Source organism: Malus sylvestris, chromosome 9 (assembly GCF_916048215.2).
Source record: "Malus sylvestris chromosome 9, drMalSylv7.2, whole genome shotgun sequence".
Taxonomy (NCBI): domain Eukaryota; kingdom Viridiplantae; phylum Streptophyta; class Magnoliopsida; order Rosales; family Rosaceae; genus Malus; species Malus sylvestris.
In genome coordinates, this window is record NC_062268.1 from 10,061,564 (window position 1) to 10,133,058 (window position 71,495).

General features: G+C 36.7%; 6 protein-coding genes across 7 annotated transcripts; 3 read left to right on the top strand and 3 right to left on the bottom strand.

The window, feature by feature from the left end:
* The first annotated feature begins 6,306 nt into the window (after positions 1–6,306).
* Positions 6,307–7,344, top strand: LOC126582088 (uncharacterized). Its single transcript, XM_050246085.1, has 6 exons — positions 6,307–6,449; positions 6,520–6,606; positions 6,716–6,755; positions 6,848–6,901; positions 6,981–7,037; positions 7,146–7,344. The coding sequence occupies exons 1-6, from the start codon at positions 6,307–6,309 to the stop codon at positions 7,224–7,226; spliced, it is 462 nt and encodes a 153-aa protein (XP_050102042.1). The 3' UTR covers positions 7,227–7,344.
* A 1,246-nt stretch (positions 7,345–8,590) lies between these two features.
* LOC126582087 (uncharacterized protein At4g26485-like) lies at positions 8,591–18,829 on the bottom strand. Of its 2 annotated transcripts, none has more exons than XM_050246083.1 (3): positions 18,259–18,829; positions 9,930–10,134; positions 8,591–9,217 (listed from the first exon to the last, which is right to left on the bottom strand). In XM_050246083.1, exons 1-3 carry the CDS (start codon positions 18,284–18,286, stop codon positions 8,872–8,874), a joined length of 579 nt encoding a protein of 192 aa, XP_050102040.1. In that variant the 5' UTR covers positions 18,287–18,829; the 3' UTR covers positions 8,591–8,871. The 2 variants fall into 2 exon arrangements, with proteins under 2 accessions (XP_050102040.1, XP_050102039.1); XM_050246082.1 differs by lacking the exon at positions 18,259–18,829 and adding an exon at positions 10,403–10,778.
* Positions 18,830–21,174: 2,345 nt separating this feature from the next.
* LOC126582086 (uncharacterized) lies at positions 21,175–22,591 on the top strand. Its single transcript, XM_050246081.1, has one exon. It carries the CDS (start codon positions 21,472–21,474, stop codon positions 22,402–22,404), a length of 933 nt encoding a protein of 310 aa, XP_050102038.1. The 5' UTR covers positions 21,175–21,471; the 3' UTR covers positions 22,405–22,591.
* A 10,736-nt stretch (positions 22,592–33,327) lies between these two features.
* LOC126582082 (uncharacterized) lies at positions 33,328–41,152 on the bottom strand. Its single transcript, XM_050246075.1, has 8 exons — positions 41,062–41,152; positions 40,838–40,971; positions 38,409–38,894; positions 38,134–38,283; positions 35,572–35,676; positions 34,929–35,009; positions 34,397–34,827; positions 33,328–34,111 (listed from the first exon to the last, which is right to left on the bottom strand). The coding sequence occupies exons 2-8, from the start codon at positions 40,962–40,964 to the stop codon at positions 33,506–33,508; spliced, it is 1,986 nt and encodes a 661-aa protein (XP_050102032.1). The 5' UTR covers positions 40,965–40,971; positions 41,062–41,152; the 3' UTR covers positions 33,328–33,505.
* A 21,905-nt stretch (positions 41,153–63,057) lies between these two features.
* LOC126582258 (glucose-1-phosphate adenylyltransferase small subunit, chloroplastic/amyloplastic-like) lies at positions 63,058–66,545 on the top strand. Its single transcript, XM_050246322.1, has 9 exons — positions 63,058–63,526; positions 63,647–63,943; positions 64,071–64,340; positions 64,474–64,653; positions 65,041–65,144; positions 65,261–65,372; positions 65,563–65,661; positions 65,815–65,934; positions 66,189–66,545. Exons 1-9 carry the CDS (start codon positions 63,275–63,277, stop codon positions 66,303–66,305), a joined length of 1,551 nt encoding a protein of 516 aa, XP_050102279.1. The 5' UTR covers positions 63,058–63,274; the 3' UTR covers positions 66,306–66,545.
* Positions 66,546–66,588: 43 nt separating this feature from the next.
* LOC126582257 (uncharacterized) lies at positions 66,589–71,342 on the bottom strand. Its single transcript, XM_050246321.1, has 7 exons — positions 71,186–71,342; positions 70,048–71,091; positions 69,836–69,905; positions 68,710–69,128; positions 68,498–68,567; positions 67,592–67,771; positions 66,589–66,986 (listed from the first exon to the last, which is right to left on the bottom strand). The coding sequence occupies exons 2-6, from the start codon at positions 71,073–71,075 to the stop codon at positions 67,619–67,621; spliced, it is 1,740 nt and encodes a 579-aa protein (XP_050102278.1). The 5' UTR covers positions 71,076–71,091; positions 71,186–71,342; the 3' UTR covers positions 66,589–66,986; positions 67,592–67,618.
* Positions 71,343–71,495: the final 153 nt, after the last annotated feature.

A 71,495-nucleotide genomic window follows, 5' to 3' on the forward strand; every position in this document is an offset into this window, starting at 1 on the left:
AGTTGCTACAAGAGGAGTTGTCATAGACTTTCCTTCACTTAATCCAAACTTGCTCAGCAAGGAACTTGCATATTTCTCCTGGTGAATGAAGATACTTGAGTTAGTTTGAATTACTCCCATCCCAAGAAAGTGATGGAGAAGTCCCAAATCTATCATCTCATACTTCTTCTTCATGTCTTCCTTGAACTCTTATAGCATTGATTTACAGCTACCAATGTAGATTATATCATCCATATATATAGAGACAATCAAAATGTCTACTCCCCTTGCCTTTATGTACAGTGTTGGTTCACTCAAACTCTTCTCAAAATCACACTGTGAGAAATAGGTGTATATTTCTTCATACCAGGCCTTGGTGCCTATTTTATACCATAAAGAGCTTTATGTAGCTTGTAGACAATACCATTCTATCACGCCCCGGACCCGGGGTCAATAGGACAAATCTCGAACCTGAATCCGGCGCGCGAGCTAAAAAATAAAATTAAATAAAAGGAAAGTGAAACTGGGTGGAAAAATATGAAATAATTCTTTACAAGACTAAAATAGATAAATACAAAATTTTATCCTCACACTTAATCTGATCTTATCCCGTCTACCCTTTTTGACTGTTTAGTTCTTAAACCTGCATAATAATAGAGGGGTGAGCTTTAACAGCTCAGTAGTGACATAACCTTACCACAGTAAATTGACAATATTAAATTAAGTGTCAAGAAAACATAAAGCCAAATATCAAATCATTATTGATAATAATGCATGAGTGCAATATAACCTCTTCGGCTACCTTCGTTAATTCATATAATAAAACACACGGACCTGCACGTCCCATACCATGCATTTCACCCCTGTAGAGGTGATTCGAATGTTCTATTATAGAAACTAACCCCCACATCCAAAATTTGTTTCATATTTTTTTTAAATTCCATTTTTTCCTATAACTTCTATTTCACAAAATTTGTTTCATTTTATTTTAAGTTGTAGTTTTTAAATAATAAATTATGTTTGGCCTTATGGCCCTCTGACCCTTGGTTGGAGATGAAGGCAAATATGACCATATGCTATTCATTGAAATATTAATATCTTGGAGGATCTTGGAGGGCCAGAAGACTAAAACGAGCCCTCTAGCCAGCCATCGATTGGAGATGGCCAAGGGTTCAGAGGGCTAGAGGGTCGAAAATATTCCGAAAATCATCTCCAACCGAGGGCTAGGCTAGAGGGCTGTGGAATCTAAGAGGGCCCCACGGAATCGAAGAGGGCTAGAGGGCTAGAGGTCTGGCTGCAAGCAGCCAACTAGCCAGCCCGGGGCTGGCCAAAAAACCGCTTAATCCTGTCGGTTATAACCGACACAATACATTTACATTAAATACAATATATGTATTCCTGTCGGTTATAACCGACAAGAACTCTTAAAAATAATTTTGAATCAAACGGCTAGATGGCGCCAGTTACCGTTCGATTAAAAAAAAATTATTTTTTATTTTTTAGGTTTTTTGGGCCTTTTTTTTTAATTCTCAAAAATTCTATTTTTTCCCTACCAATACCTAAACCATTCATTCACCATTCCTCACAAAAATTTTAAAGTTAAGTTAATGTTGTTTTCAAATTTAATTGTAGTTTTTAAATTTAATTTGTCATTTTTAAACTTTAGTTGTAGTTTTTAAATTTAAGTTGTTGTTTTTAAATAATAAATTATGTTTGGCCCTATGGCCTTTTGACCCTGGGTTGGAGACGGTTTTTTGTGACAGGGCTAAAATGAGCCTTCTGGCCCTCGGTTGGAGACGGAGGCAAATATGATCATGTACTGTTCATTAAGATATTAATATCTTGGAGGATCTTGGAGGGCCAGATGGCTAAAATAAGCTCTCTGGCCAGCCATCGGTTGGAGATGGCCTTATCCGGATGTTTCTACCTAATCTTTCTCATCAAACAATTCGGACTGTTGAAATTTAATCTAACAGTTAAAAACAAGAGTCTATTTTAAAAGTTATAATAACTTTAGCCGTTAGATCAAATTTTAAGAGTCCAAATTATTTGATGAGATGGATTAGATAGAAGGGACCTGGAGAGGATTCCTTTCCCTATCCTTTCCGAAAGAGTGAAGGCTTTGTTTCGTAGACAACAATCCCACAAACAACAAAACTCGTAAATCAGATATTTCTTTTTTGAGTAATGCTAGAAATATTAAATTTGAAGATTAAATTTACAAATTAAATAATGTGTCACTAATAGGAATAAGCACGTTTATCAATGTTTAAGTAATAAACATCAATTTCTATGTCCTTTAGTTTTCAAAATTTTGTTTCTAAATTGAGTAATGTTATTCATACCATATTATTATACCACATTTCTATACCACCTTAGGTGATATCTAATGTGGACAGCCACAATCATCATTTAATTAACTAATTGTTCTTAATTATTAGTTTATTAAATAATTAACTAAATATAAAAATCTGATGAATTCAAATGATGTAGCTGTCCACATCAAATGTCACCTAAAGTAGTATGAAAATATGGTACAAAAATATAGTATGAATAGCATCACTCTTCTAAATTTAGTCTTTTCTAACATTACCTTTTTTTTTTTTTTTTTGAAAACTAGTAATTCACATTCCAGGGCTAAGAAGCCAAACAGGGACACGAAAGCCTACCCAAAGGCAAACACCAAGAAAGACTAAGACCTGTAAATGGGTAAGGTTTACCGGGTTTGGATTGGGTCCAACCCGACTCGTTAATTTAACGAGTAACCCAAAGCAACCCATTAAGCTAACGAGTCATCCATTTCACCTGTTAACAATTTTTTTTAAATTTTTTACCAGATTAACAAACAAACAAATAAAAAAATGCAATTAAGCTCAAACAAAAACAAAACTTTGATTCAGGAACAAAATCAACATACAACAATTAATTTGGATAAGCTTGGACGAATGCAAAAAATGCAATTAAGCTGGCGCTGGACAAAACAACCTTTGGCAATTCCTCTTCTCCCTCTACAAATTTTACCCCTACTGGTGGAGTAGGTGTTCGGGATTTTGAAGAATTGCAAACGCTGTGGGATGTCAAAAGCTGAGTTGAGAATTGCAGGCGCAGCAAAGGTGAGCGCGAGGGATCGAATATGAGAGATGTCTCTTTTTGCGTCCAATTGATTGTAGGCTTGCAGCCGTTCGATCTGCACAGGGCCACCTATTTGGGCTTAGAACTATTGAATTTACACAAAAGTCCTCACTAATGAGTTTCGCAGGTTCATCCAAAATGACCCATTATTTAACAAGTTGACTTGTTTATCACTCACCCGAATACTAATTTTAACGGATCAGGTTGAAAATTCCAGGTTTAAGAATGACCAACCAAGACCAAGGCAACGAGCAAGGATACAAGCAACAGACACTTCAACCAAGTAAAAATGTCACCTCAATCACCATCACAGCTAAGCTAACGAGGACACAGAAGCCATCATTATTACCTTTTTAAAATAATACTATCAATCCGACAGTCAGCCTGAAAACTATCACGCCTATTTAGGCAATGACATCACTCCCAGACGTGATCATGAGATTGCAAACATTTCCCACTTTGAATTATGAAAGACCCTTCCTTACGGAGAGAAGGAAAACTAGAGTTGTTAATCATGACATCTCTAACTTTTTTATTAAAATCTAAAATTTTTAATCTAAAATTTTGCTCTAAGAGTTCAACAATATCATAATTTATTTTTATAAACATTTTAACATAAAAATATTTAGATTCCAAAAAAAAGTTGAAAATTCATTAAACAAACCCAATGAAACATATATTTATAGAGTTTTTAGATGAATTTTTATTTAAATATTTTTTAATTGTTTTAGTTGTTAGATTTAATTTTGAGTCAATAGATTATTTTTTTCATTAAATTTAATCATATTCGATTTCAGTCGTTGGATTTAATATATTTAAAATTTTAAAATTGCCCAAATTTTCTGTTTTAACTCAGAACTTATTTCTAAACCCAACTATTAGAGAAATATTGAGTTAGTTTAAAATCTAATTTTTTGATGGGCCAACCTTTTAATCCAGACCTAAATTTTGGATTAAATTTGTCTAAATTTCAAGTTTTAATTCAAATTTAATTTGTGTCCAACCATTAGTTTTTCTTAGTTTAGGGAGTTTTAACAAAAAATCCACGGTACTGTTCACTTTAACGAAAAATCATATTTTTACACTAAAAAGTCAAACATAGTATTATTTACTTTATCATTTATTTTATCCTTATCGTTAAAACTCAAGGTTTTCAAGTCATTTTCATTATTTTTTCTTAGTTTAAAACTTAAAGTTTTAGATTTTAATTTAAGGGTTGAAGTTAATCTCAAGGAAATCAGAGAACACCAAAAGCAAAAGGAAAAAGAAAAGGGAAAGCAATAGGAAAAGATAAAGATGAAAAGGAGACATCATTGTGTTCAACGTCTTCATGCCTACCAGCGGATGTATCTGCAGATGGCTTCAAGGGTTGTAGTAGACTTGGCCTATGCAAGAGGAGTAAACCTAGGTTGAATAAATTGGCAGATTATATTTTGGAATCTTTTGATATGGATCCAAAGTAACTAAAAATTGGATCTATTTTAAAAGTTAAAAGTCACTAAAAATTAGACCTATTTCAAAAGTAGGCCTATAAAATTGGAGCTATTTCAAAATTTCCCTTATATTTTACATCCTAAATGATATGTCACAATTAAAAAATAAGCACGTTAATCAATATTTAAATAATAATCTAACAATTATATTCTTGTTAAAGCTGTTTACTAAACTAAACTGAAATCGAAATACAAATAATATTGGTTCCATGTATATTGTTTATTAGTTCACTGTAATCGAAATTAAAACTAACTTGAATACTAAATTGTTCTTGTTGAAAATAAATTATTTTTATGCTATAATTATTGAAAATTATAAAGTGAGAAGGCCAAATAGGTGAAACATTCAGAAATGCCAAAAAAACCCCTTTGTTTTCTTCACAATCCAAATTCAGAAAAATTGGAAAATAAGGACAAACTGGTAAAATCACCATAACTGAACAGAAAACAAATAAATAAAAAAAATCTAAAACAGATGTGCTTAACCGTTAACCCTCACAAACTGCTGGGCAGTTTAAAAACACAAATTACGAAGAAAAAAAAAGATATCTTTACCATATATGTAAAAAAGAACTATAAAAAAGGTTACAGTAGATAGAAAATATAAAAATAAAAATAAAAAAAATCCAAAAAATATTGGAAAGGAAAACAGAAAATTAAAAAAAAGAAGAAAAACAACCCGCATACCTCTCAAACTGCTAAGCAGTAGTGGGCAGTTTTCTCCCCCAAAGATTTCCACGCTCTGAGTTTGGTGGGAGGTTGAATACCAACCACCTGCATACCACCAGTATTTAGAGATGAGTAATCGGAAGGAGGCTAATTTTGATTTTCAGAAGTTTGCTGTGCGGTTTCAGTTCACTCCAAACAAAAAAGGATTGACAAACTCAGTGACAGAAATTAGTAAAACATTTGAGCTTTCAGAACAAAGGCATGTCCGGAAATCGAAAATTTTCATCGGGTTAGTAATTCATCTTTTCAGTTTTCGTTCTCTTCAACTTTTGTAAATTCAATAAAAGTTATTTGTTCATCCAATTAGGTTTCTGGAAATGTTCAATTTCTTTGTTTATAAAGGATATGATTTCGGCTGCAGTTTAGGTTCTCGGATCGATTCCACATTTTAAATCAACTTCTGACCTACTAACCTTGATGGAGGGGATGGGCAGAGGATGAACATTCATTGACATATCCCATTTTTTGTGCGTGCAAGGGGGGGCTTTTTCCATTATTTGTGTTCAGTGCAAGCGGTGCATGCGGACCAATTTCGACCCTCTTTTACAATTCATGAATTTAAGCCAAAATTTAGAGAGAGAGAAAGGGTACTTACGAGAGCCTCAGCCTCTGCGGACAATCTGGTATGATGATGGTGGCGGGCAGAGCAGAGGGCAAATAATGGTATGATGATGGTGGCGGGCAGAGCAGAGGGGATTTTTGCCGAGAGGGTTATTTGGGGGAGGGGGGGAAGAGAGAGAGAGAGAGAATATAAGGGTACTAATATGGTGTGATGATGGTGATGGGCAAAGCAGAGGGCAAATAATAAGAATTTTTGCCGAGAGGGTTATCACATTGTGCTAATTGTTTCTCTGAGTTCTGACCTCAATGACCTTTTTTCTTTTCTTCAGTAATCACTTACTGTACTATACATGCTAATTAAAAAAATTATTTGTTTTTATTCTCAGGATATTTACAAGAATATCCACAAGAAATGAAGAAGGAACTACCTATTGATAAGATTCCAAACAGACGTGTTTCTATTTTTACACCTGGTTGGGAGATATCCGTCGGAGTAAAAAGTACTGATCTAAGCCAACTGATTCTCAAAGAGTGGAAAAAAAAAAAGCATGAGCAGTATGTATTCTAAATTCTTTATTAACTTTGTTATAAGAAATCTAACATTATATATACTTTTAATTTATAGGTGGCGTATGAAAAAGGCGGTAGAAGAATTAAAACCTTTAACAACTCCTCACATCATACACATATGGAATAAAGTCCAAAAAATTAGGTACAACACCATTTCTTACCTATTTATGTTTAATTGCATTCTCCATATCATTCTACAAATTAATTATCTCAAATTAAAAAAATTAAAAAAAAACAATTTATGGGTGCAGGAAAAAGATTAATAGTGATCAAACAACTTTTCTAAATACGGTAACTCTTCTCTTATTTTCATATGAATGTATACTATCAATTCAAATTGCATTCAATTTTCAAATAGAAATAAAATTGCATTTTTCTATCAGTTTTACAAGCATCACACCCGTCTCAAAGTACAAAGGTTGAAGTACAAGATTAAGGTAACATTTCTTACTATTTAATTTTGTAAACATGATTACAATTAGTTACTTCAAACTTGACAATTTATTTATCTTTCAGTATTCTAAAAGTAACTGGAGTAAAAGTATTGTTATGGGAAAATTATCGAAGTTAAAGGTATTTAGGTTAAATTGCTTACAATCTTTATATTTGGGATTGTGCATTATAATGCATTATTGACATCTTAATCAATTAGACTTCTTAATTTATCATCATTACTTGCAGATTAACCATGAAAATCTAAAGCATCAAGTGCAAGCAAATGGATGGCAAGCATGGCGGAAGGACGAAAAACTTGACAACTAGATATTCATTATTCGTGAAATCAAGAATGTCTTTATTCGTGAAGTCAAGCATTAACTAGATATTCATTATGTAAAACTAAATTATTGCTCCTATCAGTTGTGTCCATTCTTGATTTGATGAAATCCACTTTTTTTTTTATTCGTATTCCTACATAAACCCAAAAAAGAAAGAGAACGAAATTTTTTTTTTGACAAAAGAAAAGATAACATGGGGAAAAAATATATGCAATAACAGTAACTTGCATATTAATATCAATGCAGAGAAGACCTACTTAAGGTTTTTATCTACTCTTTTTTTTATTTACATCTACTTACTATTGTTCATGAACTTTAGATAGGAACTTGCATCCAAATATCTCATGTTGTTTGACAATTGCATGAATAACATTTAAATCATTACTTTACACAAAGTGAAAACGAAAAACTTGACAACTTTTTAGGACATGCCTGATAAAGAAAAAGTTCATCTTTACACAATACAATTAAAATATATTTTGACAATTACAATGAAATAGAATAACACAAAACACTTTTAGGGGCACGTAGTGCCCGTGATGCAAAAATGCCTCTCGCACGCACGTGCGGAGAGGCTAGTTGAAAATTAAGTTTACCTATATAAAATTAAATTTACCTTTACAAACTTTATCTTTTCTCCCTCCCATGTCCCATCCTCTCATCCCCATCTTTTCTTCACCGACTTCCAGAGCACTCCCATATAAAAGCAGATGCTTTAAACAGAGAAGGGCCTAGACCTAGTTCGACGAGGGAAGAAGAGAAGTGAGAGTGAGGGGAACAATTGAATTGAGAAGCATCGTGGTTCGATTTGCGAAGAGGGTGTTGGTGCAGTAATGGCGTTGGCATTCGACGAGTACCGGCGGCCCTTCATAATACTGAGGGAGCAGGAGCAGAAGTTTCGATTCACATATTCACAGATCCTGCCACTGCCTCCCATATTCACATGTCCTCCCACCACCCCTGCCACCTCCCAATTTGGGTGGATTTGCAGAAGACGAATTGAGGGGGCAATTTAGGAACTAAAGTCTGATTCCTGGAGGACACCAATTCAAGGAATTTAATTACCACCTGTTACTAGAGAATCCGACTCCGGGAAATTCCGGAGTGTGATTCCGGAATTCATCTGGGTCCCACACGATTTTTGATTCCTCTCACGTTAGTAAACGGGTGTAATCCGTAATCGGAATTCCGTTTTTTCACCATTAGTTTTGTGGATGTTGTCATTCCTACTAGTAATAACCTTCAATGTTTTCATTTCCTTTGTGTTTGGAGATTATGGAGTTATGATCCAATTAAGTATGAATTTACTTCAAGGAGTTATGTTAATCAAGGTGTTATTAATACAAAATCTTGTGGAACATCCTGCACAGGGAATTTCTACAAGCTTAACTACTACATTAAAAAGTAAAGTCGTAGCGACGGACTTGTTGGCAAGGCGCACTAATGATCAAAAAAAAGGTTTTTTTACAGGCACAGAGCTTGCATACTTCTAAAGGTTAAGGATCAAATCTTTTACAAAGCCATTTGCACACAGCTGAAACTATTCAGAATTCCAAAAGTACAGTTCCCAAAAAGATATAAGATGATCCTCTCCATAGGCCTAATGGCACCACATTCTGCTTACCAACACTTCACATGTTCATATAATAACTGCCACTGCTGGTTATTTCACTGCAAAGAGACATTTGATCATAAGTGCTCCCATCTGGCACAGAAAATATGAAGGTGTAACAATTTCGGAGACGAAATGTTTGGTTGCCCTTCATGTCGCCGCCTCTCTTATTCTGGTAGCCAGGGTAGGCCGATTTATTGAAGATCACTTTATCACTCAAGATCAGGCCTGCTTCCTCCGCAAGTCCTTCCACATTCCATCTGTTATAGGGGTAGTCATCCCGGGTTGTAACATGAATTTCCCCACCATAGCTAAGCATGCAACGGGCACTTTCGAAAAATCCTTTCAGCAACTCCCTGTGCATTCTTCATCCATTGAACCCCAAAATCCATAAACATCAAGGGTAGAGCAATTAGGTAACTAATTAGTGCATTAATGATGGTATATGAAATTTAATGATATGAATAGGTGAAGGCTTAAAGAATCTGCGGTTTATAGAGCTACAATACTCATCGCCCTGCAGCCCGTTGCACAAAATTGATTAACCATGCCTGAAATACTTCATAAAAATTTGGAACTATAGCATGCCTTGGATGATAGCACTCAACAGTTCTCTTTTTTCTTTTCCAATAAAATGCCAAATTCAACTAGCTGAAAACAATGTGCAATATTCTACCATATATATAGTTAGTTCATACATGCGAGAGGCTTGTAACTCGGTTAGTTAAGAGCCCCAACATCTATAGTCCCAAACTCGATTCCCCTTCCCCAATATCGTTTGTCTTAAAAGAGCAAAAAGTTGATTCCTACATAACACAATCAGTTCATCATTATTTCGCAAGAAAGGGGAACTTGTGTATCATGCAATTTGAGGATAGGGTTCGAACTTGGGACATCTTCCTGAATTGTAACCAAAGAATGTTTTCGTATTTGTCAGCAAATCCAAGGCCTTACTCCCCATGAATTGAATACTATGATGAATTAGACTACATAAATCATGAATGCAAATAAAATTACCTGGTGTGAATCAAAAGCATGGACAAAAAAAATGAAATGTTAATTGAATTAGTGACTTACTGAATAAGCTCATAGTCCTTTTCACGTAACCAAGAGTAATGACCTGCATGAGGAAAGTTGAAGATGATGACATCAAATTCCCTCCATTTGAGGACAGGATGGAGGTCCATCTTATGCACATCAACTCCATGCAGCACCAAGCACCCCATCCTCCTCAGCTCTTCCAAATGTGACCAACTACTCCAATGTTTTGCCAACAAAGAACCTAAAACATCGATCAATCTTGCACCAAATCATCGACGGAAATCATCTCAAGAAAATCAAACAAACCCAAAATTTAATTTATTGCCGAAAAAAGCAGAGGAACAATTTTAGACACATCCCCATTTGAAAAAAGTACCTAAAGATAGAAACTTTCATCAAATAAATCACAGAAAATCAGAAAACTCAAGAAACCCAAAATTATAAATTGCATAAAGTTACATCTAATGAGTACCCATATGCATAAAAGATTAGGGTTTGAGAAATCTTACCTTGGGATTCAAGAGAAGTGGCCACCATGTTAGTAGCAGACCCAAAAGCTCGAGCCAAGCAAGCAGAAAACGAGAAGTCACCTTCCCCAACAAGCAATATCTCTTGGGAGCTGTTGTAGTGCTCAATCCACCTCTCCATTTTTGCTTAATTGCAGATTTCAAGTAAAACAAGGTCAATGTTGGTGGAAAGAAGAAGGACTCCCCAGTGATCAAAACCCCATGAGAGAGCAGACACCTTTTCAAAAGTGCAACAGTTATTTATCTGTTTTATAGAAGAGAGATTTGGGCTCTGTTGAACCTTTTGGTATGTTCGTTCTTTCAGTTTATTCCGAAAGCAACTCCACAAGTGTGTGTCGATTTTTGTTGAGGACTTGTGGGCAGGGGCGTCTTTTGGGGAGGAAAGTGTTCGACCGCAAAAGGGGACCCAACAAAAAAAGTTCAAGTGGGACTTACAAATACAATTGCCTCTTTTCTAACTTCCTCACTTTTTTTCTCAAAAAAAACTTACCCACTTTTTTTCTTTTAAGGAATGTAATAAGAGCCCTAATAAATTCATTTCATTGTCCTATTTTTATACTCGCATTATAATTTCACTTACCATAAAAAATTAAAATGTTATTTCTCCATCTATCATTATTCCTAAAATAACCTGTAATGTTTTTTTTTCAAAGAAAAATTAATATGTTTTTAAAGAAAACCAGTATGCTTCCTTAATTGCCTACCCTAGCTTGCACCGGAATGGCAAAATCTCCTCCCACCCCCCATCAAAAACCAAAACCTTTGACATCTGCTTGGTGGCATCTCCTTAGGAAAGAGTGAGAAACGGAAGGGGGAGAAAGAGAGAAGCGCGGGAAAAGAAGTGAGAGAAACATGAGGGAGATTGCTCTATAATACAAAGGCAGATTGCTCCAAGTGGATTTCTATTCAGTTGGAATTGGGTATTTTTTGATTTGGAAATCTGGGTTGTTGTCGTTGTTCGTCTATAAGGAATAGGAAGATAGGGTAGAGGTGGTAGTATTGAAATTCAAAGGGAGAACAGTGTGGTGTTTGTGGCTAGGGAGGGTGATGGATGAATGGGGAATTGAGGTTAGCCCATCGTGGATTTATTTTTCTTTTTGTTAGTTTTAGTTTTTCTTTATTCTCTTTTATTTTATTTAATTAAAATTATAACGAAATTATAAATATGGATTTAAAAGTCTTTTGCTAAAAGGATAAATATGTGATTAATATTTTCATTAAAATGTAGGTAGGAAAATAAGACAATTGGGTGGTTTCAGTAGCACTCTTTAATAATACTTTAGTGGGCCCTCCAACGATTACAAATTGTATATTACTTAAGGTCTCCTCCACTGATTTAGATCCTCTCCGAGGCAACTGGTCGAGATCCTCCTAACCAGTATTCGCAGATCATTGAATTTTTATCCAACGGCTACAAATAAGGAGGCATTCTAAAAGTTATAATAATTGTAGCCGTTTGATAAAAATCCAACGGTCTACGAACACTGATCAGGAGGATCCCGACCAGTTGTCTTGGAGAGGATCCAAATCCCTCCACCACAAATTGTTTCTCACGCCGCCGCTTTTATTTTCCTCTTCCCTTTCTTCGTATCTCTCCATTTCTCTTTTTTATTTTTATTTTTCCACAAACACAATTAAACCCTAATTATTAATTTCATGCCAATTGAAGAGAATTTTCCAAAGCACTGAGACAATTCAAGTGTTTAGAGTGATCTAGACTTCGATTAAAGTAATAAGATATTTACTAGTTAAGTATATTAAGTTGGAATTTGAAGATTTAGGTATTTCTCATCTACAATGTTTTTTTCCTTTTGTACTTTTCAGGGAAAAATTCATATAAAGTAATCAAATAATCATCATAGAAGGGAGGAGCAGTTACAAAAACTACTAGACGCATTGTGGACTACCATGTTTTGTTGTTCATACTTATTATAATTTCATTGCAATTTTGTTTGAGGTATAAAAATGACACCTACTAAAAAATATCCATCTAGCTAATTGAAAGGGCCAAGGGAAAATAAAAGTTGAACAACTGACCTAGTCTTAAAAGTGAGTTATTGATTGGTTCCTTGTTAAAGAACTACAAAGTTCAATGGAGGATTTAACTAATGAACTACACGATGACAATGAGGAGTTAGTTGGTGATTTAGGCCATGATGAAATTGTTGACGACTTGATGAAAATCATAATCATGAGTATGCTCCTGATGAATTGATTTGTTCTCAAAGTTAAAGTTATTAGAATCATATTTGCGATAAATCATGTTGCAGGAAAGGTTAAATGGGCTAGCTTTGATATCGATTGAAGGTAGCTTTTTAGTCAAAATTGATTATGAAGGTTTAATTGTTTGATTAGATGTTAGATGTTAGATTAGAGAGCCGACTGGGTTTGAACCCACGCCGCGGTGCAAGGGCAACACTCATCTCCATCACTATGGTAGAGGGCCACTTGCTGTCCATTTGGTTTCTTAAGTTGAACTAATTATTGATTATTTAGTAATATGGTTATTTTTGTAACTTTCTTTACATTTAATGATATTTGAAAACTGATCATTAGTGTGAGTTTTTAAGTGTGTTTCAGTTTTACTTATTGTATTTTAGCATCAATACCTTATTCAATTTTTTTGGAATGCTGTTTTAAGAAGGGCCTCCTTATATATTTTACACACAGCTCCCAAAAGCTCAAAGATGGCTCTACTTGCAGGCACTCGGTGCTAAAACATATTGAAAAGTTGGATTTGATATAACAATCTCAATCATTTTGTCTAATTTATTGGATCAAATGTGACGGTTAATGTTAATGCTAAGGAGATCAATTTTTTTTAAACCAACTGTGCAAACCAAATGATGTGGTTGTTGATGACTGGATTATTACTTAAACAATAATTAACATACTTATTTCATATTATTAACACATCATCTGGTTTGAAAATTTGATTTAAAATTTTGGTCTCCCTTGCATTACCCGACAGAGAGTATAATACTTCTCCACAAAATTTTGGATTTGATATAACGCTCTCAATCATTTTGTCTAATTTATTAGATCAAATGTGACGGCTAAGGGTAATGCTACAGAGATCAATTTTTTTTAACTAAATGTGCAAACCAAATGATGTGGTTGTTGATAACTGGATTATTACTTAAATGCTGATTAACGTGCTTATTTCCTATTGTTGACACATAATTTGGTTTAAAATTTTAACAAATGCATACTTCTCCACAAAATTTTAGATGAAAATGGACAGAGAGTACGCCCACATGAAAAGTAGACTATAAGTGGTAATGGCTTGGTGGCACTTAATATTATGGTTGATCACTCATATATTTCATGCATTTATACTATCAATTTCTAAAGTCTTTGTGATGTTTTTGTGTTAAAATTGTGGCATTTTACCTTACCTTGTGTTAATGTGCAGTTAATTTTGTTTTAGGATCAATTTCAAGCAAAATGGAGAAAATGAAATAAAAAAAAAAAAGAAAACAAAAGAAATAAAATAAGCAAAGGGGAGTGCAGCACTGGCAGGAAGAAAAAGAAAAGAAAAAAAATATAAGAAGATGGAAGTGGAACAAAAAGCAGGAGAGGGAGTGAAGAGTGCGGGATAAAAGCAAAGAAAAATAGAAGAATAAGAGGGAGTGGAAGGCAGCAAGCACGGGGACAGCAGAGAAAGAAAAACAGAAAATAAAGAAGTGGAGGGCAGACTGGCAGAAGGAAAACAAAAGAAAAGAAATAAAAAAAAAACTAAAAGGAGGAAAGGAGTGCGCATCAGAGGAATAAACAAAGGACTGCGAAGAATTATGAGGGCAGAAACAGAACGAAAGAGAGAGATGGGCGACAGAACCGACGGCAAAGGGCAGAGGGAAAAATGGGAGACTGACGGCAGACAGAAACCAGAGGCGCAGGGAGAGAAGGGAGACTGACGCAGCAGAAGCAGAGAAGCAGAAGGCACGGGAGTAGAGGGCAGAGCAGAGCAGAGGAACCAAAAACGGGTGTTTTCTTTCTTGTTATTTTGTTTTATGGATAATTTCTTATGTATGAACATAATTATGTGTAACTAACTTATTATGCTAGAGTGATGTCATGAGCCGCAACATGAATACGTAGTTTTATTTTTCAATTGCTTAAGTGTTGTTACATGCTTGCTTTGATATTTTCAACTGAAAATATGGTTTTAGCCCCTAAAACTCAATTTTCATTACATAAAACCTGACATAATTTTTTTACTTGATTACAACCCATTGACTAGGCTCCACACAAGCAAATTCATTAACTATGTTTGACTTCACCATTGTACATTTTTTGAATGCCTAATATATCCTTAATTACATTTTTGACCTATATAATTAATTGTATACGGATTAAAAGGCGGATTAATGATTATTGAAAAGAGAAATAAGCATTACTATTCATAATATATATGATGTAATTTAACAAATATGTGGGGAATCTGTAAATGTGCCTAATAGTTGTGCTAACATATGGAGAATAATTTACGTACAACATAAATAAATGTTATTTGCCTCAAAGTTATTTAATTTGCATATTTATATAGGTAAATTATTTTACACACATATATAATAATAATATTTTAGATATAAATATAGGCAAATTATTTTACACGCACATATAATAATAATAATAATAATAATAATAAAATGTGCCTTACATATATTAATACATGTAAAATAATTTATCTACAACATATAGAAATGTTATTTTATTCAAAGTTAATTACCTATATTTTACATATAGATATAGGTAAATTACTTTACACAGACATACATATGGTAACAATAAAATGTGTCTAACATGTGTACTTTTTTTTATCCAAGCCTAACATATGTACTAATACATGCAAATTAATTTACCTACAACATTAATTTACCTATATATTACATATAAATATAGGTAATTATGTTACACAGTATAATAATAATGTGACGAATAGATATATGTAATGGTGTACCTACAAAATATAAAAATATTACTTTATTTCAAATACGTATAATTATAAGTGGCTAAAAAAACGTCAAGAGGAGTAATTAGAATTTAATGCCCATATTATGTGGGCATATTGAAGCCAAAATTGGAGGGTTGTGTGTGAGAAAACGTTAGAAGGGTTGTGGCATATGTTGTAAATTATATGAAGTATTAGGTCATTTAATTTCTAATGTGGCAACATATTTGAATTTTTGGTTTATATTGGATGTTTAAAGATAGGTGGGTTTTAATCTAAAAATTACGAGTTGTATGGACCTATATTTAAAGAACCCTATTTTCAATCACTAAATTAAACTATCTATGTACCTTGATGCTTGATCACCATTAGGATGCTTAGAAAAGTTATCGGATGCAATTTTGAACGAATGTCACGTTAAAATTGGTTGTGCTTCTTGTGATTGAGAATTGTACTCTCCTAAGGTAAATATCATGCTCTTAGGGATTATATGGTTTAACAAAAGGATTTTCACCAAGATTAATGAATCACTCATGTTTATATTTAATCCAAATGTCATGGATAAGTTGCATGTAGTGGTATGCGTTTTAGCTTGAATGTCACAAGTAAAACATACACAAGGAAAATCCAACCTTCAAAGCATGTGTGTTTTCAATTATTTAAGCAATTGGAATAGCTACGTAAGAATGTTGTTGGTAAAGGTTGAACTCTAGCATATTGTCAATATATTTTTCTTCAATCATTTATTTTATCTTGAATTTCCTTATTTGCTTGTTTTGTTTAAGTTGAATCATTATTCCTAAAAACCAATTTCCATTTTAGATATTTGTTTAAGTCACATCCAGTAATATTTAGTTTCGTCAAATTAGTGTAATTCTTAAGTTTAAATAAGTTAAATACACAAAAACTCGTAAATTGTTTATATCAGTCCCTGAGGAGATCGACCTTGCTTGAGCCATTCTATACTACAAACACTTGTTCTCTTGCAAGAATTTTCTATGGTTTAACCCTTTGTTTTACAAGTGGTAAAATCGCTATCAATGGTCTAATGATATTTCTCTTCACTGGTAAGTGAGAGGTTTAAACCACATTATTGCTAATCCATTGTGAGGTTTAGCCTACTCCCCCACCCCCTTAATGTAGATAATATCATTTGTTAAATAAAAGTAGTAATGACTCTTTTGGAAGGGTGTTTAAAATGACTGAAAACGATTTTAGTGAAATTGATTTTCTTTCAAAAGAACTTAAGATGCTTTTTAAAGCAAGCATAAAATATATGTTTTTTTGCATAAAGCACATCAAGAAGCACCAAATATAGCCTACGCATCTTCCAATTGACCTTTATTTTTTTTGTTGGATCTATTTTTTAATCAAAAATAACAAATGAAAGTAACTACCCACTTTTATGAAATTACTAGTTTAACCTTTAACTAATCAATTTTTATGTTTTAAAGTTCCAAATAAGGAAGGACAAAATTTGGTGTTATAAATGATTTGCCACTGCTCCCCTCTCCCTTAATATGTAGAGTTAAGTCATTTGATATTAAAAATTCAGTGGAGTTTATTCGACAAATTATAGGGTGTCAATAAACCACTTAAAAAATATATTGAAATTATGATTAAACTAGCCTTTCTGCACGTGCCTTGTGAGTGCAAAAGGCTTTTTTTACATCCCAACGCGCTACGTGCGGCATATAGAGTTTCATTAATCAAGGTGCTACGCGCCCCTAAAATTCTTTTAAATATACGACGTTTATTTGTAATCTTGCTCTATGTCTCTCTATCTTTTACTTTAGATTAATCCATAATACGTAATTTCTCTACCGATTTCTTCTTTTGTTAAAGGCCTTTTATTTACCTAAGAATATATATTTGGTTGAGAGGGCTGTAAAAAAAAATTCAAATGATTGAGATCATTAGGGCATTAGGGTTGTCATTGAACATGGCATATCATCAACATCATTGAGATCATTAGGGCATTAGGGTTGTCATTGAACATGGCATATCATCAACATCATCATACTACATTTTTTAAATTTTTTTTATAGAATTTGTTGCTCTTGTTTCTTCTAGTGCCTAAAATTATAGAGTCTTCAGTTGAAGGAAAATAATAGATAAGATGTCAGAACAAATGAAAAGAAGACAATTTACTTTACCATTTCACAACAAATCACAATATCAATTTTTGTTTCTTCCTTTATTTTAAAAATGTATACAACATAATTAAATACATTTTGTCGAGCAATGAAAAAAAGAAATTGGAAGAACCAAAAAAAATGTTTGTTCACCCAATGTATTGTGGTACATTCATGTTTGCAATTATATCCAAATCATAATGTAGATCGTTGTGTATTGATCTGCCAAAAACCACGACACAAAAAAAAAACTAAATTAAGGAATTGTTAGACATCTACAAATGCAAAGACATGGTTGTTTGTTTGTTTTTTTTTTCTTTTCAAATTTATATCTCAGCATTGAAACTTGTTATACAGAGAAAGATGATTAAACGTTTAAGAAAATTATCATGAAGAAGAAACATGCAATAATATCGTCTAAGAAAAAACGTTTGATATAACTTCAAATATTGTTATAGATGTTTGATAAAAAAAAAAAACTTGATCAAACCTTAAATCCGACAAAAAAAAAATCATATATATGCATGCCTTTGGCAGAGTTAGGAATAAAGAAATAACAAGAGTCTTTTACCTTTGGTAGTTACTAATATTAAAACAGCCCTCTGATTTTGCAGTCACATTCATGCGTGTGAAATGCAGTGGATATCCATGCATGAAGCATCAACTGTTTTAGAGAAGTGGCCACCATGTTAGTAGCACATCTAATGAGTACCCATATGCATAAAAGATTAGGCTTTGAGAAATGTTACCTTGGGATTCAAGAGAAGTGGCCACCATGTTAGTAGCACATCCAAAAGCTCGAGCCAAGCAAGCAAAAAACGAGAAGTCACCTTTCCCAACAAGCAGTATCTCTTAGGAGCTGTTGTAGTGCTCAATTCACCTCTCCATTTTTGCTTAGTTGCAGATTTCAAGTAAAACAAGTCAATGTTGGTGGAAAGAAGAAGGACTATGGTAGTCCGACTACCCAGTGATCAAAACCCCATGAGAGAGCAGACACCTTTCCCGAGAAGTACAACAGTTATTTATTTGTTTTATAGAAGAGAGATTTAGGCTTACGGATCTGTTGAGCCTTTTGGTATATTGGTCCTTTCAGTTTGTTCCCGAAAGTAACACCATGAGGCCCATGAAAGCGGTGTCATGTGTATCGATTTTTGTTGAGGACTTGTGGCCAGGGTCGTCTTTTGGGGAGCAAAGTGTTCAACCGCAAAAGGTCTCAAAATTTAAGGGCCTCAAAATTATTTTACTATCTATTATATAGCATTACTATGTGGGACATAAAAAGAAAAAGGTTCAAGTGGGACTTACAATTTTACAAATACAATTGCCTCTTTTCTAACTTTCTCAATTTTTTTAAAAAAAAAAATCTTACCCACTTTTTTTTTTCTAAGCAATTTAATAAGAGTTCTGATAAATTCATCCTATTGTGCTATTTTTATAGCACCAAAATGGCAGAATCTCTTCCCACCTCCCATCAAAAACCAAAACCTTTGACACCTGCTTGGCGGCATCTCCTTAGGAAAGAGTGAGAAATGGAAGGGGAAGAAAGAGAGAAGCACGAGGAAAGAAGAGAGAGAAACACGTGAGAGATTGCTCTCTAATACAAAGACAGATTGCTCCAAATTGATTTCTATTCCAGTTGGAATTGGGTATTTTTTGATTTGGAAATCTGGGTTGTCGTCGTTGTTCATCTATGAGGAATAGGAAGAGAGGGTGGAGGTGGTAGTACTGAAATTCAAAGGAAGAATGGAGTGGTGCTTGTGGCTAGGTAGGGTGATGATTGGGGAATTGAAGGTCTTGGGCCCATCGTGGATTTATTATTCTTTTATTTAGTTTTAGTTTTTCTTTATTCCCTTTTAGTTTATTTAATTAAAATTATAACCAATTTATAAATATAGATTTAAAAGTCTTTTGCTAAAAAGATACATATGTGATCAACATTTTCATTAAAAGGTAGTGGAAAAATAAGACAATTTGGTGGTTTTAGTAGCACCCTTTAATAATACTTTGGTGAGCCCTAAAACAATTACAAATTATATATTACTTAAGGTCTCATCCACCACAAATTGTTTCTCAGCCGCTTTTATTCTCCTCTTCCCTTTCTTCGTATCTCTCCACTCGTATCTTTTTTTCCACAAACACAATCAAACCCTAATTATTAATTTCATGCCAATTGAAGAGAAATTTCCAAAGCACTGAGACAATTCAAGTGTATAGAGTGATCTAGACTTCGATTAAAGTAAGATATTTATTAGTTCAAGTATATTAAGTTGGAATTTGAAGATTTAGGTATTTCTCATCTACAATATTTTTTTTTCATTTTGTACTTTTTAGGGCAAAATTCATATAAAGTAATCAAGTACTCGTCATAGCAAGGGAGGAGCAGGTACAAAAACTACTAGATGCGTTGTGGACTACCAGGTTTCGTTGTTCATACTTACTATAATTTCATTGCGATCTTGATAGAGGTATAAAATTTTGACCAAATGCGTACTTCTCCACAAAATTTTAGATGAAAATGGATAGAGAGTACACCCACATGAAAAGTAGACTATAAGTAGTAATGGCTTATTGCCACTTAATATTATGGTCTAATGATATTCCTCTTCACTGGTAGTGAGAGGTTTTAGATTTGATTATCGCCATAGGCAAATTTGAACCACGTTATTGCTAATCCATTGTGAGGCATAGCCTATCCCCCACCCTTTAGTGTAGATAATATCGTTTGTTAAAATAAAAGTAGTAATAACTTGTTTGGAAGAGTGTTTAAAAGAACTGAAAACGCTTTTATTGAACTTGACTTTGTGTTTCAAAAGAACTTAAAGTGTTTTTTAAAGCAAGCATAAAATATATGTTTTTTTTTTTTTTGCATAAAACACTTCAAAAAGCACCAGATATAGCCTACGCTTGTTCTAACTGGCCTTTTTTTTTGTTCGATCTATTTTTTAATTAAAAATAACAAATGAAAGTAACTACCCACTAAGTGGGTTTATGAAATTACCAGTTTAACCTTAACTAATCAATTTTAATGTTTTGAAGTTCCAAAAAAGGAAGGACAACATTTGGTATTATAAATTATTTGCCACTTTTCCCCTCTCCCTTAATATGTAGAGTTAAGTCATTTGATATTAAAAATTCGTTAGGGTGTATACGACAAATTATAAGGTGTTAATAAACCACTTAAAAAATATATTGAAATTATGATTAAATAAATTTATGTAGATCATTTGTCTAATAAAAATAAAATTTCTTAATCAATTTACTTTTCTTGCCAAAAAATTTACCAAACAATCAGCTGCTTATTCTCACAGCACAGCAGAAACAGTTTTTTTTCAAAGTACAACAATGCCAAACCAAAAAACAGTTTTTCCTCGGTAGAAAAACCAAAAAACAGAAAGCAAACAAGGATCTCAAATTTGAGATAGAAAGGCGATGTACGATAGAACAATCGAAAAAATACAAAGATCAAATGCCAATCTACAAAAGGCAGTTCAGATTTCATGGTTGGCAGTTCTGACTTCCATTGATTTTTTCAATTCAATGTTAACTGTCTCCAAGTGAGCCAATTGACAAGAAGGAAGCTGTAAATAGTAAAAGGTCTTGTTGAAATGTGTTTTTGTTAACCCTTCTGTTTCGGCAACCTCTTTAGATTATAGCCTCTAAAAGGGAGAGTTTTTCTCCACGGAACAAACTGTCATAGCCTCTTGCGTTCTCTCTCTCTCTCTCTTCTCTGTCAAACCAGTTTCTCATCAATCTCCATCCATGTCAATAGGCCATTTCCAAAGGCACCAAGATTCCCAAATATCCCAAAAGGCTAAGTAGTAAGTTCCAAATCTCCAACCCTTCATTCTCATTAGCATTAGATTTCAAACAATTGAAAAAAAAAAAAACCAAATCAATGTGAAACTTTTTACCTATACCTATTCAATGATTGCTACCCCAACAATTTTACAAATTTTGCAAAGATGCAGTCTTTGAGTCGATCGATGCGAGGTAAATCATTTCATGAGTCTCCGCCATTTGCAGAGAAGATCACAGACGACCCTGTGACAACGAAAACCGCACAAAGCACAGTGACTTGCGTCTTCCTTGCCAATATTGCGACATTTTGGCGGAAGGTGACGATCATATGGTGTAAGAACCTCATGAACCATTCCCTTAGCATTCGGATTGATAGCTTAGACGGCGAGTTTCATTATACATGCAAATTCGACCTAAAGCCATGGCATTTTTGGAGCAAAAAAGGGTACAAGTCATTCGAGTTCGAAGGGAATCAAGTGGAGGTTTATTGGGATCTTCGGTCTGCGAAATTTGGCGGCGGCCCAGAACCGTGTTCCGACTTTTATGTTGCTCTTGTTTGCGATGAGGAGGTTGTGTTGTTATTGGGAGACATGAAGAAAAAGGCATACAAGAGAACAAAATCCAGACCAGCCCTTGTGGAGGCACTTTTATACTACAAAAAAGAAAACGTGTTTGCCAAGAAAAGTTTTGCCACAAGAGTGAAGTTTGATGAGAAGAGAAAAGAGCATGACATTGTCGTGGAGAGCTCAACGTCCGGCCTGAAAGACCCAGAAATGTGGATCAGTGTAGACGGGATTGTGTTGATTCATGTCAAGAATTTGCAGTGGAAATTCAGAGGGAATCAGACCGTGCAGGTGAACATGCAACCGGTGCAAGTTTTCTGGGACGTGCACGATTGGCTTTTCAGCAGCCCGGGGACGGGGCATGGGCTGTTTATTTTCAAGCCAGGGGCACCGGAATCAGAGAGCGATCACGACAGAGATGGCAACGGCAGCATAAACAGTGATAATAGCAGTGCTTATTATTCAACCCAGACAAGTAATAACTCAACATCTTCTGACTTCTGCATGTTTCTTCATGCTTATAAGATTGAGTAAGGGAGACTAGTTTACAGAAAACACGCAAAAAAAAAAAAAGGAAAAAAAAAGGAAAATGGTTGTAAAATTGTAAATTATGGTAGTAGGATTAATTCATATATATGGGTACTCTAGTACTCATTTGATAATTAGTAAATTAAACTTTATTCATATTATATATGCAGGAAAGAAAATTAAGGTCTAGAAATGCTATTCCATGATCTCCTACTTATTCTTGCCATTTTTACTTTCTGTATGTAGAAAATTGGAGAGGGTATTGGTATAATGTGGATACAGCTAGGGTTTAAGGACCGATATTGCTCTTAATTTTTCAGGATAAGAAAGGTAAACAAAATGAATCAAGTTAGTAACAATATCAAGCGCCATGACGATGAGGAACATGTTCTAGATTTTAATTGTAGCCCAAACCATGAAAAAGGAGTAGAGGAATTGATTCATTCTACCCTTGTTTTGATAGATTAATCCACTTGCTCTTAATTTTCTTATTTACTGGTGTTAAATTGGTTGACGTGAAAAAAGCTCAACAAGATCAATGAAAAAGAGCAGAAGGAAAATGATGTCCCAATATATAGGGTTTATACGCCATTTTACTAACCAAGTCATGATGTCCCTAATCACACCAACACTTAGCCTTCTTATTTACCACCTTGTTTCATCATTGCACGACCGCGAAGTACCCTTTGTTGGCTCCGATGGACAGAGGAAGTTAGGGTAGCCGAAACATATTTGTCGGTTCAAAGATGCGGTGCGCCCTTTATTTTTAAAATAAGAAAGGGTAGAGAAAATGTCTCAAGTCAATGTTCAAGTATCAGGATCACGAAGCTAAAGTAACACATGTTGGAGCTTAATTGTAGCCCAAATCAATTAAAAAGAGTAGAGAAATTTATTCATTAATTCTACACTTGGTTTGATAGAGAAATTTATTCTTTCTACTCATCTGCCGCCTGAAACAAGATTTGACTCTCACTTTACTTCCTACTAGTCTCTTCGCACGCGCTCACGTGCATGCGAGAGGTATTTGTTCATCACGGACGCTATGCGCCCCTAAAATAGGTTGCTTTAGTTGTTTTCTTATTTGCCTATCCAAAGTTTTTTATTTTGGATGACTAACTCATTTTTCCAACGAACTTGTGAGATGCCAACACCCATCATTCCTCCTATCTTTTTAATAGATACCTTAAAAGTGCGTTTTTTTTTTTCCTTTTGATTAGAAGTAGTAAGCACTAACTCTGGAACCAAGGAATATGTTACTATAAAAGAACCAAAAACATCTAGCCTTTTTACACGAGCTATTGTGTGTGCAAAACGCCATTACGATCGCTACACGCTCCTAAGTTATATATGTTGAATCGACATATTCTATTTAGAAAGCCCTTTTTATTATCCTCAAAGGACATGCGCTACGTATACCATTGATTAGAACTCTAATTTAATTACTTAAATTTCCTTTCTTTTCCCGTATTTTGGGCACAAATAGTTCACAACTATCACACAATTTCTTCAGAATCTTAGCACAACCGGATTTCAACTCAAGGTTTACCTTAGGATTAGACTTAGAAATACAATGTTAAGAGAATTTATTTTAGTATTGTGTTGGACAACGTTGAATGAGAAGTTACTTTGCAGTATTTTTTACTCTTATGCAATAATACATTAGTAAACAAGGGTGTAATAGTAGTACATTTTAAATAAAATAAAAATCATAAATACACTTGTATACATTTAATCCAAACCAAGAATAAAAGAAAATTTACTCTATGTTTGATAGAATACAAAAACATGCATCTATAAGCATGTACTATTGTATGATTCTGTCTTGAGGGTCTAATTTATGAATCTTTGAAAGACACTTCAAACTAATAAGCAAGGCAGCAACATCAACTTTTGGCAATCACATATTAACGGTAGACACTTCATAACAATAATATGATCTCCACCAACCACCAATATCATTATTAGAACTTAGAAGCAACTTGTCTTGCATTTGCATAATATAAACAACTGGGATTTGATTCATAAGAAAAAGGAAACTCCATGCTACTTATTCTCTTTTCCTATCTTGGTAGATAAAATTCCATGCTACTTATTCTTTTTTTTTATATTTTTTTTATGTTGATTTTGGTGATTCATAAGAAAATGAAACTCCATGCTACTTACCCTTACAATATTCTTTTCAAATTTGCATCTCACTATTGAAACTTTTTATAAAGAGAGATGATTAAGTGGGATAATGTGGAAAGAAAGTGATGAAAATTATCATGAAGAAGAAAGATGCAATAATAAGATATATATATATATAACTTCAACATTGTTATTGATGTTTGATAAAAGAATTGAAAAGCTTAAATAAATAAATAAAACGCATATATATATGCATGCGTGTGTACGCTACAGGAATAAAGAAACACTAATGGTCTTTTACCTTGGTAGTGACTAATTTTGCAGTCATATTCATGTGTGCACAATGCAGCAAAAGTAAGCATCCGCCTTTTTTCTTTCCTACAAGAAGAGATGGATAAATATAAATAACTATTAACCATAGTCCAGATAAAAGGACGATTTAAAATGTGTTTGTACCATACTTGACCAATCCCGAAACTACTGAGCACCGGTCAACGTTATACCGTCAAGGACCCAGAAGAGTTTCCCTCCAACCAGGAGGCCAATCACAGCGCGACACGTGTTGACATCATAAGCCAATCATAGCGCGACACGTGTTAACATCAGAAGCCAATCACAACACGACACGTGTCAATATCAGAATGAAACTAGAAACTCTCTTCTATAAATAGAGATCATTCTCTCACAATATTTCCTAATGTCATTTGTACTAAATCATTCACTAGTACTCACTAAAGGAGAGCTTGAACCTATGTACTTGTGTAAACCCTTCACAATTAATGAGAACTCTTCTACTCCATGGACGTAGCCAATTTGGGTGAACTACGTACATTTTGTGTTTACTTCCCTGTCCCTATCCATTTACATACTTATTCACACTAGTGACCGGAGCAATCTAGTGAAAGTCACAAACTTAACATTTTCTGTGGTACCAAAGTCCTCACTGATTTTGTAGATCAACATTTGGCGCCGTTTGTGGGAACGACACTTATTCCCACTCTCTTCAGCTTTGTCAAGCTGGTTTCCACCATCCGTACACTCTCTTTTGACCAGACATCCCTCTCTAACATAAGGAGCGAAGGAAGCCACAACACACAGAATGACACCCCTCTTGCACCCAGTGCGAAGCAACGAAAGAAGGAAGGAAAGATGGTTGCTCTTCAAGCTAAAGTCGATGAGCTAGAAGCTCAAAACAACAAGATAGCAATGAAGAATGAGGTCTTCCAGGAGTAGTATGAGAAGCTCTTTCAGACGCTCCATGAAATTAGGTGTACTCAAACACGCGAGCTCGTTGCCCCTGTAGACATCAACCATCATCTGGGTGCCCCCAACACAGAGGGTCACCTTCCTTCAACATGGGTATCCCTGATAAAGAGCGTGCTAATCATCAAAACATTGATCAACATGAGACTTCTCTCAACCTAGCTGCTTCGACCCAAAACAGGAGAAGTGGAGGAAGACACCTCATTGCAGAAGGGTTGGAATGATCGAAAGCCATTTATCGTGACTGCTGAGACTTCCTAAAGCAACATCGAGAGAATCCCCTCCACATATGCTCGAAGATCAATGACCCAAGGGTTTCTGAAAGACTCGGTCCCCCTCCCACGACCCAGGCAAGCTGCCAATCCAGGGAATGAACAATAGGTCCCAGAGAAACATGAAGGTACGGGGGACTCTGAGGTATTCCGACAAACTCGCCCTAGAAGTCAGTACGGCGAGTCTAAGAAAAAACCACACGCCCATGCTTAAACTTTCCTACTTCCAAGAGGCGATTGAGACTTACGAAAGAAAATTCTAGTGGTACATAACTCCACTCATGACCCCATTGCCCTATAGCTCATTGAGGAAGTAAATAAGTTGAAGGCCAAATGTCAGGTTAAGATACTTAACTGAAACCAACCCAGGCCAGGCCCTCTCACAAGAAAGATCCTTGACACCCCCTTCAAGCGAAGATAAAACAAAAGCTTGGTTTACAACTCTATACTGGAAGGGATAACTTCTTTGAGTCCACCATGGCATATCGGATGCACATCGACCAAGAGCGATGTCTTCTCTTCCCCTCCATCCTCTCTGGCAGAGCTCTAAACTGGTATTGCCGTCTTCCACCTGAGACAGTAGACTCATTTGAGGAATTAAGGAAATTGTTTGTCTCTCAACACATCTTCCAGACCGATCACTTGCATTATGCAGATGACTTGTACATTATTCACCAGAAGCCGGACGAGTCACTACAAGAGTATGTCGGTCGCTTCAGCCATGAGTATTCTCGCTGTGCTAAGGCAGATGATAAAATCGCCCTCAAGGCCTTCACGGCAGGCTTACGTGATTGTTTCTTCAAGTACATAATCAATGCTAACACTTGGAAGACTTACTCTGAGGTAATGGCACATGCTTACAACCATGCCTCCGCCGAAGCAAGGACATACCAAGGGAACCCCCATATGGTTAACCCCTATCAACAAATGGGAAATGGAAGTCAAGTTCTACCAAGTGAAGAGATATTGGCCATTCAGACACCCATTGCATCATCTCCTGCCTCATTTAGCTACTCGCTAAGTCACCAAAAATATTTGTCTCTTGGTAAGAAGAAGGATTTTTACTCTCAGCAAGCCCATTACAACAAGAGAGATAAAAGTTCGTATCAAGACAACCAGGGGTAAACGTACCGTTGACTATTATGACTATGGGGCCAAGCTTCACTCTTTCAAAGTGGAGGACTAAGTACTGAAGGAAATGCTATTATAAGAAGGCATACACATTACAAATGTTTTGACCCTCAACCGCTTGAAATCTTTTGTCACACAAGCCATTCGGCAAATATTTAAAGAAGAGGGAATTCAGACAACTTCTTATGAGTCTTTTGCGTTCTTAGCACTGGAACACTTGGTCTACACTGACCTACCCTTATACTCCAACTCAGAGCTTCAACATGCGTACTTTGACACAAAGTATGTGATACTAAGTGTTACAACCAACATGGTTCACATATCAAAAGCATGGATCCCTTCATGCATATCAAAACATTCATAAGCATCACTCATATCAATCAACATAAACATTATACATTCCAAAACATTCATACATAGACATCATACATTCCAACACATTCATACATAAACATCATACATTCCAACACATCTATACATAAGCCAACTGTGCTTCAAAAGGGTTAAACATACTTTGTGTCTTCGACACTTGCTACAATGTACCTCGACACCTTGCCCTTATTCTCACCAACCAGGTGATGAAATGTAGAACCCGTACTCACGTTCATGCCACAAACCAGGTGATGAAATGTACAACCCGTACTCTAATATCATTTGGCAACTTGCCACTCATGCCACCAACCAGGTGAAGAAGGAACTCATCTTCATGCCACCAACCAGGTGATGAAATGTACAACCCGTACTCATGTTCATGCCACAAACCAGGTGATGAAATGTACAACCAGTACTCTAATATCATTTGGCAACTTGCCACTCATGTCACCAACCAGGTGAAGAAGGAACTCATCTTCATGCCACCAACCAGGTGATGAAATGTACAACCCGTACTCTCCTTCATGTCACCAACCAAAAAAAGGAAATTCAACAAATTTCTAGTTTTCCAAAAAAAGAAAAAAAAAGGGAAATTCAACAAAGCTTCATCAATGGAGGACAACTACAAATTCTCAAAAGCTTCACACTATCTTGATCAAGATAGTGTGAAGCAAAATCAATTCATGGTACCCAACAAAAGCGTCAACTCCAAAGCTTCACCTACAAAGCTTCAACTCCAAAGCTTCACCTATAAAAGCTTCACCCACAATAGCTTCACCTACAAAAGCTTCACCTACAAAAGCTTCACCCATAAAAGCTTCACCCATAAAAGCTTCACCAACAAAAGTTTCACCCACAAAAGCTTCACCCACCACAAAAGCTTCACCTACAAAAGCTTCACCCACAAAACCTTTACCCAAAAAATTACAAAACAATCTAACTAAAAGTACAATAACCTTGAGTAACAGAGGCAGTTTAGCACCCAAATAAAATTGGTAGATTAACGAATATGAGTTCAAACGCGGAGGAAAGCAACAAAACCAATCAAACAACAAATTACCAATAGAATAAAATGACAAATATGAATATCTTACAAAAATGCAAGCAACAAATTACCAATACTCAAACAAAACCTCACTTCAGTGAAATTCAAATTTGGAGAAGGTTAGAGAAAAAGGACTTGATGGGTTGGATACATGTAATTGATGCAGACGGGGCATTCACTACAGGAAACAGACATGGTTAGTTGGAAGAGGCAATCTGCAAACACTAATTACCAGTAAATATTCACAGATAGAAAGCCTTTAGATCTGTATGTGTTCTTCGAAACATCGTCAAATTTTTATCTAACGTGCCGCATGGTCTGGGTCTGCATCTCCATAACGAGTCTTTCCACAAAGTCCTTGGTGTAGTCCAAAAACAACACAATCAAAATCAACGAAGAATGAAACCCAAAAGTAGAATTAGGTAAAATAAAACGCTAGATAAACCCTGAAAAATCTAAAAACCATTCCAGAGTCAGAGTGATGAGTATTTATGTTCAACGGTAGAAAGGGAATTTCACCACTTGCCTGATTCTGATTACTTGATGAGGTTGCAAAGTGGGGACTTGGACCTTGCTGCTAGATAACAGGCAGGCTGTTCAATGAAAACTCATGAATAAGCTTGTCTTTGTCAACCTTTTCGTCCATTCCCTGCAATAGATTTGTATATATTTCAAAATCAAAACTCAAGATAGAGGGGAAAAGTAGACCAAAAAATGGATTAACAAAAACAATTAATTCCCAATAATATGAAATCAAACGCCAAGAACACAAAAGAGAAGGGGTAAACAAAATAAAAAACTGAATATCTGGTAGACTGAGATGAGTCAATATTTGTGTCATGGAGAAAGATATAACCCAAACGTAACTACTCATAGCAGTTTCAAAAAATGACGCCACGTTCATCATCTCCCTTGTGAACGGTTTTGCAATTTTAGTTTGGATTATCTCATTTTTCTATTTGTTTTAATTTTTTTTTGTTGCCATTATCTTTTATCTATCTCTCCTCTCCATAACTGCTAACCTTTTAGAGGATAATTATCATGATTTAAAAAAAAATTAATTATCATGTTTTGTTTCAATACGGTTACTGTTAAGTTCTTTTTTACGTTTTTGTCCCATTTTTCTTTTTCTTTTTTTTATATTTTGTTTTTCAATACTTTTTGAGTGCTACTAGACCTACCCCAGTGTCTTACACCCACATGATAATCTCACCCACCATATAAAATTAAAAAAATAAAATGCTATTTCCCCACCCATCGTTATTCCCAAAATAACCATAATATTTTTTTTAAATAACTCTAATATATCTTTAAATAATATTATAAATAAATAAATAAAAATAGAAAAAAAAATGAAAGAAAATGCAAGACCTAAGACCTAGACATTCATCATCTCCTTCACACCTAATGCCACTTTGTAGAGACCTCGGATCCCCAAACCACTATTCTTCCTCCTTTTTTGTCAAAACCGAAGATCTCACAACCAATTCTCTTTTTTCTCCATTGAAGTTTCTCGCCTTCATCTAGCACACGTCCATTCCTTCCTCCAACCTTTCCGTCAATTCTAACCCAAATCTTTCCTAACCTCTTTCCACCAAAGTATCACACCCCAACCACCATTATTTATTTATTATTTTAAATTATTTTTTGTTTTTTCAAAATTTTAGTATTGAATTAAATAGGGGTTTAAGAGTCTTCTTTTAAAATGATAAATATGTTATTAACATTTTCATTAAATGGTGGGTGGGGAAATAAGACACCGGGGTGGGAATATCACCACTCTACTTTTTTTTATTAAGATATGGTTTTTTACCAATTTGTCCTTGTTTTTTTTTTGAATTGTTTGAGTTTTGATTGTGAAGGAAACAAATGGGCATTTTTGACATTTTGGAAAGCTTCACCAAACTAGGGCTCTCACTTTATATATATAGATTATTATTGAAAAATCGACATTTAACCCATTGAAAGTTAAATTCTATCTCAATTTGTCTTCTTTTCGTCTTCTTCATCTGCCATCCCAGTAAGTTAGATCATGCGACTTCCAAGAATTAAATGACAAAATTTTTGTTTCGAATGACAACTTGAGACTCAAGTGTTGTTTTCGAGGTAAATGAATAATCAAAGGCAAGTCATAAACCATACCCCAAGAAAGAAGAAAAAACAAACAAATACCATTGATTTAAAAGAAAACTAATGAGCCATTGATTTAAAAGAAAACTAATGAAAATAGTTTCAAACTTCGAATATTTAACCAAAAGAATCCTAGTAACTTTATTTAATGTTGTAGACAAAATTCAACATTAAACAGCCATGGAGTTTTAATAAAAGAGTAATGATATTCATACTATCTTTTTATACCAGATTTCTATACCACCTTAGGTGGCATCATATGGACAACCACATTATTTGAAAATTTTGCAAAACCCAAGGAAATGAAGGAGAAAGACTTCTCGTATACCACAATCATCATTTAATTAACTAGTTTTTCTTAATTATTAGTTTATTAAATAATGAACTAAATTTAAAAATCTAATTAATTCAAATGATGTGGCTGTCCACATCAAATGTCACCTAAGGTGGTATGAAAATGTGGTACGAAAATATGATATGAATAGCATTATTGTTAATAAAAAGGACTTCTCTAAACTTTTTCTTAAACAAAAACAACCTAGTGACTTTATTTAATAAAAAAGATTTGAATTTTACTAAAAAAAAAACCAAAAGCTTAATATAATAATTAAAAAACCCAAAAATATTTTTTCTCCTTATAATCTCTCTTCTCTCCTCTGCCACTTCCTCTCTTTCCTTTATGCAAAGGGAACCCATGTTTTTCAAAAAATAAAGAGGATTAGGTGTGGAGCCCACTCCACATCAAACTTCAACAATCCAAACAATCTACTTTGTAATTCTTGATTCATAGATCATGTTTACAAAAATTTAATTCAATCCGAAATCATTTGTCTATTTAATTATAAAGATAAAATATCATTATTTCTTATATAACATAGTATTCGTTAATTTTTTTAAACCCAATTAGATGTCTTAAATATTTTTGATTTGGCTAATATTTTGCAAAGATGATCTATGAGGTGTAACTTGAAGAATAGATGCTCGGATCGTTAAAGTTCAATGTGGTGTGCACCCTACAACTAATTCCCATTTAAAAAAAAATGGGTATCCCTTCCCTTAGAGGCTTCCTCTCTCTCTCTCTCTCTCTCTCTCTCTCTCTATATATATATATATATATATAAATGGGGATTAGCTGTAGGGCTCACTCCACATCGAATTTCAACAATCCGAACCGTCTATTTTGTTAGTCTCGATTCATAGATCATCCTTATAAAAATTCAATTCAATCCGAAATCATTTGCCTATTTAATTATTAAGATCAAATTTCATTTTTTCTTATATACCAAAATATTCGTTCATTTCTTTGAACCCAATTAGATGTCTTAAATATTTCCGATTTGACTCATATTTTGTAAGGATTGTTTATGAGGTACAACTTGAAAAATAAACTGTTCGGATCGTTAAAATTCGATGTGATGTAAACTATCACATCCCGGTCTGGGGCGGACCACTTTCCCGGGCCCACTCCACCACCGTAGCACGATATTATCCGTTTTGGGCTTACCATTCCCTCACAGTTTTGTTTTTGGGAACTCACAAGCAACTTCCCAGTGGGCACCCATCATGGGAGTGCTCCGGCCACCTTCTCGCTTAACTTCGGAGTTCCGATGGAACCCGAAGTCAGTGAGCTCCCAAAAGACCTCATACTAGGTAGGGATGAGAATATACATTTAAGGATCACTCCCCTAGGCGATGTGGGATGTTACAATCCACCCCCTTAGGGCCCCGACGTCCTTGTCGGCACACCACGGCCAGGGTTAGGCTCTGATACCATTTGTCACATCCCGGCCTGGGGCGGACCACTTTCCGGGCCCACTCCACCACCGTAGCACGATATTGTCCGCTTTGGGCTTACCATTCCCTCACGGTTTTGTTTTTGGGAACTCACGAGCAACTTCCCAGTGGGTCACCCATCATGGGAGTGCTCCGGCCACCTTCTCGCTTAACTTCGGAGTTCCGATGGAACCCGAAGTCAGTGAGCTCCCAAAATGCCTTATGCTAGGTAGGGATGAGAATATACATTTAAGGATCATTCCCCTAGACGATGTGGGATGTTACATAAACCCTACAACTAATCCTTTTTTATAAAAAAATAGAAATTCCTTCCCTTAAAGCTCTCTCTCTCTCTCTCTCTCTAAAAATAGTGACCACTGTTTAGAAATAGTGTTATTGTTTTTAGAAATATTGACCAGTATTTCTTAAAAAGGTGTCACTATCTAAAAATTGTGACAATTGTTTCTAAAAGTAGTGGCACCGTTTGTCTGATTTCTATGATGACTTTTCAGTTGCCTAGACGGTATCGACTTCCCTAGGTCTTTATATTTTCTTTTGGGTTTGATCTGGCATTTTTTGTTCTTGTTGGCCCTGTTGGTTTTTTTTTCAATACAATGACTTTGGACAATATATATATATATATATATATATATATATGTCTGTCTGTATATGTGTATGTATATAATTTAGATACTCAAGAGAAGAAAAAGAAATTAAGAGCATGATGAAGTTCAATGATTGAGTATAGAAAAAATTTTAAACCACACAATGACTCTAGCTCAGATGAAGAAAATAAAATAGCATGCTAATAAGGTGTTGGAAATAAACTATGAAATATATAGAGATAGAGAGAATTGAGAGATAGGGATGGGAAAACAAAGTGACTGGCCCGCAAGATGTTACACATTGCCCAAGTGGACGGCCACATAATTAATAGTACTTACAACACCCACATAAATATATAGAGTAATAATTGTAAAATACCGAAGTACCTTTACAACCAACGTTTCACATTCCTATTAAATTTTCCTTTACCGTAAGTAGAAACGGTAATTCTAACTAGGAGGGGGAATTCCATCCAAGCAAATAAAGTGACTGGAACACTTGAAAGAAGTATGACCGGAATCACAATCCAGGAATGTCCACAATTTATAATTAGAAGGGCAGTAGAAAACGCAATCATCATGGTTGCAATAGCAAAAAAAAGACTGGCAAGCCCTATTATCATCTTTGTGGGTAAGGATTTCAGGAAATCGTCTTCTGCATAACGTGATGTGAGAATTCCAAGAAACGTTAACGTTGCGGTCGTGGAAGAAAAGAGTGATATAGCATCTGAAGCTATAAACACCATAAACAATTTTTCATTGATGAATGCGGGAAAGCCGGTATCTTTATTTCCTCCAGGAACTGTAATCGCAGCAGCAAACATCATGGTAATAATAAGAGCACCTACAACAGTATAAGAAGTTGCCGTCTCCTTCATCCATTTTTCACCTTTCTGTAGCAATTCACTGTGACTCTTCGTAAATAGATCTCTTGGTGTCAAATTATCCTTGTTCGTAGAGTCAAGAAACTTGGGAGGTACAACCGCCTCTACCTCCTACATTGTATCAAACAAAAAGTATTGAGACATGTGAGCATAAAATATATTTTGATATAATCTCGTTTTACAATTTACACTTCAAGGCTTGGGGATGGTTTAAAAAAAATTCATACATCGGGGTTGTATATTTGCCTAAACAAACTAAGAAGGACAACGTGAGGTCCTGAGTTCGATTCCTCCCTCTCACTCAAAATTTCCGGAGAGTTAATTTGATTCTGCCGGTTTATGTTATGATTAGGGCAAGTAATTTAGAATTATATATGCTGAGTGGGAAATTCTAACCTTGTACCATTGTAGTTCACGCTGCATCTGCAAAGCTGCACCTGGAATACAATTAAGTTGTGTAAATGGGGCAAGCAAGCCTGCCATATGTAGCATGTTATTATTATCGTTGTCGGTAAGAGCTATGAACCAGTCTTTTGCAGAGATCCCATGCAAAAGGTTATAAATCTTTTCTTGACGACATTGGACGGCATAGTGAAATAAAATCTTTGATTTTTCATTATTCCAGACGAACTGAAGTTCTGGATTTGCTTTACATATCTTAGTAATAAACTCGACGTTCCCTTTATCAACAGCTCGGAGCATTGCCGAAGCCACAGTGCTCAGCAGCTGTTGATCCATGTCCAACTTCTTTATCTCTTTGCACATGACATCTAAAACTGCAAGGGACCGGACATGGACAGTTTTGATCTTGTAGATGCGGTTGATTCCTGGGTTGACATTGAAAACCCTAATGTTAATGTCATTAAACTAGCTTGTAGTAATTGATTTAAATTCAAATTTACAACAAATGAGATTGTTACTTGCATACCAAGTTTCTCAGCTATATACGAAACTAGGCCTTCCTTCTGCTTTTTTGATTGAGAAACAAGCCCTTCCAATAAACCTGCCACTGCAATGGAAATCCAAAAATGTGGCGCAAGTACTTAAATAGGATATAATATGCAGCTTATTACTTATTACCTTTCTAGATGATAATCGGTATAAAGAAAAACAATTGAGAAAAAGAAAAAGGAAAAGGTACCTTACTATCGTTCTAATTATGATACTACATCAGGTAAAGGGATGGATATGATCGCTTGCTAGGTCAATAAATGTTGAATGAAGAATTGATGCCCTACTTTACGCATTTTGTCCAAATTAAATGAAGATAGAAGATAGATTGGCCATGAACAAAAAATAAATAAAAAAAATTATCCCTCATGATATTTCCTCCATAAAGTAAGATAGGGAGGGATTAGTCTAAATAATTAAGCACCGAATTTGTCATTTAAGTAAGTCGATTATGAATTTTCTCACTTACAATGAAGAAAAATACCATAAACTACTTTTGGTTAAAACTAATGATAAAGGGGTAACATACATTTTAAACACCCAAATTTGATCCTACCGTTTAGCTAGACACACTTCTGAATTTTTTATGGCGGGAAGAAGGGAGGGAGAGGATAGCAAACCTGATCGCATTGGAGTCCTTTTGTTATTAGCTTGGCCATTTTCTTCATTCCGAACAGTTATAGCAGTAAAATTGACGGTAAGAGGAGGAGGTTGTATGTCTATGCCTGAGAAGAATATAAGAACATGTACAAGAGATCAATCCTAATACTTTAAACTCCTATATATTTGATGTAATATATATCTGCATGCATGCATGCATAGAGAAAAGTTTTGGTTTATTGTTAGAACTTTCATAAATATGTATGTGTATGTATATATACAAGCTCGGTTACATAATTCTTTTAAGTAAAAATTGGTAATTGATTTAGGGTTTTAATACTCACACCTTTATTAATCTCTTAATTAATTTTCAATTTAAAACATTTCCCAAAATACAAAAAAACAAAAAATTAAAATAAGTTTGTACTAATCAATTCTATATAAAAAGATTTTCAATTTTTTAATCCTAAACTACCTATTCATATAATTTTTTAATTTTTATAACTTTAAATGTACCCATTCTTAAACATACCAATTTGTTATATGTAAAATGTACCAAATTTTTTAATATGTAAAATGTATACATTGTTTTTAGAAAGCTTTACCTATTGATACAAAAACACAACATATATTTAATAGAACTCAACTAGTTTTGAATCATTTCAATGATATACAAAAGCCCAAAACCCAACAAACCTAGATTAAAAAACAAGTAAACCAAAATTTTAAAATTCCAGTCATGCTCCTAATAGACTTGTCGAAATCTACACCATCTATAAAACTTCAAACATATTTTAGATCCGTAAAAAACTAATTTCTACAAGATCAGTTTCGCAATCCATGCATTTTTGCAAGATTAGTTTCAAAAAAATTTGCACTTCTACAAATTAGTTTCATAGTTCATGCACTACTACAAGATTAGTTTCAAAATCTTATATGTGCTTCTGTAAGATTAGTTTCAAAATTCTGGCACCTTTTTTAAGGCTAGTTTCAAAATTCCAGCATTTTTGCAAGGTCAATTTCAAAATTCCAGCATTTCTACAAGATCAGTTTCAAAATTCTTGCACCTTTTTAAAGGCTACTTTCAAAATTCCAGCATTTTTGCAAGGTCAATTTCAAAATTACATCACTTCTGCAAGATCAGATTGAAAATTTCAGCAACTAAACTCAGGACCTCCCACAATTTTTGTTATTGGGGAGCAGCAATTTGCGCCCTTACCATTGGGCCACTTGCTGTGGTTGTAGTTTTGACATGGTTAAGTAACAAGTATATTGAGGGCTGGTTGAAATTTTAAAATTCTGGTTTGCTTGTGTTTTGGCTACGTTTGTTAGGATTCAAGGTTTTGTCTCTCTTTGAAATCATTCAAAGTAGTGGAGTTCTTTGAAATGTATATTATGGGTAATTTCTCTTCTTCTTTTTTGTTTTTTTTATGTAAAATCCATTTCATTTTTTCTAATCCATTTTTTAAACTTGTATGGGTACATTCTTTTTTGTTGATTTGAGAATGTATACATGTCAAGTTTATTTGAAAAAAAAAATCTAATGTTCTTAAGCCTATATCTATTATCTGTGTGTGTGTGGTTTTGAAGAATGTACCCATGTTTTGGGTTTGAATAATCTACATTTTATGGTACAATAATTTTTTGGTTAATTTGGGGTGAATGTACAAAGGGGTGGGGTTTGAAAAACCGAAGATTGAAAAAAACTGAACCGGGCAGAGAATCGAAGAAGAAAAACTAAAAACCGAAAAAAAAAATGAATCGAACTAGGAACTTAACCAAATTCTATTGATTCGGTTTCAATTTCAGGGGTTTGGAAACCAAACCAAAACCCTATAAGTTTAAAATGACACCGTTTTATGTTTAAGATTTAACCCTACACGTAAGTCCCTAACCCTAACCCTACTCAGTGCTCAGCTGCTCTCATACGCCGCATTGTCTTGCTCACTCACAACCTCACCCCTGCGAGCTTCCTCTCGATCGGGTTATCGATTTTTCATTTTGAAACTAAATTGAATTTTTTTAATTGCTAAATTTACTAAAATACCCATGTCACATCAGCAAGTTAATAGTTTTAGGAACGGGGTTGACATAATGGAGTAACATGGGACATAGAATAAGAGTTCAGGTGGTAAAGTGAAACAGAACAGAGTGTAAGGAGTAAAATGAGATTTTATGTAGAGTACATGTGTCACTTTATATTTTAATATTTTCAATTCCATAATTCGTGGTTTTATTTAACGTCTTATTAATATAAATATAAATTGTGAGGTTAAGCCTACCCCCTCCTCGTTAGTGTAGATAATATTGTTTGTTAAAAAAAATAACTATAAATTTCAATTTTTGAGTTAAAAATATAATAATCGACATAAAAATACATTAAAACATTAATTTTCAAGGACTTCGATTAAAAACTGAAAACCAATCATTCAACTAAAATTTGTATACGTATGTTTTGTAAATGAGTTCAATATAATCAAAATTCCTCTTAAATTGCAGCAAAATTGTGGAAGAAAATATGTCATATAATGGTGAGAAAATATACAATATTAATAAAAAGAGAAGGGAGAAGTGGTACTAACGGTCATAGATCCATTGTTGCCAGAAATTGAGATGTGCTCCACTCTGGAATGAAGAAGGCAGACCAGCCAAAGCGTGTAAAGGAGTTGAGTCAAAGTGGTCCGTAGTAAAGGCCAATTTTGGGGACAGTTGAATTAAATCCCATGCAATTTCTGTTGTGACATTTTGGTGGTACCATTTCAGTGTTTGGAAAAAGTGACAAAACTGAAAAAAAAATGGATATCAGACGCCTTGAATTCATGACCATAATTTAGCCATACATATTTAAAACTCTTACCAAATTCTTTGGATGCAAAAGATTGGGAGATGATTGTAGCGCCACTGGGTCCGTTGTCGGCCCATAAATATTCAACCGGAGTTTCGGAGTAGAGGTACCGAGACATATGCCAATAGCCGTTGCAATAAGCTCTGACAAGTGGAATCATGTTGAATGAATTGGGGATGGTAAGTAATTTTCTGTCCTTTTTTACCATGCATTCAGCCATTTCTGTAATCCCCGTATTTGAAGCAACACCAAGAGCTGTTACACCACCTACTGTCGATTTTATTTCCAAGTCTTTCACATCCATCAACTTCACCAGTTTTTTCACCATTTTCGTCTGCCTGGCATCAACTGCCATGTGAAGAGCCGTCTTACCGGAAAACGGATGTCTTGCTCTTACTGCCTCTGGATGCTGGTTGTAAAACTCCTTTGCAGTTTTCCAATCACCAGCTTTCACAGCATCAAAGAAAGGTTCATACTTGCTATATTCATCTGATATTCCTGTCATTTTTTTTCGGGAAAATTAGGTTCACATCCTTATTTTTGTTACTCCATTGATTAAAATCCTATTCATTTTCAATTTTTTATCAAAGTCCTTAGGTATTAATAACATCATTAATTATTTGAATAATAAAATATTTTTTATTTTTAAATATATTCCTTTAGTGTTAAAAATGTTACAATTAGTATATTTATATTTATGGCTAAATTTTTATCATATATTTTTATTTTTAGTTTGTACCTATTTTTAATTTGCAAATATTTTTTAATTTGTACCAATTTTCTTTTCATTTTTAATTTGTACCCATATATTAGTTTCTTTTTGTGCCCATATTTTTTAAAGTTTTATTTGTGTTTGTACCCATGTGTATATCGTCACGTGACATTGTATATTTAATCAATGATAGAAAAATTACATATGGTATATTTATGCTTTATGCCTAAACTTTGTATCATATATTTATATTTTTAATTTGTACCCACTTTTAATTTGCAACATTTTTTTTTAAATTTGTAGTATTTTCTTTTTAGTTTTATTTTGTACCCATGTATTAATTTCTTTTAGCGCCTATATTTAAAAAAAAAAATCATTTGTACTCATAATTTTAAATCTTTTATCTGTACCCTAATTTATTTATAATGTACCCATTCTTCTTTATTAATGTACCACTTTGTTATATGTGAAATGTACCAATTTTTTTAACACTATGGATACATTCTTTTGCCATTTATTATTTCTTATTTTTACATAGTTTTTATCCATTTATTCAATCAAAATGTTTGAATTTTTTTATTGTAACCGTTTCTAATAGTATTATAATGAGGGATTTTAAATTTATAGGATTATAAATCTCATAAAATATCAAACAATTAATCTCAAAACTATAAAAATATAAATATTAATCGTAATATAATGAGGTGTACAAAGTCAAGGGACATTGATCAAACTTTGAATACTATTAAGGTTTTAATAAAAAAATGTTAAAAATTACGGACCGCATCCAAAGTATCCCTTTTTTTTCCTTCTTATTTTGTTATTGTGAATAGTCCTCTAGTATACATGCATGCTTTTCAAACATTCAAAATTTTTGTGGTTTAACTTCAATTTCAGGAATGGTTCTGATTATTGTGCATATGAAATTATATGACAATTGGAAGATTATATAGGATCATTGCTAGCTATTAAGTTATTAACAATCTAAATGTTGGAAAACTAGGATAGATATTAATTGTTTATACAATCACATAAAAAAAATCAAGAAATCATTCATCTAATAATTAGATAATAATGCTAAGCACATTCATATAAAATACAAAACTTGAAACAATTTGACATGCTGTCCTTAACACAATTTGTGCCTAATACGATGCTCGTGATTATGGCTTTTGTCTCCCAAAATACAACAATTACTTCAAATTATAAGACTAACGAACCACAGTTGTGTTGAACTCTCACACATAAACTCATCTATAAGACAAATAAGGGTGGATGGAGCAAAAGAATAAGTTATTCTTAAGTTCAATTTCTTGAAGATGAATGTCCAGCTATATCAAACTCAACAATGACAACACTCTCATTTCTTCCTATTTTCTCACTTGTTCCTCTCTTCTCTCCTTTTTATTTCCCACTGTAACTGTTTTTCTTTATAATAAGTGGTGCTACATACACCATTATTCTTTTTCTAATGAAAATAATACACGCTCTCATTTCTTCCTATTTTCTCACTTGTTTCTCTCTACTCTCCATTTTATTTCCCACTGTAACTGTTTTTTTTTGTTTGTTAATAATTAGTAATTTTAATATGAAGGCCACGTATTTATACGAACATTTTTGTATGAGATCCCTAAACTTTTTTTTTTTTTCAAGAAAAAAAATATAGAAGATTATATAATTAGATAATGAAATGGAAAAGAATTATTTTATTTGTTCTGTTGAGACACACCTGTGCTTGATGGATGTAATGACGTCTTCAACGCACCGGCCATAGTCTCGAAAACACCTCGTGCCATGGACTTCCAAACACCTTGTGCCATGTTCAACCTGTGATTCTGGTGGAGCATATCATTCATGTATTAACTAAACAAACAAAAAAATTAGAGCCATATCATGTATTATCTAAACAAAAAAAAATAGCAATGAAATTAAAGTAGTCTAATTACTACTTACGGAGTGAAATGAATGGAAAGGCAACAAACTGCAGCTGGCTACTTATTAAACTCTAGTATGCATGCAAATAAGGAATTAAGTAAAGGCTTGCATCGCCAGAGTACTAATCAGAAAATGGGGGAAAGTGGGAAGGTGCTTAAAAAAGAAAGAGGTGGACTGCTTTTCCTGGAATATGACGGATCAATTGGACACGCCACCTCCACGCGAATATTGGGCAAAGAATTGTTATTAACCGAATAGGATGTCATAAGCAAACCTACCTAAGGTCGAAGGCAGTGGCAAGTCAAGAATTGTCGAGGAAAGGGCAATGAGGTTCTAGAAAAATGTAGACAACAAAATTATTTTAGATAGAATATAATATTAATATCGTTTATATTTTATTAATATAAATAAGTTGTAATTGTTACCAACGAGATTTCATGTCATGTAAACGTGAAAAGAGTAATCAAATGTACTCAATACAAAAGAATAGAAAAAGGGCAATAGTCACGCTTAGAAAGTCAGGAAAGAAAGAAACGGAGGTGACTTGAGTCCAGAGTCCTCACGATTATTCATTTATTATTCTTGAGGTTAACTGGCAATCTATTTGTCTATTTGTTTAAATTATCTCAGTCATTCAGTGATCAAGAAATGTATAATTATTTATCCTTAGATTCGTTGTTAAGGATGAAGAATAATTAGATGAAGGAATGCAGATTATTTATTCTTAGATTTGATGTTAAGGATGAAGAATAAATAGATGTACTTTTAATATTTCAACCTCTAAGACTTACTCTAACCTTTAGAGTAGAACTCATATTTTAGGTTCTAAACCTACCCCAACTTGTTTCATCCCTTGGAGCAAATATATGTGTATTTTTTTTTTAGTTTTATATTTATAAATTCATTGAATCTAACGGCTAAGACCTAATATAATCAAATCCAACAATTAAAAAAAAGATCTAACAGTTCAAATTTAAATTCAATGGCTAAAATAATTAAAAAAAAATCGTTTCATATGTGTCATATTCTTTCATAATGTTCAACGAGTTTCATGGTGTCGGTTTAGTGATTTTTCAATGTTTATTGGAATCTAAATATTTTTATGTTAAAATGTTCATAAATTTAAATTAAGATAATCTACATATGTTTTTTTAAAGTTACTTTAAGAAAAAAAGTATCATAAATTCATTCTTTAATAATTTCGGACTAAAAATTTAACCTAGAAGGGTTGGAGCAGAAAAACTGTTTTTGGATTAAAACCTGAATTTTTTAGGTTAAAAATTTTAAGTTTAAACCCAAAGATTGGAGATGGTCTAATCTTAATATCAAATCTAAGGGTGAATAACCAAAGAGACTCTAGTATTTTTACTTATGGCATATATTCTTAGTTGAAAGTTGACCCATAGAATTCGGTTTAAACTAAGACCAATAAAGGATTTGGTACTGAACAGTCTGAACTGTTGGCGTGGTTCAACTTATTGTATTTATTTTATTATTGTAATTCTCTCCTTATTAGGGATATCCTTGTATATATATTCCTTGTGGAAGCCAGACTTGTGACCAGAGGAGACTGAAATGCCTCTATAAGTCTTCCCGGCTTCTAAAAATGGTGGATAACCGTGGCTTGCTACCAGTTGTCCCCTTTTTTAAAGAAAAAAAAAGAGAAGAATACAATTGAATTATTCCTCAAATACTCTTCTACTTTTATTTTGGCACCAAAGCAGGTTTAGGCATGTCTCTTCCCAAAAAAAACCGTAGCGACCCATATTTGGTCAGCACAAAACCTGCACTGGTTGTTGTTTTCCGGTTAGCACCAAACCAAAACCCTAAAACCTTGTTACCCCTGCCAAATTTCTTTGATAGTGTCGGTCCATACGGCCACAAACATATTTGAACCCCTAACTTCCGATGGCCGAAAAGAAGAAAGGTCTGCAAACTAATCTCCAATGAATCCACCAACATCAACAGCATGCTGGGTTCAAGTTGAGGGACTCAAATTTCAAGGTTTGGTCGAAGATGATAAAAAAACTCCCCATGTTGAAGAAACTGATTCTGGTTATACTAAGTGGATCACTGAAGATACAGTTGTTAGGGGTTGGTTGTTCAAAACCATAGAACCCCATCTGCTTGGATTGTTCATCGAATTTCCTACGGCTTAGGATATTTGGGATATTAACTCAAATGTTCTATGATGGGTCTTATGAGCTCTGTTGCAAGGCTACCCAAACCAAATATGAGGTCATCTCCAATCGAATGGTCCAAATGGCCAGAGGGCCGAAAATAGTCCAAAAATTGTCTCCAACCGAGAGCTGGACTATAGGGTTCATGGAATCTGAGAGGGCCCCACGGAATCTGAATGAGCCAAAGGGTTGGCCAGAAAAAACATTAATCCTGTCGATTATAACCGACAGGAATGCTTAAGATAAAATTCAAATGCGACGGCTAACTAACGTCAGCTAGCCGTTGCATTTGAATTTTTCTTTTTTTACAGTTTTATTATTATTTTTTATTTACAAAATTTTTCCTATAACTTCTATTTTTCATATTTTTTTAAATTCTATTTTTTTTCATATAACTTTTATTTTACAAAATTTGTTTCATATTTTTTTTAAATTCCATTTTTTCCTATAACTTCTATTTCACAAAATTTGTTTCATTTTATTTTAAATTCTATTTTTTTTCCTATAACTTCTATTTCACAAAATTTGTTTCATATTTTTTTTTAAATTATAGTTTTTTCCTATAACTTCCTAAGCCATTATACAACATTAAATTAAATTAAGTAACATGAAACAACATTAAACAATATGAAACAACATTAAATAACAATAACCAACATACAAATTATACAACATAAAAAAAACATTTAATAACATGAAACTTAAACAACATTTTTATAAAAACATCTAACAACATAAAACTTAAACGCCTACTCCATACTTCTTTTGGCCCAAAGATGTGCAACAAGATCCTGTTGTAGGTACTTGTTTGTGGCACAAGAACGTATCATTCTATAGCGCCTCATGTACTCATTTATAGATATACTATCAATTCTTGGATTGAAAGGCAAATTAGGCCTATCATATATTTTTGCATAAGCCCTTCTTGACCTATTTGGATCTTCTTGGTCGTCATCAGACTCTCCATCAATATACCCATCTCGCTCATCCTCTACTATCATATTGTGTACTATGATGCAAGACTTCATGATGGAGTCCAAATTTTCTCGACTCCACCATCTTGCCGGTTCGCTGATAATCTTCCACCGTGCTTATAGAATACCAAAAGCTCTCTCAACATCTTTCCGGTATGCCTCTTGGTGTAAGGAAAACAATTTTTATGCGTCATTCCTAAGGTTTGGAATTGCTCGGACAAGTGTCGCCCACTTTAGGTAGATGTCATTGTAGACATCGAAATTTCGGTAAATAAATGTTGACCGATAAATCAAAGTTTCAACGCTCATGTATTACATAAATTTTACACGTAGCATGTGTCTAAAAAAAAATCAAAATAAGTTGGAAAAGTCATCAAACAGGACACGTGTCAACACCTGGCAGAAACGACTTATTTCATCTGGAATATTATATTCAAAATTAGGCCTTGGAAATTTCTATAAATAGAAGGATAATTCATTCATTTGGGGGAACCAATTCATATGACACCTTGAAGCTCTGAAGCTCTGAAACTCCGAAGCTCTCAAGCATCCAGGTTCCCGAAGAATCAAGAAAGTGTTATTTGTTCTTCGTTCATCGTTTTTCTAAGATCAAGCCCCAACGGCCCTTTGGATCAACAATCATCCACCAATTCAAGATCAAGCCCCGACGGCCCTTGAAGAAAGTGTTCTTTGTTCTTCGTTCATCGTTCTTCCAAGATCAAGCCCCAACGGCCCTTGAAGAACTTCCACCAATTCAAGATCAAGCCCCGACGGCCCTTGAAGAAAGCACCATCGTTCATCATCCGTTCATCCAAGATCAAGCCCCAACGGCCCTTTGGATCAACAAACGTCGACCAATCCACACATCCAACCGTTCTTCAAGATTAAGCCCAAAAGCCCTTGAAGATCCGTTCATCACTGTTCTTCAAGATCAAGCCCAAAAGCCCTTGAAGACCCGTTCATCATCGTTATTCAAGATCAAGCCTTAACGGCCCTTGAAGAAACACTCATCAAACCCCAACGGCTCCTTGAAGATCCGCTCAAATCCAACTTCAAAGATCAAGCCCACGGCCCCTTGAAGAAACTTCCAACAGTTCATCCAAGATCAAGTCTCGACGGCCCTTGGATCAACGAAACATCCACAAATCAACACCTTACGGAGATCGAATCAGAGGATTAAATTAGAGAGATATTGTAACCCAAAATCATCAAATACAAATATTTGTTTGTGCACGTCGTTCTTGTCTCTTTCGTTTCAGGAATTTTCTGTGTTTACAAATTGGCACGCCCGGTGGGACTATCTCTGCCTCTCATCTCTTTCTCCGTTCAAGGAATTCAAGCGCACTTCCAAAATTAATGGCATCAAGGAAGGCTCAAACTGTTCCCGCAAACCGGCGCAAAGAACAAGAGCATCCTCGTCGCAACTGGTGTCACTTTGGGCATCACGACTCGAAGCATGGCAAGAGCTACTTCTGCCACCTCTTTCACCTCTGCATCAACTCTGCCAAGGGAACAAGAGCACCCAAGGCACGAGCCTTTGATCACCTTAGCCTCACTAAGGGCACCAAGGGGGGAAAGCCCAAGGAAATACTCCGAATCCATGCTCTCCGATGCTGATTCAAGCGGCAGTGCAGCCATGCAAGTCATGACCATTGGAGCAACTTCAATCGATAAGCAGCTGGCTCAAATGAATGAAGCAATCGCAAGGCTAACCCGAACTATGGAAGAAAAAGACTTGCAAATTGCAGCACTAGTCAACCGACTGGAGGCGCAGGACGGCGATAAACCCGACCCAGAGGATGATCCACTAAAGGGAGGAGCTGGCGGAGACGAAGAACCCCCGGAGCCAGACCAAGCAACGGCACTCATGGGATCTCTTTCTATCCAGCAGCTGCAGGAGATGATCACCAACACCATTAAGGCACAGTACGAAGGGAGCTCACATACCTCCTTGTTCTACTCGAAGCCCTATTCCAAGAAGATTGATGCCCTAAAGATGCCAAGGGGTTATCAACCACCAAAGTTCATGCAGTTTGATGGAAAAGGAAACCCAAAGCAGCACGTTGCACATTTCGTCGAAACTTGCAACAACGCGGGGACCGAAGGGGACTACCTCGCCAAGCAGTTTGTGCGCTCGCTGAAAGGAAACGCCTTTGAGTGGTACACGGACCTAGAGCCTGAGTCCATCAACAGCTGGGAACAGTTGGAAAGGGAATTCCTCAACCACTTTTATAGCACCAGCCGCACTGTGAGCATGCTAGAGCTAATGAGCACAAAACAGTGGAATGACGTGCCAGTCATTGACTACATCAACAGATGGCGCACTCTAAGCCTCGACTGTAAAGACAGGCTCTCGGAAACCTCTTCAATCGAGATGTGCATCCAAGGCATGCAATGGGGTTTGCAATACATCCTTCAAGGCATTAAACCACGGACTTTCGAGGAATTGGCCACTCGCGCCCATGACATGGAGTTGAGCATCGCCCATCATGGGAAGAAAGAACCGATCGCCGACTACAAGAACGACAAAGTTCTTGGGCCAAAGGTGGAGAAGGCTACGTGGAAATCCACCAAAGAAGCAATGACAGTCAACACAGCTCCCGTCAAAATCCCTACACGAGGCAAGGCGATTCAAGCCAAAGGCTTTCGTGATCAAGAGATGCGTAGACGCACTTTGAATGAGCTTGAGGAGAAAACTTATCCATTCCCCGACTCTGATGTGGTTGCCATGTTAGAAGACTTGCTGGACAAGAAGGTGATCGGTTTGCTTGAGTGCAGACGGCCGGAAGAGATGAATCGTACCGACAGTCCAAGATACTGTAAATTTCACCGCTTCATCAGTCATCCGACAGAAAAATGCTTCGTGCTGAAAGATCTCATCATGAAGCTGGCTCAGAAAGGAATCATCGAGTTAGATCTTGACGATGTGGTGAAGTCAAACTATACCACCATCACTTATGGCTCTTTCGACACAAAGTTTTCACCTCAACAGCTGGGGGCATCCTCCAAGACAAGTAAAGTTGAAGGATGGACTCAAGTCACTCCTAAGAAATTGCACAAGAAGCATACGTCTCCTCCACAAGTCCGCCAATCGGAAAGGGGGCAAAACAGCTATTGTCAACCTTCAAAGCAACGTGAACGTGTTGAAGATGATGAAACTTCGACACAAAGATCGTCCGTCCCCATCACGATGCGGGACTTCTTACCCGAAGACTTCTTCAATCACGTGGTCAAAGCTCCTTGCTATGAAGATTGTGAAGAACGCCTCTCCAGGATTGCTTGACAAAATTTACAAATTCTCCTCGCCCGCACGAGTCTAAACTGCATGGCACAAAGCTCCTGGTCTGCACGAGCATAAAAGGCAACACCAATGCTCCTTGTTCGCACGAGCCTAAACTGCACGAACCAAAGCTCCTTGTCCGCACGAGCCTAAACTGTAGGACACGAGGCTCCTCACCTACACGAGCCTAAACTGCATGGCACAACGCTCCTGGTCTGCACGAGCATAAATGGCAACACCAACACTCCTGGTCCGCACGAGCATAAAAGGCGACAACCAAAGCTCCTTGCCTGTAAGAGCCTAAACTGCAAGACACAAGGCTCCTCGCCTACACGAGCCTAAACTGCATGGCACAACGCTCCTGGTCTGCACGAGCATAAAAGGCAACACCAACGCTCTTTGCCTGCACGAGCTGAAACTGCAACACGGCACCAAATGCTCCTTGCCTGCACGAGTTGAAACTGCAAACGACACCAACGCTCCTTGCCTGCATGAGCTGAAACTGCAAACGGCACAAAAAAAGAAAATACCAACAAAAAAAAAATATATGTATGTATTTGAACTACGTTACGACTTGATCTCTTATTTGGAGGGGTACGTAGGTAGCTTGAATATTCCAAAATTTCGAGTTCAGTCACATCAAAATATAAATAAATGTTTTCTTAAAGAAAGTCAATTTTTATTAAAAAAAATGATGAATACATATGTTTATGTATTTACAAAAAGAAAAAGAAAAAAAAAAGAAGAAAAGGAATACACAAGTATTATATATATATATATATGTGTGTATATATGCGTAGCTTGAAAGCCGGGCCCTCGTCAGCAACCCATCCTCATTAGTGTCTCTGCCCAACAGCAAAAGGGCTCAAGCCACAACGGGCTCAAACTCCAGCTTGTCTTCTTCCATTTCTCCTCGACCCACAACGCGGCCCAGCAGCTCATGCTCTGTCCTCCTGACCCGGGCTTATTATGCGCAAATTCAAGGCCAAATATGGGCCATTCATCTCTCTACTCCCACCTCCATGGTCTCGAGCTCCACGATAACCTCTTAGTCGGGACATTGCCGGAGTTTCAGCCGGAGTTCACCGACTTGCGAATCCTGAACCTCATAAACAACAACTTCACCGGCGATATCCCGACGAGTTTCAGCCGGTTCCCTCCCTGCAAGTCCTGATGCTCTCCGGGAACTTGCTCACCGGTACAATCCCCAAGTTCTTGGGCAATCTTACCGAGTTGACTCGCTTGGAACTCGCTATCAATCCATTGAAGCTCGGCGAGTTGCCTTCCGAAATTGGAAACTTGACGAAGCTACAGACCCTCTTCGCCCCGCAATGCAACATCAGAGGCCGCTTACCAAACTCCATCGGAAACCTCATCTCGCTGATGAACCTCGATTTGTCAACGAATTTCCTATCCGGTCTGATTTCGGCAAGCATTGGTGGACTGAGGAGCGTGACGCAGATCGAGCTGTACGAAAATCACCTGTTTGGCGAATTGCCTGAGAGCATTGGAAACCTGACCTCTCTTCGGAACTTAGATCTTTCTCTGAACGCCTTCACTGGAAAAATCCCAGAAACAATTGCAGGACTGCAATTGAAGTCTTTGAATCTCAACGACAATCTCCTCTCCAGCGAGCTTCCTTCGATCTTGGCCTCAAATCCGAAACTGCGGCAGTTCAAGATCTTCAACAACAGCTTCTCCGGTTCCCTCCCGGAAAATCTCGGTCGATATTCTGATTTGGCAGAAGTCGACGTTTCGACGAACACGTTTTCCGGCGAGCTGCCAAAGTTTCTCTGTTACCAGAAAAAGCTCTGGAGTTTCATCGTAATGGCGAACCATTTCTCCGGAAATTTACCCGATACGTTAAACGAGTGTCATTCTCTCGGATACGTTCGAATCAAATTCAATGAGCTCGACGACGTCGTTTCAGACAAGTTTTGGGGTCTGCCTGGTCTCTATTTCGTCACGATGAATAACAACAGACTCAACGGCAGCATATCGCCGTCGATATCGGCGGCTACTAAATTATCAACACTTAAGATCTCCAGCAATTCATTTTCTGGCGAGCTTCCGTCGGCGATTTGTAAGCTTACGAACCTCTCGAGCCTCGACGTGAGCAGAAACAAATTCTCCAGTGACTTGCCGCCGTGTATAACGGAGCTGAAGATTTTGCAGAGGCTGAAAATGGAGGAGAACATGTTCTCCGGTGAAATTCCGAGTGCAGTGAGTTCATGGACCCAGTTGACGGAGCTGAACCTATCTCATAATCGCATAACGGGTCGGATCCCACCCCAACTCGGTTACTTGCCGGTATTGAATTACTTGGATCTCTCGGAAAATTTACTAACCGGTGAGATTCCGTCGGAGTTGACCAAGCTGAGGCTCAATCAGTTCAACGTCTCGAATAATAAACTGTACGGGAAAATACCTACTGGTTTCGATTGCAGTCCCTTCAACTTGGGGCTAGTGGGTAACCCGAATTTGTGCAGTCCGGAGCCATTGTCGGTGCAGCAACGTAGCTGAGCACCGTACGTGCTCGCTCCTTCAGGGATCACCATCTTCTTCTGCACCACCGCCATGTGGTGGCACTAGCAATCACATGGGTGCCCACAAGGATGACTGGATCATGACACTCACCCAGGTTATTTAGAACTTTTGCAGCAGTTTCTGCCTCACCTTGGTCTCCAGACAAGAAGACGCAGCATGCTCCCCCCACGGCTTCACATCGCCCAACTCAGCAGCAGCACAATAATGGAGATGTATCGTTGGTGAAATCACAGCCGTTGGTTAAGGTGTTGCAGTTGATACGTGCGCAAGATCATGGCTCGTTATTCGAGCAACGGCTTCCGGCCCAGGAAAGCGATAAGTACAAGAGCATTGTCCAGCAGCATGTAGACCTGGAAACTATACAAACAAAGCTCCGCAAGGACGCCTACAACTCCAGCTCTGCCACGACCGGCAACCATCGTCACAACAGCTGCGGTAGTCGCGAGCAAGACTCTTCATCACCATCTCTGCAGCTCTCCTCTTCGGCCCATCAGTTCCAAGCAGCAACGGCGACGGCAAAGTCTCCGACATCAAGGCTGCACCGCTCTTCTCTTGCATCCTCCTCCGTCTCTTGCCTCGCAGCTGCCAACAACTTCAAAGACCGATGTCAAACGACTAGCCGGCCGAGAAGCTCTTCCTCAAACTCGAGCTCCGCTCCCTGCAAATTCCTCTACCCACCACCCAAATTTATAAAGAAAAGATATATTAAAAAAAAAAGAAAAAAAAAAAGGGATGGTGGAACAAAGTGGTGATGGCACCACGTGAAAAAAAAAGAGGTGCATCTGGCACCACGTGAAAAAAAGGGGAATGGTGGATCAAGCACCATGTGAAAGCAGACGAAAAAAATAATAAAATAATAAAAAAAAAAAAAAAAAAAAGAGAAGGTGGATTCTTGGTGGCTAGCACCATGCAAAAAACAAAGGGAAAATGGGTTTTGGGATGGTGGATCACTCCACGCGAAAAAAAAATATATATATATATATATGTATGTATATATATATGTATGTATGTATATATATATGTATGTGTATATATATATATATATGTGTGTGTGTGTGTGTATAATATATATATATATATATATATATACAAAAAAAAAAAAAAAGCATTAAGAGAAATAAAGTCCGTTTTTATTTATTTTTTCTGAAAATTTTACATAAATTTGCATTATACATACTTAAAAAAAATTAAAAAAAAATCAAATCAAATTTACAAGAGGGGATCTTCAAGGATGATCAGGTGCCGCCTCACCACTCGACAGAGCTCCAGAAATGAGAGGCGCCGGAGGTTGACTGTTTGAAGCCACACCACTCGGCGGAACTCCAGGAAGAAGAGGAGCCAAAGGTTGATCATTTGAGGCTTCATTACGCGGTACAGCCTCAGAAGAAGAAGGCAAATGCTGCTGGAACAAACCCACAAACCTCTGATGATCAAGTAAAATCTGACCATCAGATTCCTGCATCTGGTCAATCTTCCTCTTCATGTTTGTCGCATAGCTATGTGCGAGCTTATGCAACTGTTTATTCTCCTGCTTGAGCACTCTAATCTCCTGTTTGAGACTCATCACTTCAGCCGCCAATGATTCAACTTGACGGGTCCGAGCAAATAGGCGTTGGGCCATATTAGACACAGAACCCGCGCACTGCACACTGAGAGCCAAGGAATCCTTAACAGCCAACTCATCAGACCGTTTGGAAAGTAGTCTGTTATCTCTGGAAGTGACAAGGTTCCGGGCCACCACCGCAGCGGTCATATCATTATTCACCACTGAATCCCCAACGGTAAGAGGACCAGTAGGGGATATGAAGGATGGGCGCCATATGTTGTCTGGAGAAGGCGGGACTGCCTCTTCACCAAGATTCAAGTCAAAACGACGGTCGGAGGGTCCAGACATTTTCAAAAGTGTTGAAGGAAGAAGAGATCGGACAAATCAAGATCTTAGAAGTGCAAGAAGGGAGTTTTCACAAGCGAAAATTCAAGTGTGCTTTGAAACGAACTGCGTGCCTCTATAAAAAATCAGCACTTGACGGGATTTCAGAGATCGAAGAGGTGAGCTCAGAGTTCGAAAATGCCGATTCAAAAATCGAAGAGGCAAGCTCAGAAATCGAAGAAGCATCTTGCTTTTCCAGACGCGTTAGCACCCGTCACACGCAAACTCAGCTTTGCAGAAATCACAGGCAATTTGTTAAAGTGCCAATCCCAGATATCGAAGAGGCGCCAGTCTTTTTCAACCTCGTCAGCACCCGTCACGCGCAAACTCAGCTTTGCGGAAATCACGGGCAATTTGTCGAAGCGCCGATCCCAGATATCGAAGAGGCGCTAGTCTTTTTCAGCCTCGTCAACACCTATCACATGCACACTCAGCTTGACGAAAATTACGAACAATTTGTCGAAGATTTCTGATAAAGAAGAAAGCACGTGAAGCCATACTGATCAATCACGCATTGGTTGCCGACACGAGTAAAAGAATAGTACCTCTACAGGTACTAAAGAAATTCCTATAACTGCCCACCTTCACCCTTCATAGCAAGGCAGACATACAGAACCTTTCTTCATCTCCGAGAATGCTTTCCCAACGAAGCCTCTCGGGTCACTCAGTGTTCCTTATTCCTTGGGGTACCTCTGCAAGCCAATGACTCCAAAGCAAAAGTATCTCATATCACCAGGGTAGAAAGCAAGAGTATCTCATATCATGCGTTCTCCCTGTCCTTTCCTTTGTCCTTGTTCCTACCTACAAAGACAAGGATAAAGAAAACAATATGCCGGAACTTCCACTCAAACTCGGGTAAGGAACCGACTGCTGGGAACCCTTCCCTGATTGCCTACCTAGCACTGCTCTCGAGTACTCGTCTCCCACTGTTGTTGTACTTCCAAAAGAAGCTGCCACATCTGCCTGAAGAACAGATAAGGCAAGTGAAAATGATACCTTGCAACATGTGGAGACAACGTGCAGAAGAAACAAGCAGAGAAGAATGCAGTCTTCACAATCAGCTCAGCAGAATGAGTCCGAGCTGATGAACTCAAAAAGCTGCCACATCTGCCTGAAGAAACAAGCAGAGAAGAATGCAGCCTGCACAGTCAGCTCAGCAGAAGGAGTCTGAGCTGAAGAACTCGAGAAGATGCTACATTCTGCCAGAAGAATAGATAAGACAAGGGAAAATGATACATTGAAGCATGTGGAGACAAGCACAACAAAGCACATGCCGATTCATCCGCTACTTCTTCAAAATCAAAAGTATCTCATATCATCAGGTTTGCAATCGCTCTGGGTGGAGGACTCGTTTTGACCCTCAAATTCTTGGGTCGATTTGCTAGGCGTTGAATGCTGCATGTGCCGTTTCACCACCCTTGAATCAAATCCTTAAAGATCAAGTCACCAACTGGAAGAAGAGCCCATCAATCTTGAAGATCATACCGCTGACCAAACTGCTCAAGTGTGAATTGGAAAGATTGAACAAAGCAACAAGTCGTCACCTTCACCTCGTGCCTGCTTGCCATGTGTTCGAGTCAACCTTCAAGAATCAAGCCTCAAACAGCCCTTGAAGAAGCTTCCAGCCAAAGTTCAAGATCAAGCCTCTACGGCCCTTGAAGAAATCACAAGTACGATTCAAGATCAAGTGTCCATCACCCTTGAATCAAATCAAACTCCACATAAAGAGTAAGTTCAAACAATCGGAGGAAGCCAGAAAATCCTCCAACCCAGTTCAAGATCAAAGCTGTGGAAAGTCAACAAAGCGCAAAAAAAAAAAAAAAAAAACGTGCCGATTCATCCACTACCCAAGCCAAAGATCATCTACCACATGAAGCTCCTTGTGGTCCAATTTCAACCTTCAAGATCAAGCCTCGACGGCCCTTGAAGAAATTCCAAACAAATTCAAGATCAAGCCTTGACGGCCCTTGAAGAAATCTCCAGCCCAATTCAAGATCAAGCCTCGATGGCCCTTGGATCGACATCTACATTAAGGGACTTCAAAACGCATCTCCTACACGCGACAAGCACATGTATACAATGCGTCTTGAAGTGGGGGCATTTGTAGACATCGAAATTTCGGTAAATAAATGTTGACCGATAAATCAAAGTTTCAACGCTCATGTATTACATAAATTTTACACGTAGCGTGTGTCTAAACAAAAAATCAAAATAAGTTGGAAAAGTCATCAAACAGGACACGTGTCAACACCTGGCAGAAACGACTTATTTCATCTGGAATATTATATTCAAAATTAGGCCTTGGAAATTTCTATAAATAGAAGGATAATTCATTCATTTGGGGGAACCAATTCATATGACACCTTGAAACTCTGAAGCTCTGAAACTCCGAAGCTCTCAAGCATCCAGGTTCCCAAAGAATCAAGAAAGTGTTATTCGTTCTTCGTTCATCGTTTTTCTAAGATCAAGCCCCAACGGCCCTTTGGATCAACAATCATCCACCAATTCAAGATCAAGCCCCGACGGCCCTTGAAGAAAGTGTTCTTCGTTCTTCGTTCATCGTTCTTCCAAGATCAAGCCCCAACGGCCCTTGAAGAACTTCCACCAATTCAAGATCAAGCCCCGACGGCCCTTGAAGAAAGCACCATCGTTCATCATCCGTTCATTCAAGATCAAGCCCCAACGACCCTTTGGATCAACAAACGTCGACAAATCCACACATCCAACCGTTCTTCAAGATTAAGCCCAAAAGCCCTTGAAGATCCGTTCATCACTGTTCTTCAAGATCAAGCCCAAAAGCCCTTGAAGACCCGTTCATCATCGTTATTCAAGATCAAGCCTTAACGGCCCTTGAAGAAACACTCATCAAACCCCAACGGCTCCTTGAAGATCCGCTCAAATCCACCTTCAAAGATCAAGCCCACGGCCCCTTGAAGAAACTTCCAACAGTTCATCCAAGATCAAGCCTCGACGGCCCTTGGATCAACGAAACATCCACAAATCAACACCTTACGGAGATCGAATCAGAGGATCAAATTAGAGAGAGATTGTAACCCAAAATCATCAAATACAAATATTTGTTTGTGCACGTCGTTCTTGTCTCTTTCGTTTCAGGAATTTTCCTTGTTTACAGTCATCTGCCAAGTAATACCCCATATTATATTGATAGCTGTTGATGTAATAGTCAAGTTGAGGTGCTTTACCTTCCCTTTAAGTTATTGAAGAGGGGTGAATGCCCAATAACTGTAATGTCATTTTGGGATCTAGGGACTCCAAAGAAAGCATGCCAGATCCATGTGTCATATAAGGCAACCGCCTCTAACACAACAGTTGGCTTTCTCGACCTTCGGCTAAAGCCTCATTGCCATCCAGTGGGACAGTTCTTCCAATCCCAATTCATGTAGTCTAATGACCCTATCATGCCTGGAAACCCACAGTCTTCAGCTTTGCGAATGAGCCGATTCAGTTCTTCTTCATTTGGCTCGCGGAGGTACTCGTCTTTATAAACATGAACAATTGTGTCACATAATTGTTCAAAAGTATGAAGGCATGTAGACTCAGACATACCATGGGTTTCATCCATCGAATCAGCTGGGGAGCCATAGGCCATCATTCGGAGTGCAACAGTAACCTTCTGATGAGGTGAGAAACCAAGGCAGCCTGCTCTGACCCGCTTCTATCAAAAGTATGGATTGACCTGCTGGACATCACGAAGTACATGCTCGAAGACATGACGCCTCATCTGGAAGCGACATCTGAAATCCTCTTATGTGTACACCGAGTTGGGGTTGAAGTAGTTGTTTATTAGATTGGCATGCGCCATCACTCTGCTTCGTGGTTTGTAAAAGCAACCAACAACAGAGCCACCCTATTAAGGTTGTTCCTCAGTTAGCTGACACACCATGGCCGCAACCATGGCTGCTGATTTGTTTTGTTTGTTGTGCCTTTCTTGAACTTCTTCATCAGACTCCTCATCTTCTCGTCTCATTTGCGCCCATTTTGCTTCCAATTTGGAATTAGATGAGGACCCCCAGTTGGAACCCGAAGAGGATCCAAAGTTGGAATTCATTGCAAACTTGAATTGAAATAGATTGAATTCAAAGTTGTGTGAATTATAGCCCAATAACCACCCTATTTATAGAAGAAGAAAAAAAATCAAATCTGACGGCTTGCTGACGTCAGCATGATGTCAGCTACCAACAGCTAGCTGATGTCACTTAGCTGTTGGATTTGAATTTAAGTTGTAGTTTTTAAATAATAAATTATGTTTGGCCCTCGGTGGGAGACAATTTTTTGTGACAGGGCTAAAACAAGCCCTATGACCCTTTGGCCCTTGGTTGGAGACGGAGGCAAATATGGCGATGTACTGTTCATTAAAATATGGGACACTTTAGATGCGGTCCCTATCTATCAATATTCTTTGATTGAAACCTTATTAATTTTTAGTTTTTGATTGAGGTCCCTGACATTAATGTAATAATGTAAGTTACTATATTTTTTTTAAATTAAAAATTAAAAATTGAAATTTGTAATTGTTTATATTAATGAGATTTTAAATAAAACCCATAATTTATGGGATTAAAAATAGTAAAATATAAATTATACTCTCTATTATAGTGTGTGTGTGTGTGTGTGTGTGTGTACATATATGTATGGGTACATTAACCAAAATTAACAAAAAAAGTTATTGTACCAAAACATGGATACATTCTCAAATCAACCAAAAAGAATGTACCCATATAAGTTTAAACATGGATTAAAAATTTTGAATGGATTTTATATTAAAAAAGGGTACATTTTACATATAACAAATTGATATATTTGAGAATGGGTACATTTAAGATTAAAAAAATTGAAAAATTATATGAATGGGTACATTTAAGATTAAAAAATTGAGAATCTTTTTATATATAAAAAAAACTAATAGGTACAAACTTAATTTAATTAATTTTTTATTATTTTGGAAATGTTTGAATTGAAAATTAATTAGAAGTTTCATAGAGGTGTGAGTATTAAACCCTAAATTAATTACTAATTTTTATATTAAAAAATTATATAATAAACATGTAAATTCATTATCACATTAATACTAGGGACTTGAATCAAAATTTGAAAACTAATAAGGTCTTAGTCAATGAACAGTAAGAACTAGGGACCGGATACTAATTTTTCCTTAAAATATTAATATCTTTGAGGGCCAGAGGGCTAAAACGAATCATCTGGCTAGCCCTCGGTTGGAGATGGCCTGAGGGTCTCCAATCAACGTGTATTTTACCATATTGAAAAACATTTGGTAAGACCTCGACAAGCGTCACCCAAGCAAAATGGTGTGCGTTGCTAATTTGAAGACCCGCAAGGAAGAGGTTATGAAGACCAGGTTTATGATTTTGTCGTTGGACTTGATGAGGAATTTGACCGCGTCCGGAGTGATCTTCCGCAAACAAAACCACTTCCTAGTTTGAATGAATGCTTCAATAGCAGCCGTTATGAAGCCCAACGTCATTATACTATGCTTAGGAATAAGGGATCAGCTGGTGAGTCCTCAATGGCCATGGTGGCTAAAAATTATTCATTTGGAGTGTTTCGTACCACTCTTTGTTCAGTGGATAAGGATAAACTCCACTGTGATTCTTGAATCGCACTCGACACTCGGATGAGACGTGTTTCATAAAGCATGGCTTTCCGGATTGATTTCTGGAGCAACGTGAAAAACTTAAGGCTGAGAAGGAAGCTGATCGCCGCTCAAGGCAAGCCAAGGTGGCGGCTGAATTAGGCACAGAGGTAGCAGCGGTAGCTGCTGGCCGAGAAGAGGGTGGTTCAGCCACTACCACTCCTGAAGCAGTTCTATCTTTTCTTAATTAACTTAATTCTTCCTCTGATGCTATGGATGATACAAGTAACCTTGGTAAAGCCTTGAATGCATCGGAAGGTAAAGATTCCGGTTGGATTATTGATTCGGGTTCAACTGACCACATGTCTTATAATAAATTGTTGTTTGAACATATGATTTCACTTATTAAAAAAAATTGGTGTCACTGCCAACGGTGACATGGTTCCTGTTACAGGAACGGGCTCAATTGCTCTTAGTCCCACTTTATCTTTGCATGGTACGTTGTTTATACCTGCTTTATCAAAGAATCTTCGTTCAGTCGGTCAAACTACAGAACAATTAGATTGTACCGTATTAATGTTTCTCACATTTTGCTTACTTCAAGATATCCTGACTTGGGTGATTATTGGGCGTGACACTAAGAGGAATGAATTATAGACAATGTGGCATCTGGTCAAGTACACCAAGTTCGCAATTATGATAGTGAACGAGTTAAGAAGATATAGTTGTGGCATCTTCGCCTTGTACATGCATCATTTAGTTATTTAAGAAAGTTACTTTCTACTTTTTTCCGGTATTCAAGACTCAATTAAAATGTAATGTTTGCACTATAGCGAAAAGTCATCGTGTTTTCTACCCTTTGAGCTTCAATAAAAGAGATTTTCCTTTTGATTTGGTTCATTTGAATGTTTGGGGTCATTTCCCTGTTACTACTTAACATGGGTTACGTTGGCTTGTTACTTTTGCGGATGATTGCATCAGGATGACTTGGGTTTATGTGATGTAAAATAAAAGTAAGGTTGGCTTAGCTCTATTTTTTAGAATTTCTATCGACTGACTCGCACTCAATTTTCCTTCCCATCAAGGTCCTTCGGTTAGACAATGGTGGTGAGTGTATTAACTCGGAGCTTTCTCAGTTTTTTAACGAGAATGACATTCTTTATGAGACTACATCCCTCAAACTTTACAACAAAATGGTGTCACGGTATGGAAAAACCGCCATATTTTGGAGACATCTCGGGCTCTCCTTATTGGAGCATCGGCTTCGAATCTTATTGGGTAGATGCAGTTACATATGCAGTGTATCTCATGAATCTAATGTCCTTCCGAGTTCACAATTATCACACTCCTTTAACGGTTTTGGCAGAACATGTTTCTCTGTCTTCCGCATTACAACTATACGGGTCTTTGAGTGCGTAGCTTATGTACATCTTCACAAGAACTAGAGGAGTAAGCTTGATCCTTGTGCTATTCGTTGTGTGTATTCCTATTAAATATTCATATACCGTAAGTAGAAATAGTAATTCTAACTAGGAGGGGGAATTGCATCCAAGCAAATAAAGTGACTGCAACACTTGAAAGAAGTATGACCAGAAACACAAATCACGACTTACCAGGAATTATAATTAGAAGGGCAGCAGAAAACGCAATCATCATGGTTGCAATAGCCAAAAAAAAAGAGTGGAAAGACCTATTATCATTTTTGTGGGTAAGGATGTCAGGATATCATCTTCTGCTTAACATGACGTGAGAATTCTAAAAAAATATTAATGTTGCAGTCTCGGAAGAGAGTGATATAGCATCTGAAACTATAAACAACATAAACAATTTTTCATTAATGAATGCGGGAAAACCAGTATCTTTATTTTCTCGAAAAACTATGATTGCAGCAGCAAACAGCTGTCTCTTTCATCTATTGTTCGCCCTCCCTTAGCAATCCTCTGTGATTCTTCGTAAATAAAAAAAATTAAAAAAAACTCATTATTTGAGGTACAATCGTCTACTCACAATAAATTAAAAAGAAAAAAAAAAGTAACACTACACTCAGCAATTGCAAAGATGCACCTGGAATATGATTAAGTTTTGCAAATGGGGACAACAACTCTGCCATATGTAACATGTTATTGTTATCACTATCGGCAAGAGTTGTCATCCAGTCCTTTGCAGAGAGCCATATATAAAGTTTATAAATCTTTTCTCTGTCTCTTCCTTTCAGTTCTCTGTGAATATTTCTGTTTCCTGAGTGTATATTCATCGTCTAACTCTATATGGTTTCTTATTCAGATACTTTATGCAATTGGAGAACTTTTGGCAAGCACTTTGAACCCTTCCTTTTCAAGAGACAAAAATCACATGGAATCCAACAAGAAAATCAAAACTCGATCAGGAGCCATGGCGTGAATTATATGGTCTCTGTGACATTAGAGGTTGGGACAAAGATCTATCGTTGGGTGCATCAGATTGAATACACTTTCAGTTCTTATTGCGATTGATAGATATATGTTCAACATCATTGTGCTTAGACGTAAAACTACTGCATCTGGATTCTCTCAATTAACAGAAATCGAACATAGCTTATGTGGTGAAGGATGATGCAAGTATTGTCCTTACAATAAAGGACACATTACACTACAACCGTCAAAGCTTACAATCTAGTGTTGCATAATAAAAATTGTCATTCATAACATAAAATGACATTATTATTACGTAGTGTGACAAAGTTTGGTTTTACATTGTGGACATTATATTGCACTATATTGTACAACCAAACAGACAATCAAAGTATAGTTGGGCTCTCTACACGTTTAGAAATCAAATTATGTAGCTTATATATTACTGGTGTGGTGGAAGCTGATGGAGCAATCAGAGTATGATGCATGGAGCCCCAGCCCCTGGTACAAATTAGACTGCCACACCCCATCTTGTCTATGTCTGTTTCCTCGGTTACAATCATGGGTTGGTGACTGGTCCATCAAGCACTCAATTGTTTTCTTTCGATTTAGAATTTTGGTGACTAGTTCATATACATTACCAACACTGTAAGATAGAGCTGACTGATTTGACATAAATATAATATAGCCACATGCGACTTTCTAGCCAGTTTGTTGATGGTTCACCTGCCCTTGTTCTTATTTTCCTGGGAGGATATGTATGATTGATTGATGTGTTTTGAAAGTTAAAAGAAAAGTACTAGCAAGACGAGATCATCACTTCCTTAAATTACTGATAAAGCATTGTCATATGCTTAACTTTAGCATATCATAATAATTAGGATGAAGTACAAAAAAAACTACCTCAATTATTAGTGTCACGACATTTTCATACCGCATATTTTAAAATTAACAATGTCATACCTCATCTTTAGAATTTGGTCCAATGTTATACCTTCTGTTACTTGATCGTTTACTTTTCAGTTAAATGCTGATGTGACTTGATTCAGAGCCCATTTTCTATTAAAAAATTATTAAAATATTATTAAAAACTAAAAAAAATATTTAATATTTTTTAAAATAATAAAGAAAAGTAAAAAAAAAAATTAAAAAAAATCCCTCTTTTCGTCCCTTCCCCCCTCTCTCTCCCCATCTTCATCTTCTTCCCTGCTTAATCTTCAACCAAAAAAAAATAAAAAATTGAAAACACATCAACCCCCCTTGCGGAAGAAGAAGAGGAAAAAAAAAATTCAACCCAACCCCCTACAACCCAGAAAGAAGGAAGAAGAAGAAGAAAAAAAAAAAAAAAACCCCAACAGCGACGGCGTCCTCTCCCGATCGAAGCTCTGCAAAGCCTTCGAGTCCCTCAGGCTCATTGAGGCCCACTTCGGCATCGATGTGGCCACCCCACCAAAGCAACTGACGCAACTGTACGACTCCATATTCGACAAGTTCGACAACGACCAGAGTAGGACTGTGGATCTGGAAGAGTTCAAGAAGGAGATGAAGAAGATTAGGCTGGCCATCGCCAACGGGTTCTGGAGGACGACAACTAGAAAGAAGAAGAAGGAGAAGAAAAAGAAAAAGAAAAAAAATCCAAAGCGAACCCAGTTCGTCCCCCCCCCCCCAAAACCAACCCCCTGCCAACCCCAAATCCACCACTCTCATCCATTCTCCACATCATCTTCCGCACCCATCCTTCACCTTCTCCGCGCACCCATCTTCCCGCCGACGATATCTGGAATTTTTTTTTCTGGGTTGCAGGAGGGGGAAGAGGGAGTTGGGGGACAAACTAAGGGTGGGTGCGGGGGAAGACAAATTGGAATTTTTTTTTTTTTGTTGGGGGTTGCAAGTGGGGGGAAGAAGATGAAGATGGGGAGAAGAGAGAGGAGGGAGGGAATGGGAAGGACGAACTGAGGATTGTTTTCTTTTTTTCTTTTTTATTACTTTTCTTTCTTATTTTAATATTTAAAAAAATTAAATTTTTTTTTTTTTAATTTTTAATAATATTTTAATGATTTTTTAATAGAAAGTTGGCTCCGAATCAAGTCACGTCAGCATTTAACTAAAAAGTAAACGGCCAAGTAACAGAAGGTATAACATTGGACCAAATTCTAAAGATGAGGTATGACATTGTCAATTTTAAAAGATGAGGTATAAAAGTGTCGTGACACCAATAGTTGAGATAGTTTTTTGTACTTTACCCTAATAATTATGAATATGAAATATTTGTCATAGCAGAACACCAATTGAAAATTAATCTCCAAAAAGATAGTATATATCTCTAATCTTAGAAAGCTAGAAATCAAGCTTGGTGTCTCAAGGCTTCACCAAAAATAATTAGACTAAAGAGCCCCTTAAACAAAAAAACCCAAAACTGGCTAAAAATAATAGAACCAAATTCTCATGGGTAATTTTGTCATAAAAAATAAAAATAAAACAATTTTTTTTTTAAAAGGACTAAATAAAATGGATTAAAGCCATGTGGGTTAAGCGTGTAAAGGGAAGGAGTTTTATAACCATCTATATATTATTATTAGGAGAACCCTTCTTGTCAACTTTTTGCCAATTTTTTCTATTTTATCCTCATTATTGATACACAATACTTACATAAGGAGGACAAAATAGTAATTTTATATCTTTTGAGAAAATGACAATCATATTCCTATTTTTCCTAATTTACCCTCACTTTTGATACACAATATTTACATAAGATGGATAAAACAGTAATGATGTAATATTAAGATAAAATATGCACTTATTAGGAGAAATTGTCGCACCATCAATTTTTTATACTATTTTTAAAATTTTAAAAACTAATCACACTCCTTAATAAAAAAATAAAAAATAAAATAAAATTATTCACAAACACAAAATATGTGTTCATCGGTTAGTATAAATAAAAAATTAGACGATGGTAAGCAAAAGTGGTGACATGTGATGTAAATCTTAGGCCCACCCCGCATGCCACATGTGATCCATCCACCGTTGCGTGACGTTTAATGACCTCCACTTGTTTAAATACTCGCGATTTCCGCAGATTCTTGGTGATCCCCGTCAAATAACTACTTATATTAACAGATGGTTGAAAAATCTATAATACCCTCTCTCCCGTGTTTGAGGAATTTTGGATTTGAGGTCGGGTTTGCGTAATTAACACCAAAATGTAAGGGTAAATATGTCCCGAAATATCATGAAAGCTGCCACTTCCCAAGTCCCAACACTCCACTCTCTCCCCTCTGCAACTCTCTGAAATTCTCTCTCTGGATTTTCTTCTTCCATGGCGTCCTCTTCGATGTCAGCAAGCGGAGTGCTCACCTCCCGATCGTCGGTGTTGCCGAATTCGAAGCAGAACCATAACATCAGCCGCCTCTCGTTCAGTGGCTCTCATCTCTCCGGGACCAAAATCTCCGCGCCCAGCACCTGTTTGAGGAGATCGCCCACTAACAGAGTCCCGCCGCTGGTTGTGTCTCCCAAAGCTGTTTCCGATTCCAAGAACTCTCAGACGTGTCTTGATCCCGATGCGAGCCGGGTGAGTAATTCATTTCTCTCTGCACCGCATTTGGTGCTTTTGTTCTATGCATTAGCGATTTAGCATAATGAGTTCTTGTTTTGATTGAAATTTTGGGAATTTGATTGTGTTGATGTGTAGAGTGTGTTGGGGATTATACTGGGTGGGGGAGCTGGGACGAGGCTTTACCCATTGACAAAGAAGCGTGCGAAGCCTGCTGTTCCATTGGGAGCAAACTACAGGCTGATCGATATCCCAGTCAGTAATTGCCTCAACAGCAACGTATCAAAGATCTATGTGCTGACCCAGTTCAATTCCGCTTCGCTCAATCGCCATCTTTCTCGTGCTTATGCTAGTAACATGGGTGGCTACAAAAACGAAGGCTTTGTTGAGGTTCTTGCTGCCCAGCAGAGCCCTGAGAATCCCAATTGGTTTCAGGTGATTAAAACGCTTGTTTAGTAATTGTAGGGTTGTGTTGGGAATCGGGTTTCGATTGGTTTCTGAGTTTGGATATTGGGTTTTGGTTTGGTTTTTGAGTTGGATATTTGGTTTTGATGGTTTGCAGGGTACCGCGGATGCCGTGAGGCAGTACTTGTGGTTGTTTGAGGAGCACAATGTGTTGGAGTTTTTGGTTCTTGCTGGGGACCACTTGTATAGGATGGACTATGAGAGGTTTATTCAGGCACATAGAGAAACTGATGCAGACATCACTGTGGCTGCTCTGCCCATGGATGAGAAGCGTGCTACCGCCTTTGGTTTGATGAAGATTGATGAAGAGGGAAGGATTATTGAGTTTGCTGAGAAACCTAAAGGGGAGCAACTCAAAGCTATGAAGGTGAAAGATCCACTTGCAAATTGTTTAAATTATTTAGTGCATTACGTATTTGTTTCATTGTGAATTGGAGCGCTAGTGGGTTATGGTGTGTAATTGATTAGCGATGCAAAATGTTGTTTCTGTTTTGTTTTAGGTTGATACTACTATCTTGGGTCTTGATGATGAGAGAGCTAAAGAGATGCCTTATATTGCCAGTATGGGTATATATGTTGTGAGCAAAAATGTCATGTTAGATCTACTTCGAGACAAGTTTCCTGGTGCAAATGATTTCGGGAGTGAAGTTATTCCAGGCGCAACTTCCATTGGTTTGAGGGTAAGTTTTCATGTCGTATTTTAATCTGTACTTTTTATGTTACGATCTATCAAAAGAGGTTCTTTTGCATCGTCCACTTTGGGGGAAAAAGATTGGAATAATTGTTAAGTGTATTGGATGGACAAGTCTCACTCTCTTATTCAGTTGAAACACCAAGTTCTGTTAAATCTTGTTATGCAGAAGTAGCAATCAGAACTCCATTATAGTCTGGTATTACACAATTGCAAATATCATTCATTGAAAACTGAACAAATCCTTTTCTAATGAAAAAGACAATGTCCTAAATTGATTTTATATGATAGTATTTCCCAGTTCCATACGTTCTTTACCCTGCTTCCCTTCATCCAGATATTCAGGCACTGGAATACTAATTAGTAATGCCTACAGGTTCAAGCTTATCTGTATGATGGCTACTGGGAAGATATTGGTACCATTGAGGCTTTCTACAATGCTAACTTGGGGATAACAAAAAAACCAGTTCCAGATTTCAGGTACCTTTTATTCTATAACTTGTTTGTTATCTGTTATGTTGGGCCAATTGATATGTTATGCTATCAGTTTGATCTCGATTTAATATTCCTGCCTAATTTCGAACTTAATACTGTAGCTTTTATGATCGTTCATCCCCAATCTACACCCAACCTCGGTATTTACCTCCATCAAAAATGCTTGATGCTGATGTCACAGATAGTGTTATTGGCGAGGGATGTGTAATAAAGGTAAAGTTCTTTATAGAAATATTCATCATTTTGTTAAAATGTTCCATTATAATGTCATATCCTAGTCCCATGTTTTCTTCGATTTTGGAAAAACTTACATCCATGTGCTATTGTTGCAAGAAACAGAGATCAGAATAATGTATTGCAGTCCTGCTCATTTGACCCAACCCTATTTTTTTCGTAAACACAGAACTGTAAAATTCACCATTCAGTCGTTGGGCTTCGGTCTTGCATAGCGGAGGGTGCTGTCATTGAAGACACATTACTGATGGGAGCTGACTACTATGAGGTATAACCTGCTTCTTTTTATTTTAAGGCATGACCCAATAAACATGTTTTCGTTTTATCAAGATGAATGGACTTCCCTTCAAAATATTGTCACTGTCGGTTTGACATTTCAATGGGTTGGTTAGATTATTCTGATGCCATTCTTGTGCCCCAGACTGATGCTGACAGGAGGTTTCTAGCTGCAAAGGGTAGCGTTCCAATCGGTATTGGCAAGAATTCTCACATTAGGAGAGCTATAATTGATAAGAATGCTCGAATTGGAGAAAATGTTAAGGTAAGGATATTATCAGCATAACATGATTATTTCAGTTTATTAATTTGAAGTCTAAATTTTATAGCCGATTTGAAACTTATTAAATGGAAACAGAAAACCGATTCCTATGTGTACTTCCTATTCCCTGCTTACATTAGATGCAAGGTCGTGTTGGACATACATTCATATTATAAATTTATTCTTCTTAGTTGATCACACGAAACTGTTTATATTTTATCTTTGTGAAACTGACCATCGACGATTATAAATTACAGATTATCAATATCGACAATGTGCAAGAAGCAGCAAGAGAAACAGACGGATATTTCATAAAGAGCGCGATTGTCACAGTGATCAAGGATGCCTTGATTCCTAGTGGAACAGTAATCTAGCCACCTTATTTTCCACTCGTTTATTGCTGACAGCGGAGGTTCTTTCTAGTTACTGGGCTGAGAGGAGCCACGAGTACGCAGCTACAGCAACTTAACGAGCACTTTGAGCGGTTCTGTCTTCTGTTCTTGTAACGTACATTTCACGAAACTACGATGTAATTATTGAGGAAGAGACCTCAGGAATTTGCTCTGTAGATGCTCTATTTCTATCTCAAATAAAAGTTTTTTGCCAATTGTTCACCTCACATCATACAATACCTTACGAAGACACTCGGGAAAGCGATGCTCGAAAACTAGAACACTTTATTGTTGAAGAAACAACGTAATCGTACCCATGTTCAGAGAGTTTGGTATGTGAAACTTAAAGATTATGACATTGATACATCCTTTATATAAAACTACACAAGTGAAAGAGGTCCTAATGTGATCTACGAAAGGAAATCCTCGATGACTGAAGCTCCTTGGCTGACAAGTTTCGGCAACTTCATAACAATGCTTGCGTTTTGAACCTTGAGGATGAATTTTCTTTTGGGTTTAATGCCGTGCTTTTGTTAACACCAGGTTGAAGCGAAATGCCGACCACATAAATTACCATTGACGTACAAATTGGTCGATTCCATCCCACTCATCAACCATTCTAATGCACACATGCAGCACATTCTTGACCAACATCGCCATTACCTGTAGAGACAAAATCAGTTTCGTATAATTAGTAAATGTTATAGAAAAGAAATTGGCTTCCGAGGCATCAATTTTCAATTGAGGAATTGGTTACATCTTGTGTATAAGACCAGACAGCTCAAATAACAGGGTTGCATGTACTTGACAGAAAGTTGGGATAATATTAATAATTACCGCTTAAATTCCTTGGTTTCTATCGAAGGCTAGAAATTGACGATAAGTGAATGGTGCAGGCATTATAATTTGATTTTGCAGGCAATAAGCAAGATAAGATTGTTAATACCACTTGTTACAAGGTTTTGAGACATCCAAACCATTAGAAAGTTAGAAACATATTACTCAATGTCCTTTGGCACTGGCTATAACAAAATCATTCTACTCAGACGCACTTCTGTGGATAATCTAGTGGCCAGTTTTCCAATTTGAATATAAATATAGCTTGAGCACGTAGTTAACAAAGAAAGACTAGCTACAGTATCTTTACTATTATGGCCAACCCAAAGTGCTCAAATATGATATAGAAAACTAAAAATCTACATAAATATTGATCCACCGATTTCTTCTACAATAGTATAAAATAAATGAACTACGGATACTGTAATTACCTGTTTTATGCGAGTCCAAAGTGATGTTCACCTTTTTCTAGCTTTTTCGCGAAAGTACCTCCTCCATTTATCCTTGAGATCAACTGGTTGACGGGTTACATGAAACACATTATGACCATATTCCAAAATTTCCTTCCACTGCATCTTTCCATTTAATGTTCCATGAAGTCTCACTCCCTCCTGGAATCGAAGACTATTGAGTTAGATTCCAACTACTTGAGAAATCAGGAGAAAGCGCTGAGCTCAACTCACTCATGCAACACCATTTTTTATACCGTGGCCAGCAAAGTTTTTAACCTCTTTCTGATTTACCTTTGCAAATTTCTGAAGTAAATTTTTTTAAAGAACTTTTCACAGGCCGGGGAAAAAAAACAACTCAGCATATATAAGGCTACGTACAAGGCAAAGAATTTGAAAACTTTTAACAGTGCCAGTGATTTATATTATTTATATACGTACGCTTTAAGCTTGTTTTTCTTTATTGATACCAAAACTTAATTTACCCATAAATCCCCCCACTGACACAGTTACGCCGTTGAGACAAGCAAGAAAAAAGTTGGTTTGGTTTTGTATTTTGTAGATTGTCCTACATTTCCAAACACGCGTGTCATGATCTAGCACATGATATGTCAATATAAATTTCCACTCGTCAAGGGTATAATAGAAAAGTCTATGATAGTTGACCTAAACTCCTAACCCAATTCGTTTTCCTTCCTAAATAAAAGAGAAAGGGAGAGATGTATAATAGAATGCAGCAGTACCAGTTTCTAATTGTAGCCAAATTTGATAAATAGAGATAAATCAGGTTCACGATACTGTTTGGCGGAATTTCAACATAATTAGCTGACACTATATCAGATGATAAATCTATTTTAGAAAGGCAGGAAGCCAACCAGAAACAAGTACCTTTAACATTTTTAACTCTTCATCTGTCCAATCTAATCTCTTCCGCTTCCCATTAGGAAGTACCAAGTTTCTGCATCAGAATAGGAGAAATAAATGACCACCAGTTAGTAATTATGAGAATATCAAATGACTATTTTCATAGTTACATACCACATTCCCTACATAACCTCATGAACACTAGACTTAAAATTGATAATACAACTCAAGGTCACCTTGAAGACTCCTGAATTTCTCTTTCCCTCTTGGAAAAGGTTTTAGCATTTGGAGGCTGTTCTTTCGTTTTAGCTTTTTGTTTGAGTTGCTTGCTTCGCACCAGAGGAGACCCAGTATCTAAATTTTCAGATTTTGAATCAACATTGGACTTTCCAGGCACCTCCTTTTCTACTGATCGCATCTGTTCTTCATCCTCACTTTTGCCCTCATTCTCCTCAGACAGCCTTATACCATCCTTCTCATCTCTTTGGTCGAATCCATCATGTGCATTGTCTTTATTTTCTTTCCCCAAGCTCCTCCTCCATTTATCTTTAAGATCAACTGGTTCACGGGTTCTGTGAAACACTTTATGACCATATTCCAAAATTTTCTTCCACTGCATCTTTCCGTTTGATGATCCACAAACTCTCACTCCCTCCTGGAGCCGAAGATTACTTAAGTTAGATTCCAACTACTTAAACAAATCATATGAAAGTAGTAAAGTACTGAACTCAAATGAGTCATGCACAGCATTTTTTATCCCTAGCCAGCGAACTTTTTTTCCTTTTTCTGATTTACCTTTGCAATTTTTTTCAAAAATTCTTTCAAAATCCAAAATAGAGATAGAGGTTAGGGAGAGAGAGAGTCGGCACTTAAAAGGCTATGTAAAAGACAAAGAAGTTGAAATTTTTATAGAGGTGTGCTTTAAGCTTCTTTTTCTTCACTGACATTTAAGGCCTAATGTATGCATAAATAACCGACTGTCACAGTTTCTCCATCGAGACGGAGAAAACAAAGGTTGGTTTGGAGTTGTATTTTGTAGCTTGTTTTGTTCCACATTTCCTAAAGTGCATGCCATGTCAATATATCCTCTCATCAAGGGTATAATAGTAAAATGCATGATAATTGACTTTGACTCCTAATCCAAATTTTCAGCCCTCCTAAATAAAAGAGAAGGGGAGAGATCTATCTTAGAACAAGGCAGTATCAGTTTCTGGTTGTAGCAAAAAAAAAAAGGTGAATTTAATAACTTGAGAGATGAAATCAGGCATCGTCATACTGTTGTTGGGAAGGAATCTAGACAATAGTTAGCTTATAAAATTTGAAATGATGAAACTTATTCTGGAAAATCAGGAAGAACAATACCTTCAACATTTTTATCTCTTCATCTGTCCACTTTGATCTCTTACCCTTCACATTAGGAAGTACCAAGTTTCTGCATAATAGGAGAAATAAATGATTGCCAATTAAAAATTGTAAGAGAATATTGAATCATTCCATCTACTTTTATCATATAAAACATATCAAACAACATAGATAACCTCATAAAAAACATAAAATTGACAACTCATGATCACCTTGCAGATTCCTGATTTTCTCTTTCCTTCTTGGAAAAGGTTTTAGCTTTTCCATTTTGGTTTTTAGCATGCTCCTCTGCAGACCTTGTTCGACGAGCTGATAATTCCCTTGATGGAGAGGGCACTGTCCTTAAGGAAGCTACACTTTGAGGCTGTTTTATCCTTTTACTCTTCTGTTTGAAACGCTGCTTCCTCACTAGTGGAGACCCCGTATCTAACTCATCAGATTCAGGCACAACAGTAGAATTTCCGGGCACCTCCTTTTCCACTGACTGCATTTGTTCCTCATCCTCACTTTCGCCCTCGTTCTCCTCAGGCACCCGTTTACCATCCTCTTCATCTCTTTGGTCTGATAATCCATGTGCATTGTGATTATTCGTCATTTCTTGTACACAACAACCACTCTGGTGCTCTGTCTCCTCTTCTTGTTCTTCTTCATCACTTCCTCCCTTGCTCTCCTCCGACACCCTTAGACAATCCTCCTCATCTCTTCGGTCTAATCCATCACGTGCATTGTCGTTATTCATTGTTTCTCTTGGCTCTGCATCCTCTTCTTGTGTCTCTTCAACAATTTCCTCCTCCTCAGGGTCCTCATCTATTCTCTCCTCACCCCTTACATCTTCAATCTCCCTCCTCTGGTCAGTTCCCCCTTCCACGGCCCCACCTCCTTCTACTCCCACAGACTGACCCCGAACCTCAACACCACCCCACCCGCCCGTCTCACACCCACAATCCTCCCCCTCTCCTGCATCAATAAACTTAGACAACACACTCTTGGACCCCATTACCTTCCTCCCCAACTCCCGACACCGAAAAAACTCCCGCTTATACGCGCAATACGGGCAGTAAAACTTTCCCAATTGATCAAAAACAGGCCTTGCACACATGCACTCCTCATGGAGAGCAATTGGGCATCCCTTCTCACTACAAACCATCAATTTCCTACTTCCAGAACCACCATCGTTACACCTAACACAATTCTCAACTTCTAACAATCCATCCAATTCCATAGATTCTTCAACACCCATTGTTCAAATTGTTCGACTAAGAACTCACACCAGCATCGTAATCCGTCAAAATTGTTGCAGAAAAAGGGAAAAAAAATATTTGAAATTTGAGGAATTTAGAAGAAACCCACCTGAGGGAAGATTCGAGGTGGCGCTGCAGTGGAAATTGTGGAGGTTTTGGCGGGGAGGGGGCGAGGATTAACTGTCCGGCTTTTGCGTTTCCTTTGAAGCTCTCTCAGTGCGACCGCGCGCTCGTAGTGAGCAAGATAGTGATACGACGTCGTATAAGTGATAAGGTATTTTGCCAGCTGAGATAATATTGGGATATTTGGAAATATAGCCATTTTAGAAATTGCTTATTGAAATATAACCTACATTTTCTAATTTTTATAAAACTAACCAAAATTAGAGTTAAAAAGACTTAATTACCTTAACTTTCTC

Coding starts and splice junctions, on each gene's coding strand:
- LOC126582088 (XM_050246085.1), top strand. CDS start 6,307: ATGAAGAAGGAACTACCTATTGATAAGATTCCAAACAGACGTGTTTCT. Junction 6,450..6,519: donor AAAAAAAAAAAGCATGAGCA/GTATGTATTCTA, acceptor TTTAATTTATAG/GTGGCGTATGAAAAAGGCGG. Junction 6,607..6,715: donor AATAAAGTCCAAAAAATTAG/GTACAACACCAT, acceptor TTATGGGTGCAG/GAAAAAGATTAATAGTGATC.
- LOC126582087 (XM_050246082.1), bottom strand. CDS start 10,541: ATGGAGAGGTGGATTGAGCACTACAACAGCTCCCAAGAGATATTGCTT. Junction 10,135..10,402: donor CACTTCTCTTGAATCCCAAG/GTAAGATTTCTC, acceptor TCGATGTTTTAG/GTTCTTTGTTGGCAAAACAT. Junction 9,218..9,929: donor AAGGACTATGAGCTTATTCA/GTAAGTCACTAA, acceptor CAATGGATGAAG/AATGCACAGGGAGTTGCTGA.
- LOC126582086 (XM_050246081.1), top strand. CDS start 21,472: ATGCAGTCTTTGAGTCGATCGATGCGAGGTAAATCATTTCATGAGTCT.
- LOC126582082 (XM_050246075.1), bottom strand. CDS start 40,964: ATGAATGATATGCTCCACCAGAATCACAGGTTGAACATGGCACAAGGT. Junction 38,895..40,837: donor ATTACATCCATCAAGCACAG/GTGTGTCTCAAC, acceptor AAAAAATGACAG/GAATATCAGATGAATATAGC. Junction 35,010..35,571: donor AAGGACTCCAATGCGATCAG/GTTTGCTATCCT, acceptor TTTCCATTGCAG/TGGCAGGTTTATTGGAAGGG.
- LOC126582258 (XM_050246322.1), top strand. CDS start 63,275: ATGGCGTCCTCTTCGATGTCAGCAAGCGGAGTGCTCACCTCCCGATCG. Junction 63,944..64,070: donor AGAATCCCAATTGGTTTCAG/GTGATTAAAACG, acceptor GATGGTTTGCAG/GGTACCGCGGATGCCGTGAG. Junction 65,662..65,814: donor TGGGAGCTGACTACTATGAG/GTATAACCTGCT, acceptor CTTGTGCCCCAG/ACTGATGCTGACAGGAGGTT.
- LOC126582257 (XM_050246321.1), bottom strand. CDS start 71,075: ATGGGTGTTGAAGAATCTATGGAATTGGATGGATTGTTAGAAGTTGAG. Junction 69,906..70,047: donor GAAAATCAGGAATCTGCAAG/GTGATCATGAGT, acceptor CCTATTATGCAG/AAACTTGGTACTTCCTAATG. Junction 67,772..68,497: donor AAGAGTTAAAAATGTTAAAG/GTACTTGTTTCT, acceptor CTTCGATTCCAG/GAGGGAGTGAGACTTCATGG.